The sequence below is a fragment of the Antennarius striatus genome, chromosome 3 (genome assembly GCF_040054535.1).
Source record: "Antennarius striatus isolate MH-2024 chromosome 3, ASM4005453v1, whole genome shotgun sequence".
NCBI lineage: Eukaryota > Metazoa > Chordata > Actinopteri > Lophiiformes > Antennariidae > Antennarius > Antennarius striatus.
In genome coordinates this window covers 12290480-12351427 of record NC_090778.1, presented here as the reverse complement: position 1 = coordinate 12351427, position 60948 = coordinate 12290480, and the positions used below count along the sequence as shown (strand labels likewise).

The 60948-nt window shown below is 40.5% G+C and overlaps 2 protein-coding genes across 6 annotated transcripts; both read right to left on the bottom strand.

Annotated features, from left to right (window-relative positions):
• Window positions 1–750: 750 nt before the first annotated feature.
• ubac1 (UBA domain containing 1) lies at window positions 751–8667 on the bottom strand. Of its 5 annotated transcripts, none has more exons than XR_011035020.1 (11): window positions 8244–8667; window positions 7524–7644; window positions 7378–7451; window positions 7137–7250; window positions 6868–6970; window positions 6286–6394; window positions 5146–5410; window positions 4472–4558; window positions 4212–4350; window positions 2919–3093; window positions 751–2073 (listed from the first exon to the last, which is right to left on the bottom strand). XR_011035020.1 is itself a non-coding variant. In XM_068310607.1 (11 exons), the coding sequence occupies exons 1-10, from the start codon at window positions 8379–8381 to the stop codon at window positions 2978–2980; spliced, it is 1266 nt and encodes a 421-aa protein (XP_068166708.1). In that variant the 5' UTR covers window positions 8382–8667; the 3' UTR covers window positions 751–2073; window positions 2937–2977. The 5 variants fall into 5 exon arrangements, 3 of the variants coding, with proteins under 3 accessions (XP_068166708.1, XP_068166707.1, XP_068166709.1); XR_011035021.1 differs by having other exon boundaries at window positions 751–2043; XM_068310607.1 differs by having other exon boundaries at window positions 2937–3093.
• A 1394-nt stretch (window positions 8668–10061) lies between these two features.
• On the bottom strand, window positions 10062–47605 carry LOC137592204 (neurogenic locus notch homolog protein 1-like). Its single transcript, XM_068310187.1, has 34 exons — window positions 47377–47605; window positions 46658–46739; window positions 34497–34759; window positions 34011–34349; window positions 32774–32896; window positions 32430–32663; window positions 32023–32178; window positions 30852–31037; window positions 30456–30569; window positions 28117–28230; window positions 27735–27968; window positions 27546–27656; window positions 25797–25989; window positions 25087–25232; window positions 24826–24939; window positions 24025–24144; window positions 23295–23447; window positions 22961–23189; window positions 22407–22608; window positions 22130–22283; window positions 21777–21961; window positions 21233–21365; window positions 20298–20555; window positions 19797–19909; window positions 19103–19674; window positions 18428–18862; window positions 18177–18325; window positions 16310–16523; window positions 15875–15965; window positions 15420–15582; window positions 13859–14157; window positions 13302–13449; window positions 13108–13205; window positions 10062–12981 (listed from the first exon to the last, which is right to left on the bottom strand). Exons 1-34 carry the CDS (start codon window positions 47429–47431, stop codon window positions 11605–11607), a joined length of 7557 nt encoding a protein of 2518 aa, XP_068166288.1. The 5' UTR covers window positions 47432–47605; the 3' UTR covers window positions 10062–11604.
• Window positions 47606–60948: the final 13343 nt, after the last annotated feature.

Here is a 60948-nt window from a genome sequence, read left to right as displayed (position 1 = left end):
CTCATCAGGTTTCAGAGATGTATACATAAAAAGGTTTAAATGTGAAAATTTGACCTTGACCTAGATTTTCAAGGTCAAGGTTGTGATCTAATTTTCACCCCCTTGCCTCCCTGAATAAAAAATGCCTTTTGTTACGTCTATCTTATCAGGTTCCTGAGATATGTGCAAAAAAAGTACAAAAGTTGAAATTTGACTTTGACCTAGTTTTGTCAAGGTCTATGTATGTCATATTTTCATCCCCTTTGCCACCCGAGTAATGTGCTTTTTGTTTCATTTTTCTATCTGCAATCGTTGTGAAGATTTTTGGTGGACGGACAGACAAACACACAAATGCTGAGAATTACAATACATCACCGCTTCGCGGAATGTAATAAAGATTCAGACATTGATGGAAATGGTGATAATAAAACCTGATCATGAGGAAATATCTGCTCCAAAAACGGGTGGATGTATCAGCATGTTGTAAGAGAAGAAAAGAGCCGTTTTAATTTTTTAAAATTTCTTAATCACCAACTAGGTTTAGATTGAAAGTGATTCTTTGAAAACACATTGATTAGACATACTTATGCTTATTTGCATATGTACTAGAAATGAATTCATAACATACCACACAAACAAACGGGAGTGACAAACAAGAATACCAAGTCCTTGAAACTGAACTGAGGCAATTAAAAAAAAAAAATCTATTCAGATTTGTCCCTGCCAATAAGTTTCAGAATTTTGTTCAGGAAAAACACAGAATACAATGACTGCAGCCACAAAATAAACTTTAATGCAATAGTGATTTAGAGATCAGTCACAACAAGGCTTTTTAAATGAACAGACTGTGAGAGGATATTGCATAGTTTGTTCATCTGAGACAGTCCTGCATGAAAGCTGAGTGACAGTAACCTGTAACTCCAACAAGTCTTCAGCGTCCTTAAATTTTGTTGCTCATTTGCAAAGAAAAGTCTGCATTTAGTGTGATACTTTATTTCCCCCCATTGGGATAGTATTGTACTCGTGCCAGTGCAGAGCATGTGGAGAGTCAGCAGGTCATTGTGGCATTGATGAGGGTGCACTGCTGTGGTGCACAGACAGGCCTCCAGAGATGTTCTGTGTGCCTCTGAAATGCAGTGAGACCCACCAGTCCAGAAGCACATATTTTACAATGGTTTGTAAAAACAACATTTGAAGAATGTCTTTCACATTTGTACATTATCTTTGAGGTTTGCTAAAAGTGATAGAAATAAGTACACATTACTAGTTTGGCTTTGATATAAATAATGAAATAATACATAGTTCAAACAAGACTTTTTTTTCTAAAAACATGGAAATATTTTCAAATATTGATTTACAAAACCATGTCTTGTGGTGCTCTTATAAGGAAAGTTCTAGACAGATTAGTTAAAGCCTTTTTCAAATGTCAAACTAGAAGGGAGTGAGCAAAGATTTGCCATGACAACAGGCTTAGAAAAACAATCTCAGCCTCCCTGAGCAGAAAGTCACATCAATACCACATTTTTAAATATTGAATGAGAACATTCAAAAGCTTGGCAAAACACACCACTCTTGGTACAACCAGTCTATTTTTATGAATCTATACTCATCTTCTCATAGCTGGAGAATTTAAGTACTCAAAGGCTAATATTGTGTAACATACTACCTACTGCAGTTCACACATCTATAATCTTCAAATCATATATATTCCTTTATATGTCAACGGAAGTCCTCGCTATTGCACAAACGTACAGGGTATTTTTCCATGTGTACAACTAATGACAAGGCAGGGTATAGAGTGACATTTTGGTTTGTTTGACTGAATAAATGTTCATTGCTCTCATGAGTAAAAAAAATCAACCAAAAGCAACACTACTAATGTTCCATGTTCGATTATTTCTTTGTTTGCATCAGGATGCTAACTCCTTTGTAGAGTGAAAACTTGTATTATCCTGTTCAAATTAGAGTAGACAGGAAAACCCCTTTTCATTGAGCTCAGCTTCATTTAATACCTCACTGCAGCCTCGAGATAAAACGCAAACCCTTCTTTAAACTTTCTCAGTGCTGCAGTGATTGATGTGTGTGTGTGTGTGTCTGTGTGTGTGTGTGTGAGTGTGTGTGAGAGAGAGAGAGAGAGAGAGCGAGAGACAGAGAGAGAAAGAGAAAAAGAGAGATATGAACAAATGCTAAATAAGACCAATATGATGATAATAAAAAGCACAGACAACAAACACACAGATCTAACATTCCATTTTCTTGCAAAAATATGATGAAAACACACTTTGTAGCAGATCTTTTGTCATAAAAGGCAATAAAGTCAAATGAATATTCTTGAAGAGGCTTCTGGACAAATATTCTCCTCTTTCATTGAGTGGGTCGAATTACAATGACCTCATGGGTATGAAAGGAGACAGAGGTAAGTGTGTCACAAATCCTGTTTTTAATCAGCTAAAGAAAACCCTCCACATTAACCCACAGCCTGTTAATAACAAGAAATCATTGATATAAAACGGGGACGGAAACCAAAAATGACAAATCTGACACACATTCACCACCCATGATCAACTAAACTGTAATCAATATCAAAATGTGAAAAATATGGAAACAGCTTAACTTAAAGTGTAAACATGTCGTAAAATTTGCAAATGGAGAAATTATATAAAATAAATAATTTCTGTCATACCAATAAATTGCTCTCAATAAATTGTAAAAACAATGTAATAAATCTCATACTTTATTATTACTGTAATAATAATGCTTGTTAACATTTGTTTTGTGTAAGTATTTTTACTTTACTATTATAAATAGTTATATGTAGAACATTTTAATTCCCACACTAAATACTCCGGCTTTGTCTTCTCAGGTAAAAACAATACTTGTGTCTCTGCCATATTCAAACACACACACAAACACGCTCACACACACACACACACACACACCTGTACAGGCAAACATACACATGAGCTGCCACAGTCACAGCGAGGGTCACCAGCAGGCTCTATGTGCGATTGAGGGTCTGGAAGATTCTGGATATTTGGAGCATGACGGGGCCAGTCTCTGGGTCGTTCATCCACTGGGTGCTATTCAGAGGATTCTCCAGCATGTCTTCAAATGCTGCATACAACACAGGGAACACTGTTGAGGCACATGGTCAACAAAAACAATGCTCTGGCAACAAAAAGAGGGAGGAAGGGGTAGGTAAAACTAGAAACTTTGTGTGCAAGGATACAGACGTGTCTCTTCCTGGATATAAAACGATGAATATGAGGGAACTGGCATAAAAATCAGTTGATTTCAATTATATGTAAAAATGAATACGTTTAAGAAATCAATTATGAGATGCACGTCTACACTTACAAAGTATATGTTGAATTCTGGCCAGCAGTGTTCAAATCCACCTTCATTTTTGAGATGTGGATAAAACATACCCCTGTTATGTATGCATGGATGAACTTTTAATTCACCATGACAATATAGGCATGTTTATAATTTAACACTCTGTAGATGAAAAATGGACCTTTAAAATATCCTGTATTTCTCGTTCACTTTTAAGCTACAAATTTTATATTTTCCTTTCATATTTCTATTTTGAATATACAGTAACTGTATATTCTTGATATCCCATTTCTTTGCCTCTTGAGCTGCTTTAGCTGTGAATTTTCCCCACTGAGGATCAATAAAGTTCATCTGTATGTTTATTGACAATAAACAGTTTCTAAAATTCTATCAGAAAATAATTTTCTCGCAAAAAAGCTCTCAATTAGAGCACAATTCATCATTAATGACAAAATGTTAGTCTTTATCAAACGTATTTCAATTTGGAGAAATTGTTGACAGTCAAAAATCTTTGCTCGGTTTTTGATAATTCAACATTCTAGCTAAATCATTATTGGAGGATATTCTGAACCAAAACTGAGGTAAGATTTTTTTTCATTTGTTTATAAAAGCAGTGATTGATTCAAAATTTTGGATCAACTGAGCTAAACATTTGGTGAAAAATCTGTGTTACTTTTTGCCCTTCAGCTCATCCCAGATAATTCTACTTTAGCGAGTGTTTTCTTGCAAAACAAAAACGTAGCTGTACTTCAGATAAAATTACAAACAAACCAAAAAACAATATAGGTAAAGATGTGAAAGGTAGTTTTTGACATCGTTTGGGGAAAAAATCTTCCACTAAACTGTAATGTTACTTGCTTTTACTTTTTGTCAGCTTTCCTTACTATCAACTTTACCTAGAAGAGTCTTGGGGTTGGTTAGACCTAACTGGACCACTGGATTCTCTAAAATGGCTTGGAAGAGTGGGCTGTTGGTGTCAATGCCTTTGTCCATATCTTCTGGAGAAGGCTTCCTGTCTCCCAGCAGCCACTCACACTGCAGGGAGAGGATAAATAGTGACAAACAGTATTCTAGATGTCAGAGTCAAGACAAATTTAAAATAAACAGTGTCCAAATTTTTGCACCTTTCCTTCTCTCTGTGGATGTGTGAACCTACCGCAGCATCCTGCTGGTTGTTATTCACCCTCAGAGCATCAACCACCTCCTTTTCATCAAACCCCATCTCCATCAATGCAATGACAGCCTGCAGAAACAAAGAAAATCCCTGTGATTAATTTAAGAGATTCTGAAACAAATCATAAAAACAAAGCTTTACTCACACTTGTGTTTGGGAAGCAGTGTTTCTCTTTTCAAGTGAAGCACATTAAGATCAGCTAAGGGAAACTACAGAACACACCACAGACAGTTACTGTCCATGAATGCACATTTTGTATTTTCTGTATCTATTAGGGCTCCTCAATTCACCTTTTACAGTTCTATATATGCTAAAGCTGATCTTGGGCAGAGTAAAAAAAAACAATATAAAGGTTTGAAAGAAAGGGTTAAATATTGGCATTGTAATATGAATGTCTTGTATCTACACTGATTGAAGTATTTTGAGGGATTAACAGAATTTTCAACTCAATATGGAATTGAATAACCCATAAACTGCACTAGTCAATCATAATATTAAAAGCTGGCACAAAGTACAATATAGACCAAGCCAGCAGTGGTGTTTGTATGAAGTGTAATTAAACTGTGACTTTAAGCAGGTTGCAAGCTCCAAAATAAGTTTTATAATATCAAGTAATAAGTTCTGTATGTAAGCTCCAACAGGATAAAGCCACCCACCCTTGAATCTGGTCTGAACTCCCGTTTCCTGCGGATCCTCTTAAAGATCTCTATGAGCTCGTCCTGCCTGCTGCTTTCGTCTGTACTGGTCTGACTGGAGAGGCTGCGAAGAAGGTTAGGGCCAGAGTTGGAAGATGAGGGTCCTGGTGTGGCAGCAGCCATGGCTCCTGCTGCCCCAGAAGAGTCCTGGCCAGGTAGAGGTGCATCAACAGAGGGGTCATCTACATGCTCTATAAGCCACTCCATTGCCTGTGTCACTGACATGCTGTGAAAGGATATGAAAAAAGGTTCCAGGATGACTATTCAGTTGAGTCACATAAACGTACAACAGAGGATTTAAAAACACACCACTCTGCATTTTTTCTTTGTATTGGCCAGAATATTTTTGACCCAGGATGAGGATCGACCTAGTTGCCTGATTCCCCCCACAAAACAGTTCTGACAGACCGCTGCTAAACCTAACCCTACGCACCCACATCAGGCATATATAACAAAACAAAAAGGAATCTTCTGAGCTGTGATGGACTTCGATCCTGTGAATTTACAGCAGTGCTGTGCTGATAACGTGAAGGTATTTCTGGACTAGTGAGAGGTGAGGCCCAACCCCACTGGAAAACTATGAGTTCAGTTGAGGGAGTGCCACAGCATGAATATCCTCCACAGACTTAGCAGTAACTCCAGTAGCTCTGACTGAAGAGTGGGCCAACATCCCTGTGATGGCATTTGGAGGTCTTGTCACTCCATGAAGAGGAGGGTTACGGCTTTCCATGAAGAGGAGGGTTACGGCTTTGATCACTATTGATCCAGAATATCAGACAAAATAATAACTTATTGTGCAAAATGATTTGACTCCAGGTGTTTCGAGAAGAAACATGTGTTTTTAGCAAAGGTTCTTTTTTTTTTGTTTTACTTTTTTAAAATATTATTGAAATTAAGATCATCAAGTTAAGAAGGAACAAAATTCTAGATGTTATTTCAATTTACCTGAAATTACCTAAAGAACTTTTGGAAACAAAACCTAGGAGGGCATTATTAAATGCCTTTCATGTACATTAAGGTGATTCATTTGAAAAAGTTATCAACTTCCATCCTGTTTTGCTATATATTTGAACTGTCTTATGTAAACCAAATTAGTCTTACTGGTTCAGTCTAAGAGCTTTGATGGCTCTGCTCTCAGGGAAACCCATCTCAGTTAGCTGCTGAAGGGCTGTTTCATCCACCCGATCCTCTTCATCTTCATCCAACATCGCTACACGACACAAAGACAAAAGAGACCTGAAACCAAGGGTTGGGCAGTATATGGAAAATGTTAACAAGAATTTTTTTTTCAGCAGCAACATATTAAAATCCTCCAGTCAGAGCTGGTTGATGTGACTGGGGAAAGGGAAGTTTGGGGTTCTGTGTTGAAGCCACAGCCGCCGCAACCCGACTTCGGATAATGTGAACAAAGATGAGATGACAGATGAGATCCTCTGAATCAGTTTCACTGCATTACAGTCATATAATCACAACAGAAAATATTTCACAACTCATTTGTGAATGAATTAGCAAAATTCAAAATTTTAAATAATCATCTTTTTTCTTGCTGTAAAAAATGTTTATTATTTTTTCAGTCCATTCTCTTCACTCTAATGACTGTGGGGGTTTATGGATACAAATCATGTGTGTATCTCACACACTCACACTCACACACTTTTTATGAGGTTGTTACAGTAGCTTTACCATTGGCCTTTTTGAAGAGTTCAACTGCGTCAGGGTTCAAAGCCAGAAGCTTCTGGGCGACTTCAATGAGAGAAATTAAAATCTTTCTTAGCTCCGTCTGAAACTAGAACATAAACATGTAATTGCAAATGAAACACCAACAATGTTATATATATATATATATATATATATATATATAAATTTTATTTTTTTTAACAAAACCCACATATTAGAATAACGCCCGGTAATGTTATGCATTTACTGACAAATCCATTAACCAAGAACCTTACATCTCTGATATTATGCTGGGTAACTGAACGGTCAGTGTGGCGCGTGGAAAGGTTGGTGGTCGCTTTCAGAATGGCATCTTTGTCTGGAGCTTTATTGTCCTGTTTTTTCTGGGACTACCAGGACAAACATAAGAGAGAGCTAATTATGTACACACATTTCTGATGCATTTTGGTGCAAAATTTAAAGAACAACAAAACCACTAGTCCTGTCCTACGTGAAATAAATGTTGAGTAAGCATACCTTTTCATCTGAACTAACATCTGCATTCTTTGGAAGAGTTGGTGGTGGTCTTTTCTTTATGAGCAGCAAAACATCTACCACATAAATGAAGCATGGTCAGTTCGGGGAAGACCAAAGGTATCAAGAAAAAAATGGGTAATACATACCTTTATCTTTCAGATTTTCATCACCAATGGTTTTAGTGTCGGTGAGAACTCTCTCTGTAGCAGCATGTATGAGTTTATGGTGGGTGAGTGTTTTCGGGTCTTCTAGACTTCCATGCACATACTATAATTCAAGCACAAAAGAAAATCTCAGAATTAACTCAATGTCAAGGCAAACATGATCAAATAATGACATTTACTTGTTTCCAAGTATTTTATTTGTTCACACAAAAGCAAACCTCAAGCAAATATGTTATCTAGTAACAAATTCGTTTTCTTCCATCAGTAGTTTTGCGCACTAAACCTCTCCACCAAAGGAGAAATATATATATTTTTTATAATATAAGAGTCAAAGATCTGATACTGTTACTATCATCATGTCACTGCCCATGTGTTGTTACAATAACTATGCTACCGAGGAGGAATAAAACTAAGGCTAACATTTAAAGTTTGTGCAAAAGACACAAACAGAAGAGTAAGAATGGGTAAGAATAGCGGAGAAAACACCTGTAATGCTAGCAACACGGAACAAAAAATGGGAAGTCGGACTGTTGGCTAGCTTAGAGGGACAGCCAACCTGCTAAATTATAAATAGCGAAGTCTACCCAGTGCTAAAAATACAAAGCCTGTGACACTGACACTGACAGTTCACGCAGATGACATGGTGGACGGCAAACGTCTACAGCACAACAGGGACAGGAGCCAGAGACATCACAAACATACATGTTTCAAGCACTTCTCTTTCAGTTTCTCGACAGTGGTGTCTTCCGTGATCTCCTCCAACCACTCCGTACCATCCATTGTGCAGATGTGTATTTTCAACACCTTCCCGGCGAAAATCTTCTCCTCCTGGACAAACATAGCTGCAGCCTTCACACCAAATCTCGTCAGTCCACTGACGTTAACCAACAGCAGTTGCTGTGTGATCCCGAAGAGCTAGCGAGCTAGCGTCAGCATCCAGCTAGCCGTCGTTCTGTAAATCCACCGACACCAGGACAGGAGCAGCCCGCGATTATCTCAGAGACATTTTCGGTGTCATCTAACAGTTTTTGTTTGAAAGGCAACCGATCAGTTCTGTGACCACCAAGCTGTTTATTTTTTTCCTTGCGGACAGACAGCCAGCCTGCGAATACTATTTTTACTGTAAGATTTGAACTTTGAACTTCAATTATACAGCCACCGGTGCATCATGGGAGCCGTAGTCGTTTCAGTCATTGGCTTTTCAACGGATGTCGTGAATCATGATTATTGGTTACAGCTACAGTATTATTAACGCTAACAACGATACGGTTGGATGTGAGCAATGCTCAGTGTTTTCTTTGTCAACGGTGTGCAAGGGTTGATGACTACTAGACCAAAAGATCAATCCGTGGTGATACTCAAAAAGAGTCGAGAAATTAATGGAATTAAGATGTATTTTGAGGCTACGTCTTTAAAATGTCGAAACACTATAATAAAATATGTGCAAGTGCAGGGAGGAAAGCATTTATTTACGCGTCACTCGATAAAAGATTTATCATTATTGATAAAAGTTTTATCGTGTGACGGAATGTCGACTTGTTCCAGTCAGACAGTGTCCACTAAAAAAAGAAAAAGAAAATGATTTACTGTCATTTTTGTTTTAGATCTATATTGCGCTATTAATTCATTCATCTGTTCATTACTTTATTTATTTTTCACCTTTTGCAAAACTCTTGAATGAAATCATTGTATCCACGATTTTAACCAACAGTCTCTCACTTAAACAAATGTATATTTTTGATGGTGAATTGCACATTTTCTAATTTTATTTTTTCAAATGTTTTCCTTTTTGTAGATTACATTTTGTGTTTTTTGGTTGCAATTTGATTTTTTATTAGAATTTTTTTCGCACAATTATATTTAGTTTGTACTTGTATTTATTGTATTGAACTGGTACTATACAAACCTTTTATTGATAGGTGAGATTCTCATAGTTCCGTCTTTGGAGGACAGACAGTAGTAGAAATGCAAACTTCAGGCGCTTCCTTCGACGTTCTGATTTTTAGAGACAATTGCCACCACTAGAGGGAGACAATGAGCTATAAGGTGCAACACTTGAACTTCAGCCCCTTCAATCAATGTACTGTATTTGTAAGGAGATCAAATATTATTGATCCTGTAAATAAAATACAGCACACTAGTCCACTTTATCAATTGCTTATCAGTAAGTGTTTGAAAATCCTCAAGATTTCCCCAAAATCTATATGGAAGACTTAAAGATGTATCAGCGATATTCAACTCTATTTGGAGTGCATTTTTGTCTATGAATATTCTTAAAGTATTTCTATAACATTTATTTGACCACGCGCTGATGAAATATCATGTACTGTATAATGAGTCTCAATTAAATCTTTCAATTTCAAATCTAAAGCATATTCAAAAGTGCTATTAATAAATATTGTATAGCAGATGTGCTCCTGTGACATCATTAGTATGCTAGATAATTATTTGGCTATTTCATTTTTTTTCACATTGTTTTCACTGGAATTTTAAGTTAAAAAAAAGACAGTTCTCAAAAGATCAAGACACACAAGTGTCCTTTATTTTAACAAACACAGACTGAAAAAGAAAGAAATACATTTGTTGCAAATAATATCTTTACAGAAAAAAAAGACATTCCAGATATCACAATTTCACTGCAACCTATTTTTATAACAATTATAATTGTAATATTTTTCAAACCATATCAGGGGCATCTCACAAAGAACTGAATGGGGCACAAATATGAATTTAGCTAACATTTTGTCTTACAAAAATATAACAAACTTTATGCACAAATGTGTGCCTGAGTGGAATTTTCAGTGGACTGCAGAAAATGAAATATGAATTTATAAAACCTTCAATATTTATGCATTTTTCCTTTTATGAGAAACAAATGTCTTTGACAATATATAATGTATCTTTTAAGTTTAAATTTATTTATGCAGAAGGGACAATATAATACAAAATATATATTGTATTGTTTGACATTCTGGAGGCTGCTGATTGGTTCAAACGGCATGCTGAAGACTTCAGATTTTTTAAACAAAATCTTGCTTACAAGGGAAATTTATGATATATTTACAAAAGGAAGAACACAGCCATAGGCTCAAACTAATAGGAGGGTGACAAGAAAGTTTTTCTTTCCCTCTAGACAACAACATACATTGTGACCAACAGGCCAGTTGTCCAACACCACAGGGCTAAAAGATGTTCAAGACTGTCTTAACTGCCAATCTCCAAGATGGGTAGATAATATATGACATTTCACACCTCCACCACATTGCTGCTTATGAAGGCAATCAAATTTAGAAGCACAACACAATGTTGTTCCTTTGATTTAGAACATGAACACAACTTCAGAGAATAAAACTAAAATCGCACAATATGCAGAAATGGCAGAAACAGATCCTACACAAACAGAAGATATTTGCAGAAAATACATAACTTCTGTCAACAATCACAAATTGTCTATCTTTAATGAGTTGAACTTTTCTCACGACAAACTAAAAAAGAACAGTGAAACTTGTGCAATATAAAATGCACCTTAATTACATGTTTATTTATTAACAAGATTGTACAAAAATGAAATATAAACAAGAATTGAGTAATGAAAAAATGCAAGCACTAAAGTTCTTATGGAAATAAATACCCAGTGTTTACGCTGAGGCTTCACTGCAAAAAAAAAGAAAGGCAAATCTCCCTAAAATACTTTATATTCTGAGAATGACCCAGCACCATGGATCCATGGAATTTCTGCAAGCAGGCAATGCGTATAAATAAGGCATTAATAAATAAAAAGAATGGATGAAAAAGGTTTTGTTGTTAGTATAAAAGCATATAAAAATCCTACTAAATTATGTTTACAGCATTGTTCTTTCTCTTTTTTCCAGAGTGCTGAAAAAAAATGACATACACAGACTCAAACACACACTTACAGACACACACACACACACACACACACACACACACACACACACACACACACACACACACACACACACACACACACACACACACACACGCACGCATGCACATACACAGACACACAGCAGCTCATCTGGGCATAAAGATAGAAAACATTTTATTTGTACTGCTCAGGTATATGTCCGATCTGAGACTGCATGCTTGTCGGTGGACTTGAAATGCCCTCTGACCAGTCTGACATGTTTGAATGGGGAGATGAACTTGACCATTGATCAGGGGAGCCGGGTGACGGTGTTAGAAAAGGGTGGTCAGGCACCTGGACTTGATGGTTCGGGGTGTTGTCCATGGGACCTGAATAGCTGTGCTGGGATGGTGGGGTGAGGAACTGAGTGCTGGGCATTGACTGGTTAATTGAAGAAGTCATAATTTGGGTCTCCTGTGGCAGGATGGTGTGTATGGGCATACTGCTGCTGCCCGAGCCCTGCTGGAGCTCAGAGGAACTGAGCTCCCCGCTAATGAAGCTCTGGCTGTTGGTTGTGTTTGAGTTCTGGTGCTGAAGCTGGATGTTCTGTTGCTGCTGTTGTTGCTGCTGGAGCTGCTGCAGATTCTGTAACTGCTGCAATTGCTGAGCCTGCTGCTGCATGATGTGGGGCTGTGGGCCCAGTCTGGTAGTCTGGATACCCTGGTAGGTCATCATCTGTGATAGGCTGGTGGTGGGGCGGCCATTGTGAATGGAACCCATCAATCCATGCTGCCCTCCCTGGTGCAGACCACCCTGACCACTAGGAGCTCCTCTCAGGGCATTGAACTGGCCGGACTGGCTCATGTTGCCATGCATCCTGGATAGCCAATCACATTGGCCGTTTATAACACCCTGGCCACTGGAGCCAGACACGGGCAGATGAGTGAGACGAGGAGGCAAAGGGTCGAACTGCATTCTGGCCAGGTCCTGCTTGTTTGGCATCACCATGTGGTTGACAGCTAGGTGTGGGTCAGACATACCCTGCAGATGATTCAGGGACACAGATGGTGACTGCTGGAAAGGTGAGGTCATCATGGGTGGTGAGGCCACATCAGAGACATAGCCGTGTGGAGACTCCAATGAGTCAACTGGTGACAGGACCGCCGAGCTGTCCAAGAGGGCTCCAGACTTCCCATCCTGGGAATTCTTCTTTTTCACCTTTATATCTTTGCCCTCCTTGCAGCCGATGCCCTTAGCACTGGGCTTGCGTGCCTTTTTTCCCTGGCCTTGACCTTGAGGCTGGGGCTGTTTCATCCCACCCAGGTAGCCGTTGGGCGAGCAGAGAGGGGGAGACAGCGTGGTGCCGAGAGAACCTCCATGCATGTGAGGACTCCGTACCAGGTTGTATTCATCCATTAGCCGCACGATGTCATGATGCATTCTATCCTGTGCAATGTCTCTTGGTAGCCGGTCCATGTGGTCAGTTATTTCTCTATTAGCAAAATGATCCAGTAGGACTTTGGCAGTCTCATAACTTCCTTCCCTAGCAGCCAAAAACAAAGGGGTTTCCTCCTGCAGCAGGGAGAAAAGAGACATCATGTTAAGGGATTCTCAGGTAAGTGGAAAATTATTTGTTAGAATGATATTTCACTAGTGTTTATCACAGCTTGCAGGTGAATAACTAGATAGTGTTTTTACCTTGTTATTTTGCATGTCCTTATTGGCACCATTCTTAAGAAGCACTACAGCAGCCTCCACATTATTGACTGCTGCTGCCCAATGAAGAGCTGATTTACCTGAAGACATTAGAGAGTAGAGTACTCATGACTACATTCAGAATTAACAAAGAAAAATGTGATTATTAGGGTCTTAATAACGCAGAGAAACTTTACCAAAATCATCGATCGCATTGACGTCAGCATGACAGTTAATAAGTTCCTCGACCATTCCCTCCACTGCCAGCCTGGCAGCCAAGATCAGGGGTGTAGTGCCATCATGCATGCGGGCGTCCAGGTCTGTGGCGCGGTTCCTTATCAGAATCTATACAGACATTCAATCGGTCACTCCTTTTGATCTAAACACAGATCTGTTCCTGCAGTTAAAATCTCATACTTTAAGGGGTGACATCTATTTTTAAAGACAATTTTTTTAGGCTGCAAATAATCAATGACTGTCAGCTTACCAATGCAAATTTAAGGTGATGACTATCACAATGCATTGTAAATTCCCAGAGCTCTGTGTGACATCTTTACAAAGTTTGGTTTATCTTAATCCCAAAGAAATTTAATCAACATAATTATAGAAACAGAAGCACCAAACACATCACAGCAGTTGATGCTTGACATTCTTGCTTCATTAAAGATTAACATTGTGATTGACAGATGAATGGACCAATCACTAGTCTCAGCACTAAAATTGTAAAGGAAATTACTGGCACATGAAAACCCACCTGGAACACCCCCTGGGCATCAGCGGCCACAGCAGCATGCAGAGGTGTCCTGCCCATGTTGTCCTGGATGTTGGCATCAGCGCTGGCCTCCAACAGTCGTTTGGCAGCATCAGAACGGGCGTAGCGGGCGGCCAGGTGAAGAGCTGTTTCACCTGTGCGGTCAGTCTGGTTGTGAAGGTTTGCACCCTGGTAGATGAAGTCGCTGATCACATTAGCAGAGGCGTCTTCCTCTTCCTCGCTGTTGCCCATTTCTAAACCTCCCCCACTGCATGATGCAATCATCAGCGGTGTGAATCCATCTAGACAGAGATGGGAGAAGGATAGGAAAAAAATATAGAATGAATAAAAAAGTTACAGAAATAAATAAAAGAAGGTAACATATTGCCTGGTCAGCAGAGCACAGATTTAACCACTGCTGCAAAAATAACAGGAGCTAGCACATCAAAGCTTCAGACAGATCAAAACAAAGAAACAAACAAATCGAATACGGATTTGACACTTTTGCCTTGGTTGAATCATTATCGCTCTCGCCTTTCGATAAGGGATTCTGATCAAGGCCCTGGCATAGGAGACTATCCAGAAGCAAAGTGAAGCTTGAGGATAGAGGCCGAGGCTTGCTACTGCTGCAAAAAGAAGCATTAATATCTAACTGTGAGAGGCAGATCAGTAAGTCGACTTGAATAGGTTTTCTCCTCTTCAAAAGGATAGCAAGCCCCAGATCTTGCAGATTTGGTCGATTCAAGTCCATCAATACACGATGGGGGAAGTGTGCTCTCATGTTGTTAACCCTCTTACTTTGATTTTTCATAGTTTTTTCTTCAGGGACTTTGACACTTATTACAATAATGTGCTTTATATACAGTAATGTGGAAAATACAAAAAAACAAAACAAATAAAAACACAAAACTGGAGGTCTGTTAGTGGTCAAATGATTAATCTGACCAGGAATCAGTGTTTCCCCCCAGGCACCCGGCTTCCAGCAGGCTGCTTTGAAGAGGATCCTTTACCCTGAGGACATGGGGCTTTAGCAACTCCTACGTGCGCATTTCAAGACATACACACGCGCGCACACACACATTCCCACAATGAGAAATGTATTTTCAAAAAGTTGTGAGCTGATGAGCTGACAGTCATCTTAAGTTTGTGTCCCATTCAAACAAATCACTAAATTCTGGTGACCCCTTCTCATCTTATAGAGGTTTAGAGACTTTAAAGAGTTAATAAGAAAGGACACTATTTACCAAGTTAATCTTACTAAGTAAAACAACCATTAGAGGGGAATCCGAGATTTTAATTTTGATAATGGAAAGTTCGTTTTATCTTTTATTTTGACCTTTTCAATTATATGTTGACACATATACTGTACTGTATAGGGGTATGCTGACAAATACATTATAATTTAGTATTGTAATTTATTTTTCAAATTTTTTTTAATTTGCATTATTAATCATTAATCATCAAGACAACCAAATAACAGTAAACAAAAAAACCCAAACACTTCTGTGTTCCCTCTGAGTTTCCAACAATGTGTCTGTGATTTAATAAGTAATGAGTCACCAACCCGGTCCCCGAACGTTAACGTCCATACAATCGTTCTCAATCTCGCCCTGAGGGGGAGTGGGAGCAATAGAAGGGATGCGCAGGTCTGCAGCATCCAGGTGCTGCTGCGTCCACTGGCGGTGGTCGGTCTGGTCATCCGCCTCAAGTATAGCCTGCTCATCAAACTGTGAAAACAAGGGGAGAATGGTTAGATGGCTGAATATTAATAAAAACAAAATTTTATAAAAAAAAAAAAACATTCAGAAATATTAAAAAATGCACAATAAATTTATATTCAATATTTGTTTACAATGAGGTATTCCTTTATTAGTCCCACAAGGGGAAATTTAAAAAAAGTTTAAAAACTTGATCAAGTTGCAAATAAAAAAAACATAAATAATATCCTAAATAATATTTTTTTTTAAAATTTAAAAAAAAAAAAAAAATATATATATATATATATTTCTGTTTCCTTACCTTGAAACGTTTTGTATCTAAAGGTTCATCTTCCTCCCAATCATTTTGGGTAACATCCATGAGTGAAATGTCTGAGGTGTTTTTCAGTGGCCTATGAGGATTCAGGAAAACCATTAAAATTCCTTGAACTCTACTGCTTCCATCCCATTTGAGCCTCTCACCACTAATGGTGCCGCATTGCCGAAAACAAAAACATTGATTAAAACTATACCCCACCCCTACTCCCTAACAAGTCAATTAATGCACACCTTAACCTTGTATATCACTCACTTCCTATGTCATCCACCTCCTACATAATTATCATTAATGATCAAAATTAAACCTCCCTTTCCCAAATTTGACTGACCTGCATTTACGCCATTTCTTAGAGCCAGGGAAAATAAATAAAAATATAAAAGAGACAGGTACACCGAAGATAAAAAAGCACAAACTTACTTCAGTCCAACAGAATCCTCTCCAACAGGCTCACGTCTCTTCTTCTTGCTATTCTCTGTGGTCTTGAAGCCTTCAGGGAGCCAGAGGCGCCCATGCTCATGGCGACGCTTTCGGGCAGCCACCATCCCCACTCCAAGGAAGGCCAGTAATCCTAATCCGCCCAGAACCAAGTATACTGGGTAGAGATAGTGAGATTTTTCGGGGTCCACATCGCCTGGTTGGAAAAGGGACAACATGGTCAAGATGGGCTGGTGAGCAGAGTGAGACCAGCAAAAGACAGACCAGGACACCCAGGATCAGCCAGAGTGTTTGAACGGAGCTGGTACAGCTCTTTTTCGCGTCACGGTCCCACACTCCAGTTCACAACCAGCAGCGATCAACAGAAACTGACTGACGATCCTCACCCTTTCTATAGCTAGCTTCTACCATGTATTCAGTAATAATCAGAATTGCTAACCACTTTCCATCAAAAAAAGAAAAAGAAAAAAGATAGGGGCGTGATAAAAAAAAGGAGTGAAAACCAACACCACCACCACCTCTCTCCCTTTTCAACTCAGAGTACCAAGAGACAACTTTACCATTTCTTCTTTAAGAGAAAAAAGGAGGGGGATTAATGAACTTCAAATTACTGCACGCGCTTTAAGCTGTAAAGACGAAGGATTTATTAGGATTTTCAAGATAACAAAGACTCCCAACTTCTAGCACACTCCCGATCAATTTTTCCCTTTCTCTTTTTTTCCACTAACGATTTTGAAATGATAAACTCCCCCAACCTAAACCCTTAGAGATGCATTAAGTCCTGGTATTACATTCAGCAAGGTGAAGGTTGCAGCAGCCCCTCACACTGTGGGATGAAGTGCCTGTGCGTGAGTGTGAGTGTGTTATCTTAGGACGTATATGCGTACATGTCTGTGAGTTGAAGACAGACAGAGAGTTTTATCTTGCGAGTTGGGGGCTGGATGAGTTGATTTGCAGCAATTAACCATTTTGGAGCCTGAAGCCATTGGATTTACACACTGAGGGAAGGATTGATTTGTTTAGGCCATGAGATTCACAACTGCATTTGTTCACCGCTGCATAACAAATACACAATCAAAGAGAATTCAGGTCAGGATCCAACCACAAGGCCTTTGCAGTCAGGATGTGTGCTAAGAGCACGTGTCTAAACCACCTGTGCATGGAGTGTATGTCTGGACAACAGGGAACAATCTTTGCGGATCGCACCAGAGGTTTACACATTTTATAAACTTTACTATAAATCACAATTATTCTACATCAGTACCAATAATTATGCAAATTTTTAAGATGTGGTTTTGATTCTTGCCAGTTTTTGTCCAATATTCTGTAGTCACAGCAGCTTTCAGTTTCCACTCAAGGAGAAATCAATTTCTTCACTCTTCAATCAACTTTTATTTATATACAGTTATTTGAGTTTGCATCATCAAATTGGCCTCAATTTCCAAAGGTCTCATAAACATTAAAACTAGCAATCAGTTGGGCTCGCTTAGTAGTTTTCATTTCTTGCTCGGTTTTCAGAAACTCATACAGAAGTAAAATATAGGAACTTGAACACTGACAATCACAATACATCACCGCTTTGAAGCGGGATGTAACTACACTGCCAAGGCTCATCATAATGGATGAATGGCTCAGCTGGTTAAACAAGGGTCTCACTGATGTGTTCTTAAATGGTGTTTAAGGTTCTGTAAGATTTCAGTTTGATCTGCTGATGAACTTTGATTTTGCCCAAAAATGAAAAGAAAGCAAGAGGAGTAACAGGCTGTAACCAACTTTGATTTCAAGGTCTGTTAAATATGTAGTAATAATAACTTTCTGTCATCATGCATAATTCTAAAAATGAACTCACTGTAAACTGCTTCAATGGTGTAGGGAACATCCAGTTTGCCACTGGAAGCCAGCGCCCCAAGGAAAGCTGCTGCATCATTGGTGCTCTGGAAACACTCAGAGGACTGCTGGAAGCACTGACGGTTGTCTACTTCTAAGTGGACAACTGACCTGTAGAAGTAGGAGGACCATGTACAAAGGTCATGGCATGGTCCTCAGTAAAAATCGCTACTGCAACATAATCAGAGAAGAAATTTAATTATTTTCTCTCACCCTTTGATCTGCAGGTGATCCAGCTCCCTCCTTGTTCTCCTGCTCTCTTCTGCCGCATCATACAAACTCCTCTTCACCACGTTCAGCACCTTAGCAGAGATGCCTGACCAAGTATCCACCGAGCGCTTGATGTTGTATTTCTTCAGCTCGTGTTCATTCCCATAGTATGGGTACACCATCATCTCACCCTTGGGATCCTTCCTGAATATCAGATTGGTACGAAGGACGCGGCTCAGCTCACGCAAGAATCCAAAGGAGTTGTTGAGGAGATGCTCGGGGGTGATGTGGACCACCAGGACCAACTGGCCCAAGGCCAGCTTCTCAGGCATGTGGTTGGCACAGTCCAATCCATCCCATTCACACTCAGCATTGTTGCAGCCCTGATCACAGTGACCATCTGCGTAGTGGTCCTTGCAGTACTGGTCATACAGTGGACTGAAAAGAAGTGTTATGTTAGGGGTGCGGTCTCTTGTAAGTGCATTATACAATAGAAAAGGACATTATGTTACATATGACTGCATGAATGTATCAATTTATGAAATAAAATATTTTTAATTTTTATTTTTTTTATGTGCTCCAACCTGTCTGTAACAATGATGATGCTCCTCCAAGCCAATTATTTTCCAGACTGAATCTTTGTTGAACTTTGATTTGGATCTTGTCTAATTTACTTACTTGCACTGTCCTTCCAGATTCTGGCAGTCAAAGCCATCGTAGAGACATCCAGCATTGTCACACTGAGAATCACATTTCCCATCACTGAAGTACCTCCAGCACTGCAACGAGGCAGAGCAGTTCTTCCATGGGGCATTGAAATTGAGCGAGCAGTCGCCATTGTCCCAACCACAGGCGTGGTTGTTACAGAGCACATCGCAGAACTTGTTGTCTTTTGCTTCCTTACACTGCGGGATGTCACAAGCAACCTCCACCTCAGACGGTGGTGGGATGTCATGGCCGAAGCCTCCCTGAAAACTATAATCCAGGATGTGGCATCGGAGACCGTTGAAGTTTGTGGGGCAGAAACAGTGGTAGAATGGCGCCTCAGACGTGTTTTCGCATGTGCCACCATTATAGCAGGGGTTGGAGTTGCAGAGGCTGTCAGTGGGATACTGGCACTCAGGACCAGTGAAGGATGGAGTGCACAAACACTTAGGACTCTTGTGGCCAGAGATGCAGGTACCTCCATTGCGGCAGTGGAGGCTGCCACAAGCCTGGGCATCATATTCACATGTGGAGCCGGTAAACCCCTGGAAAAACAAGAGAAAATAAGACAATTATAAACCATAGAACTTACGCACTACAGTAAAAATTATTTTACACACAAGTGCTAGGACATAATTTTATTTTGAGACATATTTGTGGTACTCACAGGAGGACATTTGCAGATGAAGCCATGTGGGGTATTACTGGCAACAGCACAGGTCCCTCCATTACGACAAGGTTTTCCCTTACATCCATCAAACACCATGTCACAGTGTTGACCTACAGTAAAAACACAATAAATGTGACTCTTATGTCACAATTATTGCAAAAATATCACGTCTCAAATTTTCACTTTCTGAAATTAACCGAGGGAGGCAAACTATTTTATTAACATGCATAATAAAGTGGGCTTGAGAAAGTTTCCAAAAGTTGTTTTTTTCAAACTTAAACTAAAGTGATTGAAACTAAAAGAAACTCATTATTAGATTACATATACAATCTTTGGGTTAATTATGCTATTTTTCAGAGTCATATCTAAGGAGACCCACAGAAACAGTATTTCATTATTCGTTGACGGAAAGATGTTGAAAAAAAATGAGTAAAACGTCCACAGAGGAATTTCAAAAACAAAATAATGTTATCTCACATAAAGGTTAAAAGTGTTTACCTGTGTATCCAGTACGACACTCGCAACGGTAGTTGTTGGTTAGTTGGATGCAGCTGTGCGTTCCCCGTGGATCACAGGGGTTGGACAGACACTCATTGACATCTCCCTCACAGCGTTCCCCCACGTACCCCGCAGGGCAGATGCAGTGGTAGCCCCCGACCCGATCGACGCACTTCCCTTTGTTGAAACACTTGGGCTCCTTGGTGACCGGATCTGTGAAGGGGTTGCAGTCGTCCATGTTGATCTCACAGTGCACCCCTGATGAAAGTATGGCAGGGAAGAGGGACAAGGAATGCAAATGTTAAATAGCTGCTAAAAGGAAACGTTTAGGCACAATCAATCTGTTATTTCCCGATAATGAGACGATATCTATGTTATTGTTGGTAAAAATATTCTCTCAGTCTGCTTAACTTTATTCTAATATGACCTTCAACAAATATTAATGTCATGTATATTAAAATGTGGTATGTAATAGATTCTAACAAATAAACAGTCCAATAATTTTATGCATGTAAGAATGCAAGTCTGGTCGCTATGGTAAAAAAACTATCTTCCCTGATTTAGTGTTTTTAAAACACTAAATCAGGGAACAAATGAAAATGAACCTGAATCAAACAATCTAGCAAAAGATTTCCTTTAACTTCACGTCAAATCTCCTGAAATATTTTAGCTGATCAGAAGGCCGACAGCATTCTTTTCTGAAATGTACCCAACACTGCCGGCGCTCAGTGCTGACCTACAACACACACTCCCCTTCATGTCTGAGAGAAAAATCGATGCTGTACTTGACAAGTAGAGGAAGGGATGGAGGCAAGACGGGAAGAAGAGTTTTCAGACATGCCCCGGCTGCTGTTAAGCCCTAATTAATGAAGAGACAAGGAGGAGAGGATGGAGAAACTGAGCGATGCGGAGCAGTGTGCGTGGGGTCTGCTGACCTTGGGTTCCCCGGGGACAGGAGCATTTGTAGGTATTGATCAGGTCAATGCAGGTGCCCCCATTCTGGCACGGTTGGGAGAAACACTCATTGATCTCGTCAGAGCAGTTGGTCCCCACGTATCCTGGCATGCACTGAGAGAGTAAAGGAACCACAAGGAGGAAGAAGAAAGGAAAGGAAGAGGAAGAAGGGTGGGGAAAGTTTAATCAATGTCTGACATGAAACAAAGATATTTTTTGTTTACCTGGCTGTTTTCTGGCCTCCATCCTGTCAAGGCCAGTAGATACTTTATTTCAAGGGAGATTAACATAACCAATCTGTTTGTGTTCTATTTATAAACAGACCTCTCCGTTAGGAGTCCATGACTGTTTCAGCTGAAAGATGACTGCGGTACATCCATAAAAAGCAACATAACAACATATATTTTTACGTGAAAGACCTTCAACCCACCGCTTTAATTCATATGCATGTTAAGTGTTTTGTCAAACAAGATGATTTTCCATTAAAATTCAATCTGGATGCATAGAGTGCTTCACGTCTGTTACCTTGCAGGTGTATCCTCCTAAAAAGTCAGTACAAGTTGCTCCATTCTGGCAGGGATTAGGGGTGCATTCATCCACTTGTTCCTCACAGTAACTTCCAGTATATCCAACCTGGCAGTGGCAATAATGCACATTGCCTGCGTCCAGACACTGACCCGAGTTACGACAAAGATGGGCAACGTCGACTCCTGTGCAGACGAGAAAATTGACTTTAGCAGTATTTTTGTTTTTTTTTATTTTTAATTTAACCAAGGAAGAGCAAGAGCACACAATCAATGAATCACTATAAAGCTAAAATATTCAATGAACATCACAGAACTCAGATAATTTTTAATCTCAGGCAGCTCTTATTATACCTCTCTGTTTGGCTGCAACCTCACAGGAGACACTCGGGACGTCACAGTAGAGTCCCGTCCATCCAGTCTCACATTCACAGCTGTAAGTCGTCCCTCTCTGCCAACAGCTGCCCCCATTCTTGCAGGGCGATGAGTCGCACCAACGAACCAAGTTCTACAAGGTACAAACATAACAGTATAAACATTTTTTTTAAAATGTATGAAATGAAAATGGAACATACAGGCAGAATCCAAAGATTCAGAAAATACAACTAGAGAGTAAGTAAAACGCTCCTACCTGGCAGTTTACTCCGGTATATCCATGAGGGCAGGTGCACTTGTAAGTACCGTAGCTATCGTGGCAAGTGCCGCCATTGAGGCAAGGTTTGGAGTCACACTCATTGATGTCATGCTGGCAGTAGCTCCCTGTGAAACCTGGTGGACATAAACATGTGAAGGCATTGATGCCGTCCACACAGGTGCCGCCATTGAAGCAGGAGCTGCATTGAAAAAAAAAAAAAAGAATATTATTATATGAAGTCTAATAAAATTGAACAGATAAAAATGTTAGTAGTTTTTCAGACGGTTTTCACTCTATGAACTACACAGTTTAAACTCATTCAGGGTAATGTCTGTGCTGTTTAGGTATACTTCGAGACTCCACCAGAGGGGGCAGTGGTGGAAGGGGAAATTCCATCTACATTAACAAGGGGATGGAAGTGAACCAATCAGAAGAATATCCTGTGTTCATCTCTTATCACCAACAAAACATGTGTTGGTTGAATTAAACACTTTGAGCTCCTGATATTTTGTGATTCTAATAGGCGACTGTGTAATCTGTGACCTCGGTACCTCTCAGTGCAGTCAGGAGTGTTATTTTCACAGTGGATTCCACTGAAGCCAGCCGGACAGGTACAGGTGTAGCTGTTCACACAGTCGGTACAGTTTGCTCCATTCTTGCACGGGTTGCTCTCGCACTCGTTGATGTCCTCCTCGCACTTTGTACCCCTAAAGCCGGGCAGGCAGGTGCATAGGAAGCCATGCACCTCGTCCTTACAGAGGCCTCCGTTACTACAGGGGTCTGTGGCAGAAGGAATGAAGTGTTATCTAAGTACAGCGTCTGGTTTGTGTATTGATTGAGTAGAAGAAGAAGAAGAAGAAAAGGGAGACAGACTGAAGAACATACTGGGCTTGCAGTCGTCAATATTGGTTTCACAGTTGCGTCCGGTGAAGCCTGGTTTGCAGCCACAGCGGTAACTACCCAAAGTATTTTGGCAGGATCCTCCATTTCGGCAGGGATTCTTCACACACTCTTTGATGTCCACTTCACATGTTTGGCCTTGGAAGAGTCCGAAAAAAAAAAATAATGAAGAAAATGTCCTCTTTTTTTATTTATAAGGTGGTAAAACAATTGCATGTGGGTATCATGATTTAATGTGATAACACCAAATTAATTCTCAGCTGGGAGACTAAGTAAGAATAAATGTATGGAGAGACTGCATCTGTGAACCCTTTGACAGTGATATCATAAAAGGAGTGGTTATTAGATTTTTTTTTCGTTTTACAATAAAGACACCAAAATTGAAATACAGATCATTTTTTTATTTTCTTAGCAAAAAGTGGGGTGCAAAATTTTTGAAAAGTAATGATTGAATTGATTTGTACTTTCTGTTTACAACATGAAAATAAAACACTACAAAACAAAAACTGTAACTTTTTAAAATCTCTGCTCATCTGTCTATAAAACAAGAAAAGGAAAATGGTTGTGTATCAAGTTTGTTGTTTTGTATTTAAAAAACAAAAAAAATCAAATTACCAATAGACAGATGAGCTCAATTGACTCTATGAGTGTGTTTCGTAACAATTTGTCTTCCTCTATTTGAAAAACTGTATGATACACATTTATTAATGTTTACCTTGCCACCCTTCAGGACAGACACAGGAGAAACTCTGGTAGTCCTCTGACTCTTGACACACTCCTCCATTCTTGCAGGGTTTAGAGCTACAGGGGGCCATCAAGGTTTCACAGTTCTCTCCTGGAACACATAAACATTCATGTCAAATTAAGTACAAAATGAATCTAAAACAATCATTTTAAGAGCATGACATCATCAGGAGTCGTGAACTTAAAGATAACCCAACTAAAATGGACACAGTCATCTTTCAGTGCTATCAGAAGCCTTTAGCCAGGTTCTGTCAGTACTCATGGCCTGTCCAGACATTTCCCTATCTGTTTCCACAACACATTGCTCTTGCAGGAAACCGGCTCCAGTTTCCGACCATTGTGAAGCCATTTGCTGTTCTGTGAGACAGGAAGTAGGCAAACAGGAAATGTGTCAAGATCCCCGTTCCCACCCCAGTGCAAGCAAAAGCCTTTCATTATTCAGAGTCCTATGGATTTTTCCTAAAAGACTGCTTGAAAAATACAAGAAATTTTGCCCTTCGCCTTTCCATTACCTGTTTGGACAAAAAATAAGAGATGTCAGGAAAATATTTTCCAGCTAACTTATCATCTTATGTGTCATAGAGGAGCAGTGTATTTCAAGAGGTTCGGTGTGTTTGAGCCCAAAGGAAGTCTTGTTGTTGAACTTTACTTGAGAGGTGTTTCACCCGCAGCACATATTTCCTCTTTATCTAAAGCACACAGACTGTAGACACTCTTGGAACACCAAGCTTACACATGGGCATACAAAATATTTCCAGTAATATTTTCATACCTGTGTAAGGCAGGATACAGATACATTTGTAGCCAGCAACATCATCGATACAACTCCCCTGGTTGAGGCAAGGGTTGGAGGCGCACTCATTGATGTTGGTCAGGCAGTTTGGGCCTGCAGTTGGAGCAGAGAATACATTCCATCCACTTCAATTTAAGTCCAGGGTCAACAGTGGTCAAGAGGCAAGTGTGACTTGAGGACAAACATGCACCACATGAGTCGAATTACCCTCACACTCATGCATGCAAAACAGATACTGACCCGTGAAGCCCATGCGACAGGTGCAAACGTATCCGCCGGTCATGTCCTTACACGTGCCTCCATTCGTGCAGGGGTTGGATTCACACTCATTGTTGTTGATGTCACAGTTTTTACCACTCCAGCCAGAGTCACACAGGCATTTGTATCTGATGGAGAGAAATGTTGGAGATAAATATCTCTACATTCATTTTATGGAGATCCACCAGATGTATGTAGGGCTGTACGTTGAACATCCACATTGATACAATGAAAGCCTTCATTTCTGATCAGACAGTCCCTGATTTACATCAATATTCAGAAACCTTTCACCTCTAAAGGTCCGAACAGGAGGCTTAAATATCACTGAAAAACATGACAGTGGAATTTTTATTCATAAACATACAGACAATAAATAAGAATATAATCATATTAACACAATGTCATAAATTACTTTAAATAAAAAAGGCTTTAAAATATATTTGTGATTCAGATTACTTATCCATTCATTAAAATAAATTTACTGACATCAAAAATATTCACTTGTGCTAGTTTTTCTATTATTATTCAATACATACCCAAGGCTGGTGAATTCTCTTTAAAAGAGATGTTCATTAGGTGTTTTAAAATTCTCTTACCAAACTTCATCATTATGAATATTTGCTGAATTACAAATAAAGATAACACAAAGCCAATGCAATATGGTGGTAGTTTTAATTAGATTGCAGCCCCACCCGTTGATCTTGTCCTCACAGTGACCATGGATGCAGGGATTGCTCAGGCACTCGTTGACCTGGGAAAAGCACGTGGTGTCATGGTAACCATCCGGACACACGCATTTGAAGCTGTTGATTCCATCGATACAGGTACCACCGTTGTGACACGGATTGATGGCACACTCATCAATGTTGATGTTACACATGGTCCCTGGAGGAAAACAAAAAGACATTTTGATGTCTTTACATATAGTCCTACATTCTGGGGAATAAAGATTATTTGTTTTCTTCTTCAGAGGTGGACAACATTGAATATCTTCTTATATCTGTTTACCAAATGTGTAGGTGGATACAGGGGCTTATCAGCTTAGTTTAGCATGAAGAGTGAAAAAAAAGCTACCCTGGCAAAGTCTAAATTTATAATCTACCTAGCATCTCTGCTCAAACTTATGTTCATCATGATCTGTAAATTATGTTGTCAACTCACAAAACATTGTTAATTTATAAAAGTTTTAATGGCGTCGAAATATTAACGAATATCCTTAAACAAGAGGTGTTTCCTGTATTTTAAAAATATATTTTCAACACAGAACACCAACACACAAAGCAACAGACAAAGCTACCATACAATTACCTCCATCTCAATAAATGTATCAATTTTCACACACATGAAGGCTTTTAAGTCCCTCTTTGTCGGCCACTTGAAGCACCGACGCCATTCAGCCTGTTGCCACGCATGGCATAAAGGCTGTTCATTTAGTTTTAAAGCAGCTTCCAACCTTTTAAAAGCTCAACTTTCAGGAATCTTTCAGGGAATCTTTTCTCCCACTTAAATCCCAAGTGACTGTGTGAGTCCCAGTGTGTGTGTGTGTGTGTGTGTGTGTGTGTGTGTGTGTGTGTGTGTGTGTGTGTGTGTGTGTGTGTGTGTATGTGTGTCTTTGTATGGGCGGGCAGTTTGCGTGTCCAAACAGCAGCAGGTTGGGGAAAGGGTGGAGGTGGAAAGTGACACTGGTTGAACCTCAGAGGAGCGTGCTCGCTCGCTCGGCATCTGTCGCCCTCCCCATCAAGACCCACACTTCTCTGCCGATACATACAATCCTCTTATCCTGCAGTCATGGATATCAGCGACATAGTTTACCCACTGGTCACCTGAGCCACAGGAGGTGTTTAATATTTCTTAAATTAAATGTACTTTTTTTTTACAAATGACAAGTTGGACATGATTTAATAAAAGCAGTCAATCCACACAAATGAGGATAAACTTCTCTTTGTCTCTGGAGAACACACACACACACATACACGCACACGCACGTACGCACACACACACACACACACACACGCACATACACACACACACACACGCACACGCACACATACAAACACACACGCACACGCACAAACATTTCTGTGTTTGAATATCTTTATTTTTGAACATCTTTTATATATTTTTTTCTGTTTTGGAGCAAAAACTGTGAAAGCATTTTGTTTGGATTGATTATCAGATTATTGTCAACACTTTTTAGAGATACTTGCTGTTGTTTACCGCTATTTGCAAGCATTTGCTTGTGTAACTAGCAGGTATTTCATGTACCTTTGGTTTCATTTCTTGAATCTGCATATTTGACAGGCTTCAATGTATCATTTTGTGTTTCTTCATGTTGATTTTAGGTTTTGTAATTAGTATCTTGGAGAGTTTCAACTTCTTTCCTTTTCCCTTAAAAGGTAAAATATTACAGTATGACACTTCTCCTTTAGGGACCTGCTTACCTGTGTAGCCGGGATTACAGGCACAGTCGTAGCCATTGATCTTGTCGATGCAAGTGCCATAGTCACAGGCGTTGCTCTTGCAGTCGTCAATGTTGATTTCACAGTTGGTACCTGCCAAAGAGTACATTTATGTTAATCGTAGTTGTCATGAAGAACATTTGTGTTTGCACCTATATTTCTGGGTGTTACCTGTGGTGCCTTTGGGGCAGATGCAGACGTAGGCGTTCTCCGTGTCCTGGCAGGTGCCTCCATTCCTGCAGGGCTGGCTCAGACACTCGTTGATGTTGATCTCACACAGTCGGCCGGTGAATCCAGGGTTGCACTGACAGCTGAAGGATGCCAAGCCGTCGACGCAGGTGCCATAGTGGCACGGGCTGGAGTAACATTCATTGATGTCGGTCTCACAGTGCCTTCCAGAATAACCTGGCAAGAGTTAGTCTAATTAATTAGGTTTAAACTGGTTTATGGCCTATTACTCTTAACTCTCCTTTTTGGGGGGAAATTTAAAAGGTTCTATTCTCTGACTTCCTGTTTTATTAGACACTTGCAGCTGTTGTGAAGACTGCCTTACCTTCAGCACATTCGCATGTGTACTTGTTGGGTCCATCTGTGCACTTGGCGCCATTTTTGCACGGTGTGCTGGCACACTCGTCTATGTCTATTTGGCAGAGGTTCCCAGTGAAGCCTGGAAAAACAACAACAGGGTGTAAGGGTGTGTAAGTGGTCTTGTGTGTGTGTGTGTCCTTTTATTTTCCCAAGTTCGTACTATAAGTGCTCTCAACGAATCAGAAATCTACATGTTAATTACCAACTGTGCAAAACTACACATTATTTTCTCTCTCGCTTCTTTTCAGCATGAATCCAAAGGGAGAGCGGAGGAACAAATTCATGCTGGGAGGGAGTTGGGAGAATGAAAGTGAGGCCTCCTGACCGAGGGGTGAGAGACAAAGGAGGGCCTGTCTGCTCAGCGTAACACCAAACTGAGCCCGTTGCCTCTTTTGTCCCCAAAAACCTTTCCATCACAATGTGTATTCTCTTGTCTTGCTTTCGCCCCTTCTCCTCTACCCCTTCCACTCCTTCCCAGCCTCTAAAAACCAGCTTGACCTTTGACCCACCACTATTTCAATTTCTTGTCATTCAAAATCAACCAGCATGCTCTCTGTCTTTTGCAGGAGTTATTCTCATCTTTGATATCTTTTTTTGTGTCCCACAGTCCAGGGACTAGAGGGATGTTGTCTGATGAAGAGATAAAGCTCCCTCCCCACCACACTGCTGCAGGAACACAGAGGTAGGCTAGGCTACAGCGACTCAGGTGCAGTTAATCCGGTGAGGAAGTATTTGCGCGGCAAGCTGATTTTTCCCAGTGGATTAAAAGCATTCACTGGTTTTCTAGTGTTTCATGAGGACTGCAGCACCGACCGAGAGGAGACGTGCACGTGTGTGAGTCACACACATACATACATTCACAAACTGTGAATATATATCAGCTTTGTGACTTACTAAAATCATTTATAAATGCTTTTCAGACCACATTTATGCTATTAACAGAAGAAAACACAAGTTTCTTCAAAGTTAAATAACAGCGCCTCAATTTGCAGTCGTGACCAAAATCAAAGAAAAAAAATCAACTCTGAAATAATTACTCACCCCGATGCGCACACACACACACACACACACACACACACACACACACACACACAAAAGTTGAAGCAAAAACGCAAGCATGCAGAGACACACTCAAATCATCATTCACCACAGCCGCGGAAGAGGGATTTATTCCCAGACTGCTGGAATCAGACGTTTCAATAGCTCTCAGTGGGGTTTCCATGGCTATTCCATGTACAGAAATAATAAGAGGGGACCCTTGCCTCAGGCCTTGCTCAAAACAGGGACAAATTTACATCTCAAGCAGGGCGGTTAAGACCCCTTCTTCACCCCCCCCCCACTCCCCACCCCTGTTCAGCATAACAGTCTGAGTGTCTCGTCTCCCCAACTCTTCATCTACAACCCCCCATCACCACCACATTGTGCTGCTTCCTCACTGACCCTCTCCGACTGTCACAGACAGGGGCTTCCTTACGCGCTAAGCTCTTGTGCTCACTCTTGTACCCCCTCTATTAATTCTAAAGCTTCCTTGTTGGGGTGTTTTTCCTTCTTCCTTTCTTTTTCTTCTCAACGTGAGGAATCCTGCTTCTCCACCCAGGGCCTCTTTTGATCCACCCGACTCAGAGCTTTGCTATTTTGCTCCACAAAAAGCACAATACAAAAAAAAAAAAAATTACTCACACCTCATCGATTTGGCAGAAAGAATGCAAAACAAAAACAGTTTTAAGGCTTTTCCTTTCCTTTCTTCTTTTCCTCTCAACCTGTGATTCAATAGTAGCATTCCTTCCTCAACAAACATCAATGCTTCTTGAGTAACAAACAATTTCTAAAAACAGAAGACAAAAAAAAAAGTCCAGCAAACAGCTAGAGGCCCACGCAAACAGATCAAACCATTACCTCATTCAACACCACAACACACGATGTGTTCTCATCTTTATATTTCCCTGTTTCACATTCACATTCAAAAGCCTTTTTCAGCTACAAATTTCAGTTCATTCATCAGATTTTTTAAAAGACACAACAAACTTGTTGAAAAAGTTTAAACTTCCTCCAGCTTTTCCCTATAGATTTTTTCCCCCTCTTCTCCTCAACTACTGAATTTGTTCTGGGCTACCCGGGCCTGCGTAAGCCTGCCTCAGGGCTGGGATTAGTGCCCGTCCAGAAAGGTGTTTGTGTGTGTTTGTGTGTGAGCGATGTACAGACAGAGAGGGAGGGAGAGGGAGACAGAGACAGATCGACCTCTGTGCCCCACGGCCCACCCCATCCTGCCTCCCCCCCGCCTCTCCGGCGGTGCAGCAGCCTCACCTGTGGGGCACTGGCAGTCGAAGGTGTTGATCTTGTCGATACACTTGCCGTTGTTCAGGCAGGGGCTGCTGGCGCACTCGTCTGTATCGATCTCGCAAAACTTCCCCTTGTAACCTGGCCAATTAGCAAAGAGTACCAGGAGAGAGAAAGTGAGAAGCAATTTTGCAATGCTGTCCTATACTGCTTCATCAGATTTAAATTAGCCACAGTAACTAGTTAGATAAGAGCAGGAGTGGCATTTGTTCTTATTCTCCTAATTATCGTAAAAACTGGTCGTTCTGGCTTCAGTTATAATTAAGGTGGTTAATGATTGTTGTGTTCAACAATACAGAAGCTTGAGATATTCAGTTCATGCCCATCCCTACACTTGATTATCTCATATGAACAGAAACTTACCTGGCATGCAAATGCATTGGAAGTTCCCTATTTGATCCAGACAGGTGGCCTCATTCTTGCACGGGTTGGACATGCACTCATTGATGTCCAGTTCGCAGCGCGGCCCCACGTAACCCTGCAGGCACTTACACTGGAACGAACCCTTGGTGTTTATGCACTTCCCTGCATGCTCACACGGGTTGGACCCTGTTTAAATAGGTAAATTGCTGTAAGCTAACTTCACCAAGCTGTCATGCATTCACAAGTCTTAACAAAGACCGATCTGACTGTGAAGATGTTGATGAGACACGGTTTAGTGTTGTTTGACGAAGCCAAACCAAAGCCTTGACTCTGTGTGATTGGGATAGTTACACCCCTGTGGATGTCATTTACTGCAATTATGGGTGCAATCATGGATACCACAATATTCATAATAACGGAACGAACTTAAACCGTCGTTTTGAAAGCAAAAAAATATAAATGTCTGAGAGATCTTTGACATGCCTTTGTTCAAAGATGTTAAGTTAAGCAGAAATAAAAGTCATTCAGACTGGAAATTAAAAGAAGAAGAAATCAACTTCATTAATCCCAATAAGGGAAATTATTTGTCCACTCTAGTTTTAGTTCTTGTTAATCACAGGTGTGTGTGTGTGTGTGTGTGTGTGTGTGTGTGTGTGTGTGTGTGTGTGTGTGTGTGTGTGTGTGTGTGTGTGTGTGTGTGTGTGTGTGTGTGGTGTGTGTGGTGTGTGTGTGTGTGTGTGTGTGTGTGTGTGTCACACACACACATACACACACACACACCTGTGATTAACAAGAACTAAAACTAGAGTGGACATACACACACACACACACACACACACACACACACACACACACACACACACACACACACACACACACACACAAGGGACCTGTAAGCATGAAGATGGTGAGATGGTGAGAGGTACAGTGGCGGGCATTTATGTTTTGGTGCAACTTGTAAGGGGATGGTGTCTTGCTCAAGGGCACCTCAGCAGTGCTCAGGAGGTAAATTGACACCAGTTCAAACCCCATACTTTTTGGTCCACACGGGGTTTGAAACAGCCATCCTCAGGTCCCCAAACCAAGACCTAGTGGACTGAACTTCTACCGCTGCTTATTTTGGGCTGGAGACCAAAAACAGAATTAGCAGGTGAGAGAGAGAGTTCCTTACCCAGTGAACACTCATTGACATCCTGATCGCAGGAAGCTCCGAAGTATCCTGATGGGCAGGTACAGAGGTGATTTCCACTGACGGGGTTGGTGTCACAGTTTGAGCCTTTCTGGCACGGGTTGCTGATGCAGGCATCATCCAACTGACACAGCAGCCCTGGATAATTATATAGAAGACAGATGATTTAATAATGGATGTTCTTCCATCAAGGAGTCACAAATCAGTGTTTGATACCATGAAATCCACAACCAAATCAGAAAAACGAGTATCAGCAACATAGTCCCAGTTACTACATGATTCTACTCTGTCTCTGATTGGCTGGATGGCTGTTGGTCACGTTTAGCAAGCAGCATCTCAATGAAGGAATTAAATGGAGGACCCCCCAAAAAAACTGAACGTGTGAATACCTGTGCGACCATGTGGACATTCACAGTAGAAAGAAGCTACACGGTCATGGCAGGTAGATCCCTGATGGCATGCAGCGCTGGCGCAGTCATCGATGTTCTCACTGCAGTCGTCTCCGGTCCAGCCATTCACACACACACACTGATAGCTGCCAAAGGTGTTATGGCACGTGCCACCGTTTTGGCAGGCGTTGGGCATCAGCTGACACTCATCAACGTCTTCAGTGCAGAGTTGACCTGAGGGAGAACCAGGGTGTTAGATGATTTTAATTTACATCAATTTATTAAATGATAATAACTCAATTTAAGTCACTCGAAGAGCATTGGTTAGTATTTACTCCACAAACCTGTAAATTCTGGTTTACACTGGCAGTTATAGGTGTTGACTCCATCCACACATGTTCCTCCATTCTGGCACTCGTGCTCTGGGCAGTCATCAATGTTGTGGTTGCAGTTTTTTCCCGTAAAGCCTGACGAATGAACGTCAGAATGATATATTGTGTGCAATGTGCACAAATTGTGCATAAATAAACATCTCAATTTTCAATGGCTTATCTCTCCTGGCGTGAAAACAACAATCTGTCATTTATAGCAAAGAGAGTGAGACAGTCTCTTCAGTTAAATGTGGTAACCGTCTTTTTCCTCCCACAGAAGGAGGCAGCTGTACCCGTTTGAGGTCTGTGGTAAACTCCAACCCAAACCGCTGTACAGTTACGCAACAGTCAACGGCTGGACTGTACATGTGGCAAGAGGGGCAACAAGAAGTGGAGATGAGAATCAGCAGAGGTCATCGCTGCAACTGCTAAGAGTATTTTTTGTCATCATGAAAAACTCTTCAGCGTTCCTTAAAGCAAACTCAGGACTGACTTCAAATACAGCAAAGGCGATTGGAATCAGATTCTAATCATTCTAAATTAATATCAGCTATTTCATTAGGATACAACACAAATCGATCCCTGCTGCTTCTTCTCTAAAGTCACCACTCAAAGCACCAGTAACTGCATTTTATCAAACTATGTTTAATAGTGACATTTTTTCTTTTTATAGTAATAGCTTGTAATGTCTTTGTTATTCCTGTTTTTAATTGGGGAGCCAACAGGGGAGCCTGCCAGAAGGCGAAGGACAGGATTGAGCTTCGTTTCACTCTGCTATGTGGAACGGATGTTGTCCTTTGACCATTTCCCCTTGATAAAATGCTATGCCTCCCTGTTCTGCTTTGTTCACACCCCGCACACACGTATGCAGACACACATGTACACGAACACAAACTCAACATAAGCAGGAACACCCCGGCTTTAAATGACATCATCATTTAACTGATGTGTAGGAAGCACTGACATTGAAGGTACGGGTCAGATACTTGGGGAGCACAGCACATTTAAAAATAAACAGCTAAATTTAATTCACTTAAATATGCCAGTACTTCTTAGTCACGATGTATAATCTTTTTATATTTATTTACACGTATCTGCTGTGTTGTGCCATAAGATCACATTCATTTATTACTCACGAAAAAACAGTATAAAAAAAGACAAAAGGCTGGAAGAAAATAAGCATAAGAACTAGTGTGTGTGATGTCTCTACCTGGCACACAGGAGCATTCGTAGCTCGTCTCTCCCTTTTGGATGCATGTGCCCCCATTATGGCACGGTGACGGGGCGCAGGGTAAGTAACGGCTCTCGCAGTGTTTGCCTCTGTACTCTGCCGGGCACTTGCAATGGTAGCCTCCGATATCATTGATGCACGACCCACCGTTCTTGCAGGGTGACGGGACGGCATCGCACTCGTTGATGTCTTGCTTGCAGGACTTTCCGGTGAAGAAAGGCGGGCAGTTACAGATGTAATGGGACTCGATGGCAGAACACTGGGCACCGTTGGCACATGGATTTGAGGCACAGGGGTTGGCTTGTTGGCACAGTTTACCTGAGGACGTAAACAAATGATGATATGCTGTAGGCTGTGGTGTTTAGTGTCCTCCCTATTCTCAAACTGACTCATACAATTATTAAAAATCCTAAAATGATGTCAGATTACAGGCTGGTGTTTTGTTTCATGACCAACACCACTTACCTGACCATCCAGGTGGGCAGCGGCACTTGAACGTTTGGAGAGTCTCGAGCTCACAGGTGCCTCCATTCTGACAGGGCGAGCTGATGCAGATATTTTTGAGAGGCGTCATGCAACGGCGGTCGCTGTAGCCTGGCTTGCAGGTGCAGCTGAAGTCGACTGTATTGCCCCTGGGCACAGCTCGACATGTGGCACCATTCATGCATGGCGAGGTGGTGCATGGGTCACGAAACTGGCACCTACTTCCTACGTATCCCTCTTCACACCTGGCAAAAACAAAGAGATGTAGGGAAATATTTTTGTAGTAACAAGATAGTTGAATCTATGACAAACATAGAAAACATAGAAAATGTCTTCTACTGACTGAGATGATTTACAATCACTTAGTTACACATTTTACTTTTATCACATGTATACATTATTCAGCACCTAAATGCCTAAGATTTACTGTTTCTAAACATGAAATATTCTCTGCAAAAAGCAAACTAAACAGCATTAAACTTCTAAAAAATTTTGTAATCATGTGACATTTCTTTTGTCTTGCTGGCTTGTTTTAATGGGTTATTCTGGATTTAATATGACTTGCTGACTTGCTGAGCTTAACTTTGGAGTGACTAGATGAGTACATTTAGATCATTTAGAGGATTGATTGTAATTTGTTTTCTGTGCACAATTATTAATAAATAAAGATAAAATTTTGAAGCTCCACCATGGTTTTCTCAATTCCTTGAATTTGAGTTCTGTGTCAATTAATGATCTAAAAAAATGCCCTTCAAGATGTATAAGTCTGCTAAAAATGATTAATCATTATTTATTTCACTCATTAAATTAACAATAAAAGGGTGGTCAATGTGAATTCTATTTTTTTCACACCGCACTGAGTACAAGGGTTCAAAAGGGTAAGACAATATTTTGCTACCATTAAGGGTCATCTCTTTGTGCAGCGCAGTGACAATAAATCAGCTGCTAGCCTTTACCAACAGGAGTCACAATTCATTTCTCTTAAAGATGGGCCCATCCTGCTGTTTTTACAACGCAGCAACAGAGCCATGTGAAACTATGCTTTAAACAGGACATTCGTCTTTCCACCGCCACCCCCATGAACAATGTGTTTCAGGCAGTAAAACAGAGTGGTCTGCACAGGGGGAAGTGGGGGACAAACGGCTGTGATGTTTCTCACAGGTTGTGTCTGTGTTGTAAACACTGTTCCTCTGATGAAGAAGATCCCAGAGAGAGAGAGAGAGAGAGAGAGAGAGAGAGAGAGAGAGAGAGAGAGCGGAGAGAGAGAGAGAGAGAGAGAGAGAGAGAGAGAGAGAGAGCGCTATGGATCATAGGTTCACATGGGACTTGAAGGCTGTTCCCTGAGGACAAGCGCTGCTCGACAATGAGGCCACACACAGTTTCAGTCTTTTACACACATCACAGGATTTTGCATGACTATGTAAACGACCCCGTACATTTAACCTCAGAACTCACACAGCAGAAGTATCATTGTGTAACAGTTATATGTCAGAATCAAAATCGAAAAAAAAAAAAAAAAAGATTTTATTCTTTAAATACATTCAATAAATCTGTGATTTTTGTGTTGAACATTTTTACCTGCATTTACACTAATTTCTAATTTTTTCCATTTCCATCCACACCAAAAATAACATTTGGGCAACTATTATTTAACAAAACCCTAATCTAGCAACAGTGAAAAACACTTAAATAGAAGTTTGAAGTTTGAACAAACCTATAATCACCTCTAAATCACTTCATTATATACTATAACACAAAGACTGTGTGCAATCATAAATGTGAAAACAATAAATTAAATAAATATGGATGTTGTGTGCGGAGTATTTCAGTGACATTGAGTTAACACTGTGGAAAAATACAAACCACAACTGGTCAAATGCCAAAGTTCTTAAATTTATTTGTCTAACATTCTAAAACCTAAAGAAATAAATCCTTACATGTACATTTAAGAGGGCTAGAAACAGATGAGTTTTAGTTAATTTTTAGACAAATTATGTGCTTTCAATAAACAAAAATAAAAAAATAACAAATCTCAGCAACACAGATAGATTGCCTGCTGCCATATTCCCATTTTTATTACATTCATGGATTCAAACTTGCTGTCAACAGCACTGGATGAATATCAGGGCTTGATCTTTACAAAAACAAAGAACCACTTAGTAGCATGAGAGACAGCAACACAAAAATCCTCAGCATTTGGAATTCTTTTCCCTAATCCATCCTTTCCAAACGTCAAGAAACAAGAAAAGCAGCCGTCATGAAAACCCTTTGGCAGCTCTCAGTGATGATATGCTCCGTCTTTGACCCCTTTGTCAGCACTCATTCATTCCGAGGACAAGGCAGCATCTATGGCATAGTGTTTGAGCTGCAAGCCAACTTTATGGGAACTTCAAAGTACCATGCCACCACCTCAATGCTCGTTATTCTTCCCTCTCTGGAGAGGATTTTCTCAAGCATCAGACAAGAAGTTAGGAAGAGGATGAAACAAAGACAGTGAGGCATGACAGCTGTCAAGAACAAAAAAAAAATCTCTGAAAAGTGAATTCCTGTGAAGAAGAAAATTACACAAGGAATGTCCAGAATTCTAATTTTTTTTTTTTTTTGCACAGACATCAGTTGTATTTGAATACTGTTATGGATTACACTGATGCAGAAACAACGCTTTGCATAAAACATTCTGACACCCTTTGCTGCACTTCCAACAACATCATAACCCCGTGTCACTCCCAAATACCTGACCAGAGCCAGCAAGTCTGTTAGCCCGGAGGGCCATGCAGGACTGTGTACCCAAACATTCCCAGGAGTCCAGTTTGTGTGTAAATGGGGACCCTCTGCAGGGACAGGCATCTGTTTGGACAGGGTCTCCCTCTCAGGGGATTAGCACAGCTTCAGGATTGCGGCAAGTAAAAGAAAACATGGCATGCTAGGCTGCCCTCTACAAAAACAGTAGTAGTGCATGGTGGCATGTCGCCACATAGAGCGCAGAGTGTAGTGTCATTTAGTCTGGGATCAATGCAACAATGAGCAGCTTTGCCAAAAAACTGAAATTATATTTGAAAAAAACCTCACCTTTCATTATCATATCACAAAATAGTAAATCATAAAACTATAAGCTAAGTAAAGACAAAGCTCACAAATGATAATTTACCCCAGAGAGTTCGCATTCTGTAAATATACTGTACCATCTACAATTGGATACTTGACTGTGACAAAAATATGGACGATGGTAAAAGAGGTGCCCAGTGAGTGGAAAAATAAGCCCTTGAGGCTTTGTCTATTGTTGCTGGGATACAGCAGCTCTACTTTGCAGGAGGTTTTTGGTACGAAGCAAAGTATCAAAATGATCAGAATTTTACTTATTCAAACAGATTCATCTACCACGTAATTTTCAAATAGCGCATCCTCTCCACTCTAGTTCCCTTCTCTGATTTAATTTGACATATCTTATGGATAAAATTAACCGCATTGCTGGAAATCCTTCCACATAATTCCTGAGCTTTTCCAGTCCCCATAGCACAATAGAGGGAAGTGTGTGTGTGAGTGTGTGTGTGTGTGTGTGTGTGTGTGTGTGTGTGTGTGTGTGTGTGTGTGTGTGTGTGTGTGTGTGTGTGTGTGTGTGTGTGTGTGTGTGTGTGTGTGTGTGTGTGTGTGTGTGTGTGAGAGAGAGAGAGAGAGAGAGAGAGAGATTCAGAGTGGGGGGTGTCAGTGGAGAGAAGAAGCAGATCTGGCTGCTAGAGGGTCAGTCCAGTGTAAGTCCCAGTGGTGGAGGCTGACGAGGTCGTGAGGCGCCACACGAGCTCGCTGGAAAAAGGCCGCAGGGAGCAGGTGCGCATGTTAATGAGACGGCAGCTGCTGCCCCGGCCATTCACCCCCCACCCCCCTCTTCCCATATCTCTCATCCCACCACTCTGCCTCCTTCCTCTTCATGACACCCCATCTCATCACTACTGTTCTCAAGCCTATACAGAGACAGACTATGCCCTGCCAAGACACTAAAGAAGAGCATTGTGTAGAAGTTTTTAGGGTTTTTCTTTTAATCAACGTAACTGAGTCTCTGGTGGAGAAAGGTTTTCAAACAGGAATGAAATCTACTTTCTGTTACAAAACAGTTTATGATAATCTAGAATCTGTTTAAAGACCGAGAGATTAAGTGAAAGTGAGTTTTAACTCAGATTCAATGGCACATTGAAGGATGAGCATTTCTTACAATGTTGGGATGTGACAGGCCAATCAATAGCTGGCAGAAGTGAAGAGCAAGGGAGGAAAAAAGAGAGGGACAGAACATGAGGGATGAGTGGGCTCATTGTTTTTCTTCCCCATTCAGAGTTTACCACAGGCTGGGGAATATTCAGCTGTTTGCACCTCAACTTCTCTCTCCTCTTTCTTGCTCCTGTCTCCAAAAATTCTCTCCTTGAATCCATTTTTTAAAAATTCCTCCTGTCTCCAAAAGTTCTCCCCTCGAATCCTCTTTTTTTAAAAGTATGTGGTTTGAAATGTTTCTCTCTTTCTCTGTATCAGTTCCACTTCCTTGGTCATAGACATGATGGCTGGCATCCCCGCGCTCCCTTCTGTGGAACTTCTTTCCCTCTGAGCCCCCTCGCCTCCACTTCTTCTCCACCTCCTGTTCTTTTCACATTAGGATTTATAAGTCTGAACTGATGGCTGCTGTGCCTCTGATGTTTGAGGCCAAGGAAATCCAAAACACACACAAGCAGTGGGACAAACAATGGAGAGCAAAAGAAAGGAATGGAACCAGTTTGGTTGGGTTTTTGAGAGGAGTAAGTTAGAAATGGGTTGCCAGTTTAGAAGGAATTTGTGCGTTTGCTCTAAAGGGTCTCCTGTCCTGATTCTTAACCTGATGCTTGCTGGCAGCCTCACTTTATGGTGCCTTGAAAGAATTTGCAGCAGCTTTGAAACTTGGCATCTGCCCTTGCAAAACACCCTAATGTCTCACACCAAGGCCTAAAAGACAAACAGCAGCGCCCCTGCGCTCTTACCTCAGTGCACGTGGATGTACTATGCAAACACACGCTTGCCGAGGTGCTAGCGATAAGTCAACTGTAGCACACACTAGGCAAAGACGGGTAACAGTTTGCTCTTTAACTTGGCAGGGGTCTGTCAAATACATACTCAGCACAAAACATCTTTTACAGGCATCAGGCTTAACCGCCTCAATGAGAGCACAACTATATAATACGACGGGGGGGGGGGGTGTAAGACAAAAGATATTCAATGACTTTTATGGAGTCATGAATGTATTCAAAACAAACACAGTAATGCAGCTGCTTCAACAAGAGAACTCTGCTGGCCATGTGACCGGGGTAATCACAACAGCAGCAGGTAAACTGGGCGGCAAGAAAGGTAAATAAAGAAGACATGAAAAGAAGGGCACAAATCAGAAGCTGAGCAAATATCAGGTGTTTAGGAGGTATTGAATAACTGAAGGACAGCAGTGAAATTATATCAGTGGTAAGGCCGATACTGTTATTATCTTTTCTGTCATCCCTGTCCCGATAGCACTCATTGTTCTCTCCGCTTCCATCTGGGCAGTCTCTTCTTCTATTACTGTCGCAGTAGCCCATGGCAACAGGTCTGTGACACTGATGGGATGCATAAGAGGGCCGGGCGGCGGTTCGAGCCCGCAGCAGATGTTGTGGTGACATCTGACCCTTCGCCAGCCTTCACTTTAAAGGGGCTTTCCTCAATGTTGGGTCGAGCTTCCATCTGCCATCTATTTGAGGTCATAAACAGATGGGGATAGAGGCTTTGAGTGTAATATGTAGGCTACAAATGTGTACAAATAAAAACCTCGAATGCGTGTACAGATTTTGGCAGATGTATGCGTCTCGATCTGTATCCATTTTGAGAGGCTTAGTGAATTAGGTTATGTATTCATTCAATTATTGTAGGACGTAAAGCTCTGTGAGACACAGAATTACAGCCTGGTTCCATAACTGTAATATATAATGCCTAATAATTATTATTAGGCATTACGGATTGTTTATCCATTTTTTATTCTAAATTTTAGCATAAAATACCAAAGGATGGTCTCATGAAGGGTGTTGGTTACACCAAATTGTGGAGTTATCATTGGAAAACATTTTTTTGCGGTGATTGATGGCACTGTAAAAGAAAGTCTGAATGAATTTGGCATCAGATTTGAGCCAAAAGTGGGTAGAGTGGTGCACACTTTATTAGAAAGTAAAACTGAAGCTGAACACACCCAAAATGTAGTCATGCGTCATTGTGCAGGAAAACTGTGTGACTATACAACTCTTCTAAGAGCAGCAGGAATATAGTCAAAACTTATTTGAAATTTTTATCATAGTAAATAGGATACAGGATATATTTTGAGTGGGTAGGACACAAAAAGGTGATTGAAGATGATGCACACTTTATAGTCCAAATAATTAACCAGCAGAGAAATCAATCAGCACATTCATTGATTCATTCATTTTTGAGCCATTAGTTGCAGAAGACCAACTAAACAGTCAACTAAACAGCGATCTTTTTTCTACTGTTACCGTGGGATACCTAAACATGGTAAGACATGAGTGTAAACCAGGGCTGTATTTCCGGAAGATTGGAACCTGTTTCCTCTCTCAGGTGTCTCCTACATTAAGTCAGAAGTCAAACTGTATTGGTTGAGAATATTTTTACCTCTCACTCCCCTCCCAGCATCCCCCTCACCGCCCCCCAACCACTGTTCATTTCCTGAATGTTTGGTACTGGTGCCGGTCTCAGTCCCCTTTAGTCTTGTCTGATCTGTTTTAAAAGCACTAGCCAATGAGGCCTCAGTCCTTTACTTCTCATTTCCCTTTTTGTTCTGTTTTCTGGGCCATCTCGTGTTTTCACAGCATGGTGGCAAACAAGAGCCCTATCACCGGTACAGAAAATCAACAATCCAAAATACAGGATGACTCTCAACTTCAATCACACAAATCAAGTACATGGAAGTAAAAATAACTATTCTGCTAAAACCAAAACTGGCACAAAAAATAGGGTTGTTGTTTGTTATGGAGCTGAAACCAAAGTAACCACTAAATCCCCACTGGTTACAGAAATTACAGGGAAAGCGCTGCCCCTCGTTCCCTCTCCTTACATCCATCCCTCTTTTCCTTCCTCTCTAATCGTACGGGAGAGCTGATCTGGCCGGCCCACATCTGGCGAAATTCATTAGAGACCCTGTTTATTTGAGAGTATTATTATCATGGACACAACCCATGGGAAACAAGCAGCTCCCGGAGGGATCAGCCACTCAGTGGGTGTGCATGTCTCAAGAGTCATTGAAGCTCTAATGGCTTCTGCCTTTTAAAGTCTGGGAACCACGTCACAGCTTTATGGGTGTCTGAAGGTGTAGCTGACAGCACAGAGCACTGCGAGAAGGTGTTCTCGTCACTGATGGAGGGTTCAGCCCTCGCTCTAGATGAGCTAACATTAGCTGTGGTCTTTCATCTTATTAAACTCAACAAAGAGCTTTGACATATACTAGGAGTCGGACTGTTGCCCTGGCCGCCTCACATTTTACATCACATACAGTACATTGCAGTGGGTGTTGTTTTTGTTGAGTCTGAAATGTTTAGGTGTGCCTTAGTCGCTCTCACTCCTCTGCACCAGTTGATTTAATGTGAATTGCTCCTTGGTAGTGAGGACGTAATTCGGTCTGTATTCATAAGATTACAGAGTAGTGCACCCAACCCTTCAACCCAGTTATTTTGAGCAAATGTCAAATACTCACCAGTAAAAGTAGGCAGAGTCAGCTCTTATCAAATCTATGTACAGAAAACTGGATTACTGGAAAAAAAACTTAAAAATATTCAACCATTACAACTACAACTTCTGTCATTGTTTATTATGCTATTCTAAATGGATTTAATAGATGTACACATATCTGCATTAGACAGCTGAAATAATTACAAAGTGCCAGTCACTCTATCTGACCTAAAAATGAGACTATTGTGACTGTATGCTAGTATATGACTTATGAATTCCAACAATATGTCGAAAATAGAACAATAAATGTATATATCATTTAAATACATAGATTGAATAGTCATACATTTGACCCCTTGCAGGCAGTCCTGGCTTAAACATGCGAGTGAGTTATCCTGTAAATTCTTGTGCCATGATTGTTATCAGTCGCAAAATCTTTTTTTTTTTTTTTTTTTAAATCTTGCTTCTAAGCTGAAGTTGTTGTAACTCCTTACAAAGGCATCACACTCTATTCTCCTGGAAAGGCTGTAAGTAATTCTGGCAGTGAGAGTGACTGAATGCTAAAAGCACACCTGGCAGACAACGTCGACCTGTTCACGTGTGCAGCTGAATTGGCAAAACCACAAGTAATCAGGGGTATTATGAAGCATGCTGCTCCGTGTGTGAGTCATATGCCTTGTAGTTGTGTTCTAACATACTGACAGGTGGTCTGGCTGACAGAAAAAAAGAGAAAAGAGGAAGTGTGGCTTGAGTATGCCCAGTGTCTTTGTCTCAAAACACATGGTGACTGACACTCCTCTCTGTCCCTGTTCAAAGTTTATGAGATATGTCTTGGCATATGCCAGCCAAAGAGGCTCAATTATCGCTAACCCTCAATGTTGAGGTTCCACACCACCAAGTCCGTCCATTTAGCCAGAAGGCGCTGAGAAACAGCCCTCTCACCAGGCGGACTTGAACCAAAAGGGACTCGACACTGCCGGCAGCGGCAATATCAGAGTTGTGCAGTGCATTTCTCCTAGTGAGATGCTGATATGATCAGATATGGCACCTTTTCTTCCCTTGGATCAGTGCAAGAGTTTCCTGACTCTGAATGGAGGTTTGAGGGTTGGTTGGCGGGGGTGGTGGGGAGGGTTGAACAGAGGTGCCATTAAGGAATCTGCTAACCCAGAGAGACAAGGGGTCACTTTCATTGAACTGGATGCGTACTGTAGCAGTCGCTGCACATACCAGCAGGAAATTAAAAACATCAAACTCAAGCAGAGGATCCTTAACATCCTCAAGTTATCAAAGTAAGGGTTTGTCATCCACAAATTCAAAGATTTAAACACAAGTCATATTCTGAAGTACTGTTTGTGTCAAAAACAAAGAAAAACGTCAACAGCATCTTTTGTCATTTGCAGAAATATGATTTGCAGCCAGGGAAGGTAAGCACAGGCATTTGTAATCAATCCAATCAATCCATTCCTCCCCCCTCGCTTTGTCCGATATGCGGGTCACGGAGCGCTGGAGTCTATCCCAGCTGACTGGGGGCATGAGGCAGGGGACACTCCCGACACGATGCCAGTGCACCGAAGATGTAATCAATCCATATTTCTCAAAACAATGAATAAAGCTTAGGTAAGTTTGTCAAATTCAAAATGGATTTTGGAAAAAAAAAATAAAACCACTTATCTTATTATTACTACTGTGGGATTGAAAAACTGATTATTTCAGGCGATTACAGGGTATTTTTTGTCAAAAATAATTTGACTATCCAGCCTTCTTCTTCTTCTTTTCCTTTCGACTTTTCCCTTCAGGGGTCGACACAGCAAATCAGTTGCCCCCATCTAACCCTGTCTTCTGCATCCTCTTCTCTCGCACCAACTACCTTCATGTCCTCTTTCACTTCATCCATAAACCTCCTCTTTGGTCTTCCTCTAGGCCTCCTGCCTGGCAGTTCAAAACTCAGCATCCTTCTACCAATATATTCACTATCTCTCCTCTGGACATGTCCAAACCAAAGTTCTGATACTTCCAATCACTTTGCTCTGTTTCAACTTCATCCGTTTATTCAGGACTGTTCAGGTTTTGCTGGTGAAAAGAAAAAAACAAGTCAATCAAGAATTCCTAATGTAACTAATGATAATAGGTTCTCCCTTGTTTCCTCAAGCCAGCCCGACATCTCTCTTCTATCTGGGCAGAGATGAACCCTGCTTTGATTCTGGCATTCTCCCACCGGAATGTGGGAGTTATTTTTCCGAACTGACTCAGCTCTGTCACTGCTTTCTCCTGCTGTCAAACCTGTGCAGGAAATATGGACCTCTCAAAAGTTCTTCACAGATAAACTTCAGTTGCAGATAAACTTCAGTCAGGATCTCACCACATCAGTCAGGCCAGATATGGAGGCAGGATGGTATTCTTGGTATGGTACGTCAAGGAGGCATCTCTTCCAAACTATACAAAAGCATCCAGTGACATTGACTTCCTCCAGAGAAACAAACAGTATTGTAAAGCAAGTTTTAAACCAAATCATAACTCTATAAAGAATAATTGAGGTTTCAGCAGGAAATATTCACTTACACTTAAACTTCCCAAGCAAAGCAGGGCGACAATTAACTACCTACAAATATATAGATTTATAAAATAAGCTAACTGCAGTAGTCACATATCATACTTGTCACTGTGGGACCTTCTACATCTTTCTTTCCTCGTGTAAAGTTTCTAACAGGATCCACCTGGTTGTGGTTTTTCCTTTCCGTCCATTTCTGCTCAGCTTTCAATTCACAATCCTACCCTCTGTGCTCTGCAAAGGAGTCGCAGCATTACCTCAACAAAACTTGCGTAAAAGGAGTCATTTTTATAAACCTGACATTCATCCTGTCATACAGCATCACCATGTCTTTTACATTTCTATTAAAGCAATTCTGGACAAGATTGGGCTTATTCTAGGCTTGAAATGAAACTGCTCTATGACATCACAGTGGCATTGAGTTTAAACCACATTGTCCTTTTGTTGGGAGGACTAGGAAGAGTTTCAGAAAATATATTATTCTTTGCATCCTACTGGACTCCACTGACGGTAATGTGACTAGCAGCAATGACTGATAGGTAATGACAAAAAAATTGTTTGAAAGTTAAGAGTATCCCAACTTCCCAGAAAAAAATAGATGTCTATTGTCTATTTAAGCTCAAAATCAGTTAAATTTCGAAAAAAAACTGGAAAAAAAATCAACTTACAATAATATGACTAATGATCACATTTGTAACACCGGAACCAACTACTATGACTACTTGGGTATTTCATTACTACTTCTGCTTTAAAGTATGTTAGTTCTGTGAGTATTTTGATGATTCTTGTTGAAGCTAAACTTTTTCTCAAGAGTTCCCGTTCATCTGGTGGCAGGGTGACACAAACAGAACGGTGTGTTAAATGCACACATAAAGACACTCTATTTCACACAGTGACTGCTGCATGCCCGCTCAAAACCATTTTCAAAACCGTGAGGATGTCCACCTCCATGTTTAATTGGAGAAGTCTGAGGAGAAGAGCAGAGCAGGAACACAATGATAGCTTTGTGGCCCAATGAGGAGGCTGGGGAGGCGGAGGGGGGTTGAGTGTGTGATTGAGAGGTGAATAACACAACCAGACCAAATTAAGATGTGGCGGGGGGCCAAGATGGCTGCCTGGCTCTAGTAGTTCTGTAGCTGTGACCCGACTGGCCCAACCACTAGAACTCTGCGACAGTAAGATGACACTGGCAAGTCATGCCTGGTCGGATAGAGCCAAACACAAAGTAGCTCTATTGTTGTGAAATACCTTCTGACCAGAGCTGAAGCTCACTGCTTTACATGATGACCCAAAACTTCCAAATGCAAAACTTTTAGAACTCAGTGCAGGTTACAAATATTTAGCTAGTGCCATCTGTCCAGAGGAATGACAGACAGAAAGAGAGCCACTGAGGAGGGGACACAATCCCATGAGAGGGGAGGGGAGACAGGTTCTGAGGGTCTCTCTGGGAAGCCTCACCCAGATTAGTCACACTGAATTAATCGCAATAGAGAACAATGGTCGCTGAGCTTCTGGAAACCCCAGCTGTCGCTTGTGAAAGAAAGGAAAAGCAAGATATAGGGCTGCTAGAATTGGACTGTAACGTGTAGTGGCAGTAACACACACACACGCACGCACGCACGCACACACACACACACACACACACACACACACACACACAGAGTGAGCCCTGTCCTCATCAATGTCCACTCACTTCTGTCCACTTCTGTCTGAGCTCTGTGACCAGTTGCCTCCCAGAAATCGCTGAACCAGTGTAAAAGCTCACATGTCATCTGAACATCTGAGACAATTCAAACTCCACATCCTCAGACATTTTCTCCACAGGTTCTCTCTCCTAACAATTCACTGGTTTAAGAGAAAGAGCCAGAACTTTAAAACTTACCTGCACTCTCCATTTCCATCTGGACTTGCTTCACACGTCCCCTGGTTCAAACATGACTCCGTGGGCATGGAGCATCTTAGACCTAGGAAGGGAAAGTTTTAATACACCTGCAGTTGGCAAAAAGTTTAGGCCCTTACAGACCAGTTTCAAAGCAAACGTTACCACAAAAAAACAAAACAAAAAAGTTAGTCATTAAAAAGTGCCATTTTCTTCTGATGAATTCTAAAGTGCACAGGTAATGCTCCATATATGTAAGGTCTAGGTGTGACTCTTGCCACCTCAATGTTCAGTTTTTGTGCTAAACGAGGACTTGACACTGGGTTGCCAGTGGCATGCATCCCTCTACAGTGATCCCAAAAAGAATGTGCCATTCAGGGAGAAACAGGGATTTGCAATGATTTAAAAAAAAATTTTTTTAAATAAAAACTACCTTGGGTACAAACTGCACAGATATGCGTTCAAATACAAGTGAGAAAACAATTGAAAGTTTGTTGAACAAGTGCTCAGCGCCTGACTGGGCATAACTAACGAAATGAACTGATCAGAGTAGGTAGCAGCCAATAGTTAACTTTGGAAACTTTTAGAAACAAGTTGGAAAACGTGCTTCTGTAGTTTGAGATCTTTATCTAACGAGACAAGTAAACGCAACACTTTTAAAACGAGAGGAATCAAATGAAAGTAGACGTTCGGGTCAGAGAGAATCCCTGCCCGCCACTCACCGAGCGTTAGAGTTATCAGCGACGACAAAGTTAGGTTGATAAACAAAATATGCATTCCTTCTGGTTTGTACAAATCCACGTGGGTTTTTGCATAGATCCGTTATTATGTCGTCCTTCTCGTCAGATAAAAAAAAAAAACAATAACTTTCAGATGGTCCTTGTTTAGGTCCACAGAGAGGAAGAGAGAAAGAGCAAAGCGCGTCTGTAGACTCTGAGTGCGGGATGTTGTCCCTGCTGATCCCAGGTTGGAAATGACTTGAGGGACACACATCCGCAGCTCCGCGTGGAGGGGCGTTATTCTGGTAATCAAACACACACACACACACACACACACACACACACACACACACAGACACACACACACGCACACACACGCACGCGCGCGCATGAGTACCCTGAAAAAGTAAGGATGGATGGATGGATGGATGGATGGATGGATGGATGGATGGATGGATGGATGGATGGATGGATGGATGGATGGATGGATGGATGGATGGATGGATGGATGGATGGATGGACGGACAGACAGACAGATCAACTGCTACTTTAATACTATTCTAACTTTCCTAATAATCCATTTGACTTTCAGTCATACCCCAGTCAGTGTTCATTTCCATCCTCATTCAACGATACATGGATGTGTTTTCCATGCACTGCTTCCATGTTTCTGATCACTTAAGATGAACACAAAATATTGTGACAGAAACAAAACGTTGAAATGGTGACTTTGACAGTCCTGTCCAGCAGCAGACTGTTTCCTATGGGCAATACATTTGAATTTTTGAGAACCTGTTTTTAAGTTTCGGTCTTCTAAAACTAAACACGGGTCACGCTTCACAGCATCCTGGGAACTGCCTGTTAGCAGGTAGGATCTTCTACAATGATACAGAAATGCTGACAGAGATGTTTGTTCAGTTGTCTTGCAGAGTCATCAAAAGGAAAAGCAGATTCACATCAGGTGAGTTGTGAACGCAGTCCAAACGGCTTCACACAGGTAAACGCTGTCATGCACAGGTAGACAAGACTGGTGGCACCTGTGATCATGTGGTGTCATTATCTAATCAGGTTAGATTCAAGATTAAAAAACAATTAAAGTAATCCCTTTCTTTGTTAAATAACAAACACAATTAATATGCTGATAAGGGATGTCAACCCCACAAACGTAATAACCCACAAACATAATAAAAAGTTGCACCTTTAAATGTAATAATCCCACAAACGTAGTTGCAGTCCCCTTACACAAATGTAATACCGAATTTCCCACAAAACATAATAGTTATTTATTATGTTTGTGGGTAATTAACCTTAAACCTAACCTCTAACACTAACTCCCCTAACCCTAACTCTACTGATCCTATTACCCTACCTGCCCCTAGCCCTAACCTCCCCCCAACCCTAACCCTAGGTATTATGTTTGTAATACCTAGGGTTATGTTTGTGGTAGGTGACTGCAATTATATTTGTGGGAAAGTTATTACATTTGTGGGATTATTACATTTAAAGCTGCTATTTTTTATTATGTTTAGGAGTTAATACCTTTGTGGGTTATTACATTTGAGAGTTATTACATTTGTGTGAGTTATTATATTTGTGTGTGTTATTACATTTGTGTGAGTTATTACATTTGTGGGGTTATTACGTTTGTGGGTTATTACATTTGTTGGTCATTACGTTTGTGGGGTTAACAAGGGAAATATTAGGTTTAAAGCTTAAGAAAGCTTGTCAGCTAATCCGATCTGAAAGAAGGTTTGCAGCACTTAATTATTTGTGTTCTTGTTTTACTGAAAAGATAAAAGTTTAGATTTTATCTGTCCCTTTAATGTTTTAATTTCTGAATACACCAACTTTGGGACTTTACAGATACAGTTCCGGTGTATTTATGATACCATCATTTGGAACCTTTTGACTGTATGATGTCTTCAGTCTGTTCTATCAAAGGGTTTTATAAGAGGTCAGAATTAAGCAAGTGCTTCTTTCCTCCATACATATAACATACTCAAACAATGAACTTAAAAAAATCTAACATGCAGTATAGAATATATACAAAATTTATGTTCCCTATCATATGTAAGGGCGGCACGGTGGCGCAGTGGTTAGCGCTGCCGCCTCACAACACGGCGGAGTTCGCATCCTCTCTCCGTGTCTGCGAGGGGTTCTCTCCGGGTTCTCCGACTTCTTCCCACTTCCAAAAGCATGCGCTTCAGGTTGATTGGCCGTTCCAAATTGCCCGTAGGAATGAGTGTATGCATGCATGGTTGTATGTCTGTGTGTGGCTCCGCGGTGCACTGGCGTCGTGCCCGGAGTGTCCCCCACCTCACGCCCTATGCCACCGAGATAGGCTCCGGCTCCCCGTGACCCGCTGCGGCGGATGTAGCGGTGGTAATCTGAAGATGACTGACTGACTGACTATCATATGTAAAATTTGTTCTGCTTACAAGACACTGCAGATTTAACTTCTTCTTTTCCTTTTGGCTTTTCCTGTCAGGGGTCGCCACAACGAATCAGTTGCCTCCATCTAACCCTGTCTTCTGCATCCTCTTCTCTCACACCAACTACCTTCATGTCCTCTTTCACAGCATCCATAAACCTCCTCTTTGGTCTTCCTCTAGGCCTCCTGTCTGGCAGTTCAAAACTCAGCATCCTTCTACCAATATATTCACTATCTCTCCTCTGGACATGTCCAAACCATCTCAGTCTGGCCTCTCTGACTTTATCTCCAAAACCTCTAACATGTGCTGTCCCTCTGATGTACTCATTCCTGATCCTATCCTTCCTGGTCACTCACAGAGAGAACCTCAGCATCTTCATCTCTGCTATCTCCAGCTCTGTCTCCTGTCTTTTCCTCAGTGACACTGTCTCTAGACCAAACAACATCGCTGGTCTCACCACAGTTTTGTACACCTTTTCTTTCATTTTAGCTGAAACTCTTCTATCACACATCACACCTGACACTTTTCTCCACCCGTTCCATCCTGCCTGGACACGCTTCTTCACCTCTTTTCCACACTCTCCATTGCTCTGGACTGTTGAGCCTAAGTACTTAAAATCCTCCACCTTCTTGATCTCTTCTCCCTGTAATCTCACTCTTCCACTTGGGTCCCTCTCATTCACACACATGTACTCATCAGGACCGATTGACTTTTCATACTTCATCCTCTTCAATGCCCTCCTCACTTCATCCTGACTAATCTTTGCTACTTCCTGGTTCACAACAGTCACCTCTTCTAGTCTTTTTTTTTTCTCATTTTCCTTATTTATCAACTCTTCGAAGTACTCTTTCCATCTTCCTATCACACTACTGGCACCTTTCTCTCTATACACTCCTGTACCTCCTCATTCCACCACCAAGTCTCCTTATCTACTTTCCTTCCAGATGACACACCAAGTATTCTCCTACCTGTCTCCCTGATCACATTGCAGATTCAACTAAACACAACTTATTTATCAAATATTGTAAGTTCCCTCAGTCAGGAAATTTACTTAAAAAATCCACATGGAACTATTTTCATTTTTATCAGACATGGTTATATATTTACTCACTATGAAGGCCGTGTCAATCTCATGCTGTACTTCACTTAGCTTCCCACAGAAATTGGGAATTTCATTCAATTTCATACTTCTTCCACTTTTTATGTGAGACATGAAGACTTTCATAAGAAAAAATCCACCAGAACACAATCAGGATTGTTCTTTTGTGTGTAGGTGTCTATTAATGTCTTTTTTCAGATGACTGATCTTCCCCAAGACTGGGGGGCAAAGTTTTTGACTGACTGGTGGGCCACACAGAGTTCTATAATTTAACGGGGGCCAGCTAAGGAACAAATGGATGGAGTGTTTTTTCGTACAAATGCAAATGACATGTAAAAACCATTATATAAAATTAAATTAATGAGATTTTGTACGAATTACATTTAATTACATAATTTAAACAAAGTTTGGAATGTCGGATTCCAAAGCCAAACGGCTCGCACATGGCCTGCAGTCCATACTTTTCCCATGACTTCTATGGATGCTGGTTGTGTCACTTTTATTTGGTCAGCTGACCTGATGGCATGAAACTCCAGACTGTCACACTTTTGGGGTTAAACCTTGACCCAAGGTTCAGCTGTGATATTTATCAATGTCATTTGGTGGTATCTATTTACTCTTATTGGCAATTTTACACTTAGCCCCTGCCAGGTCAGTATAGCTAGCAGAGAGATCAGAGCATTAACACAATCAAAAAAACTCATTCTTCTCTTCTTTTCAAGGATGTGCATCAAAGCTGTGTTTCATTTAAATGCCCCATTGTGCTCTTATTCATTGTTTGGAGAGGAGTGAGAGGGCTTGTTTATTGTATCACATTGTGAGGTGCAGAGTAAACAGGATTTGTGTTGATTTCCTCCTCATTGTGTTGACCTGGGATTTAGGGTCTGACTGATGGACTGGCGTGCCACAGATGGAGAGACCTGTTCTACTCCATCAGCCACAATATATCAGCTAGCTGTGTCTGGACAACTACAGTGCTGTCTGCTGGGAATCCTCAGCCTTGAACTGATGGGATCATGTAGATAATAGCCTCTCATGGACAGCATATCTACAAGGGAAAGTGTAAAGGTCAGGTGTGAAAGAACACCACATATATTCTGTAGAATGATAAAGATTGGTCTTAAAAGTTTTCATGTGACGAGCATGCATTTTACTCCATCTTTTCATCTCTTGTCTGATGGTCACTGCTACAGAGTCAGAGGAGGTTGTGTGACCACCCATGTTTGTTTGTAAGATGTCTTAAAATTCCATGAACAGAATGTGATCAAATTTTGTATACATGTGGATGCTGGGCTGAGTAAGAGTTGATTAAATTTCTTATCTGTAACCAGGGTTAAATTTTCCACTTAGTTCAATATTGTGAGATAGGGACTTTGTAAATATTTTTCAATTGCCAACAAAATAATAGCAGGCCAATCAAAACAAAAAAAGAAAGGATCAAAATCTAGATCATAATCTGAGAATGTGTTGGCTCTCATGACTGTTTAACTTTGTATGTTGATTAAACAGAACTTCATATGAACTTGTTCATCTACTACACTCACTGAATGACCTGTCTGCCTCTAATACACAATATTACATTGTTTTGCATAAAAGATCTTCAGTTGGGTGTTGTGGGTGGGCGCTGGACATGTTTATTTAGCTTACTGGTAAAGTGCCTTGCCTTGCATCTCTGCATGGACTACAGTACTGAAGGGATGATAGTGGACAGCTGTCAACTCAAGGAATTTTTTTAAAATTATAATGTAATCTTTTTAAAGATTTACCCAGCTTGTGAGGTAAAATGGAAGGTCACAGCGAAGCATTGAGTGTTGTTTCAACCAGCTTTTGTTTGTGAGTTTTGATCACCTGTTGACTCTTAATCAGATAAACTTTACTGGCATCGGTAGAAGCCAGTTTATGTTATTCTTTTAAAACCTGAGACTGTAATCTCTGTAAAACGCGTCACATACAGTATATATTCAATATTTACGCAAAACAACTGGGACCTGCAGTTGAACAGCCAAGAATTGTGCATGCAGTATTTAGGGGAGGATCCTTATCTGCAGGAGATCATTATATGTGAAAGGACAACTATGATGTTAATCAAAACCCAGTGTGTAGCAGTTTTGGTTTGAAAAGTAATTTTTTGTTGTTCTTGCAGCAAGTAAAATAGAAAATATTACAAGCCTTATCTTATCCGTCAGTGTCTGGATCTTCCCAAAGAATCCTTTGAGTCAAGGAATGAGAAAGTAACATGTCTTTATTTCTGTTGGATGTACTGAAACAATCTCTTGATGTTCACTACTTGTGCACATTTTCCCTGTATCCTGCAACAAAGGTTGCTGGTAAACCTTGTTGCAGAAGCCCTAAATGTTGAAAAAAACTCATTATAAGTTCAACAAGTATTTATGTGGGTAACTGAAAATATTTTGTTGTTTCTTTGTTTCTTCTTTTCCTTTTAGCCCATAGAGATCTTTCTCTCCTTCTGAAGAAGTATCCAACCTCTCATACATGTCATTATATGCCTCTTGTATGGCCATAGCCACCTCCACTTTGGCTCTCCATCACACCTCAATGTATTCTCTCTTTGGTCTTCTCAGTGTCCAACATCTTCTCTAGGCTCTTTCCAGTATGGTTTCCTGTACTTTAGAGTTCCACCGCCAAGTCTCCTTCTCCCCTTCCCTACCAGAAAACACCCCAAGTACTCTTCTGCCTCATTCTCTGATCACCTTGGCTGGTCCAATCATCTGGGAGTCTCTCCTGTCCACCAATACCCTGTCTGCAGATCTTGTTTAAAAATCACTCAATAGTTTTGTAATATCCAATCTTATAATGATCAATCCAGTCTGTAATATCCAATCTTATAATGATCAATCCAGTCTGTAATAGTCCAATATTCTTTGCTCAACTTCCACCACATGGTTCTCTGCTCTGCCTTTGTCTTCTTAATCTTCTTTCCCACCACCAGTTTCAACTTACACTGCTGTTAGCTACACTATCCTCCACCACTACCTTACAGTCAAATGACGTCTTCACAAAATATAATCCACCTACATGCTTCTATCTCCACTCTTGTAAGTCATCAAATGCTCCTGCCTTTTCTGAAAGAAGGTTTTCACTATAGCCATGTCCATCATTTCGAGGAAGTCTTCCAGCATCTGCCTCTCCAAGTTCCTTTCGTGCATGCCAAACTTACCCATCACTTCTTCATCACCTCCACTTCCCTCCACAGCATGCACATTAAAATCTGCACCAACCACAAGTCTCTCTGTCTCAGGAATGCTCCAACTAACTTATTCTACCTCCATCCAGAATTTCTCTTTCTCCTCCAATTCACGTCTTACCTGTGGGACATAAACACTACTGTAATCATATTATACATAACACCCCCTACTTGAAGTTTCACCCTTCTCACTCTGACACTCTTTTCACCTTCAAGACACTCTAAATTCACATTTTTGGAAGGAAAGTAAATGTGTAAAATATTTAATGTCATCGTTGTAAATAGGTCTGACTTCAGGGGATTATAAATCCTCAGACAGATAATGTGTTTTAATATACAAGAGTGAGGCACACTCAGTAAATAAGAATTAATAAATAAGCATAAATAAATAAATAAGAATCATTAGACCAGCCTCTTCTGTCGAACCTGGATATTCTCTCACTACAATTGTTGTGTCAATGTCTTTAATTTATTTTGACATAACAACATGTAAATTCTTTTCTTTAATGTCTTTTTGACAAACTGTCACTCAGATTTTGAACGCTTGTCATTAGTTACAGGAAATATTTTTTCAAGAATTTCAAGCAGGTGTTTGAAGAAGGATGACCCAATGTGTAAGTGTAATCAATTGTATGTTAATACACATGAAACATTCTGTAAGATGGAAGTAATAAATTCTCTCTGATGCTCTCGTTTTACTCATCTTATCCACCTGGCTTTTTCCAGGAAACTTCAAAGTAAAGCTGCCATTTAGAGTGATTTTCATTATCAATTAACACTCCTGTTATTCATGAAATTCATGTTGTTGTTGTTGTTTTTTCAGAATAATGAAATTAAATGAAATATTAATAAAGCCACAGGATTGATCCTTCTATCATTATTCTCAAGAGTCCTTCATCAACCCTTTTGTCTGTGTTTCCTTTTCCCAGCATGGAGAGCTCAGGGTCATACCTTTAACACCAGTCCTGTGATTTATTGTTAAAATACATTTTGCATTCACAATTCAGATAATTCATACAAGCTCCCACCACAACAATAAAAAGTGTACCTGAGGGAAGGAAAATGGGCAATTGTATTGCATTGGTATTATTTCCTGAGACACAGATTGATGTATCCTGGTGTTGCAGTATTGTTCTTACTGACGAGGAGTGCTCTGCAGACTTCATTGTTAAATTGTAGATGCTACACAATGTGACAAAATACAGGCAAGGATGATTAATTCATACACTCCATCAAGGTTAAAGGAAGGAGACTGTTGAGATTTCTTTCTCTTTCTTTTGTGGGGGGCCTTTTTCTTAACACACAGTTTTGATAACTGAGAGATAACTGTCTCTTGATAAAGATTTCATAACACATAGACTTAAGTAAATGTTTTTTCTCATCAGATTTCTTCCATATGCTTGTGTAATGATCTACAGAATTGAATTTATTGTATGAGCTTGTGCTGCTGCATAATGATTACTTTTGCTTATGACAGGATTTAGGAAAAATATGTTTTCCAGGACACTGATTTTTTAGTGAAGTTTTTTATTGCATTGTGTTTTATTGTATTGTGACTTTAAATGTATTATCACCACTAGAACCATGCACAATAGGGTATGTATTCAAAAATAAAGTAAAAGTAAAGTGGCAGAAACTAAATGTAAATGATACCTTCTGGTTTTAATCCATTAACAGCATACATTCATCTCATTTTTGTATACTGCAGCTGCTTCCCAGTATTGTGGTGCCCCGTCTACATAAGCATGAGGTGCAGACAGCCAGGCACAGCAGGTCAGTGGTTCTCCTACCCCAAGTGATAGGAAGCCATGGGAGGTCCAGAGACCCTGGTCCTGTTTTTGGATATATAATCACAAACAGGAAGTCCCTTTAAGCCAGTCACACAGAGTCACTTCCTTCTTTTGTTTACATGGGGTTTCATTAGACTCCCAAAGACTTAGTTGTGAACTGCCATCAATGTAACAGCAGAGAAAATCTCACATTGATTTTTTTCCCCCACATACTTAAATTTGAAGACTTTTCCCAGGGTGATCACAGCGTTGTAAAAGTCTATCCATCGTCTAAACCACTTTATCCGCCGTAATGGGGAGCTGGAGCCTATCCCAGCTGGCTTAGGGCGTGAGGCGGGGGAAACTCCAGGTGCGACGCCACTGCACCACGTAACCACACAGAGACAAACACGCCTACACACACTCATACCTAAGGTCAATTTGGAACGGCCAATTAACATGAAGGGTGTGTTTTTGGAGGTGGGAGGAAGCCGGAGAACCTGGAGAGAACCCACACAGACATGGGGAGAACATGCAAACTCCGCACAGAGCGGGACTCGAACCTGAAACCGCCTTGCTGTGCGGTGACAGCGCTACCAACTGCGCCACCGTGCCGCCTGTTGTAAATGTGTAAAAGTGAAATCAATCAATCAACATTTTTATAGTCCAAATTCACAAATGACAATTAGCCTCTTAGCCTCTTAGCCTCTAGCTGTTACAAAGTAACACCCTTAAACCCTCAAACCAGGTGAGCAGACACTGTCACTATGGCCACAACACCAAACACGCTGAGAAGCTGCATTCTGAGTTGTATTAAATACTGTTTGTACAGTTTTGCATCTTTATTACATCATATTAATGGTTTCTTGACCATACATATGAAGTGTCTTTTGCAATAGTTACACATTCTAAAACTATGAAAACATACCAAGACATTTAACAGTGATTTATAAGGAGACTTTTAGGAGACGTTTCTTCCGATGAGAGGAAGAACATGAGGAACAGAGAGAATGCAACCTGAGGAAAAGATCATGAAGTATCACAGGTATCTTATAAGCAAATAAGTGATATGGATCAATTCAAAAAGCAGAAAGTCACAATTTTTTTGTTGTTGACATAATAATACACATTGCACTAGGTGAATAACAACCACAGTGCAGATTTACCCCTCATGTTGTGATTTAAGATGTAGTGTAACACACCTTCAAGCCGCTGTTCCGAGGAAAGAAGGGAACAAAAATCCTTTGTTGCTTAAATATTTGATAATTACTGAAGAGAGAGTTCTTACTCCCCCTGCATACCTCCCTTTATAAGCTCTGTCTACAGACCAGTATTCCACTCCTTTACATCTTGTGAAGCCATAGTCATTATGTAAAAAGCTATTTTTGTCATAACATGTAGTTTAATATAATGGGGAAAAAAGTAATATTAGAGGCTGTGTTTTGAGGATGCAGAAGCTTCTCCAGGGGATTATGTGTTACTTTAAAATGTTAGCTTCCCAACATTGCAGTGAGGCTACTTGCCTGAGGCACAGCCCGGAAAAAAGGCTGTGTCTGAGTGGGTTTGGGAACTGCGTGGCCTTTCCCTTATTAAGATTTCCCACGGGGCCCTTAAATTCTATTTATCCTCATACATCTCCCACTTTTCAGCTTTCATTTTTTGGTTTCTAGCTCTCACTTATAAATGTAATTACCTTTCTATTGGCCTATCTCATCCTGATGTCATTTACTCTGAGCCAACTTACATTATGTTTTCTCTGTCAGTGTTTTACCCTCTCTTTTGACTTTAACATTTCAGCTGCCGTTCAAGAGTATTTCTTTCCCACACACCAATGGCTGTGACACTTGTCAGAGGTCCAGACTTGTTTAATTCCCATGGGGGATTTTAGCAACTTAACTTTTTCCTGCAGCGTTAAACTGACTTACAGTGAAATATTAAAGTTGACATGATTTGCATACTATCTTGCTTCAAAGACTGAAGTCTCTAATTATCTTGTCTGACATCAGTTAATTTATAATGATCTATCAAAACAAATAGTCTAGATGGTGGCTTCATGCAACGAATGTAACTGAAGGGCAACTTATTCTCCAACATTGAATCACTTCCTTGAATAAGGGCCAACACCTAACATTACAGTCAAGGCTGTCACCTTTTCCTACTCACTGCCTGTTTCACTCAAATCTGACATTCTTGCTCTTTTTTTTGTAGCTAAGAACTTGCCCCTGTTTTTTACATTTTCTCAACATTACAATGTGGAGAGACAGAAAATAGAGGAAAGACAGCTAGAAGTAAAACTTCAGAGTTGCGTCTGAAATCTGTAAACTATGTGCATCTATGTGCAGTTTTAACAGATTTGATAGATCCCTAAACAGTTTATGCATATCTTGGTATTTTCAGATGGTTTTGTGAACATATAGTAAACATAAGTAATATTTATGTTCAGGTATTGATATCACCTGGCCAGTTATCTATAACACCAATACTGGCAGCACGTGGTGGTTAAAAAAAATCTAAACAGTCAGTAATGGCAGGCAATATTGCATGTGTTATGTGTATGAATTAATGATATAAACACTCCAATCACTGAAATGGTTATAAAATGTTATAACTATCCCTCGTTTTTTCAGCAACCAATCATTCAATGTATTAGGTGGGTGTTAACAAACAGTGAAACTTTTCAATCTGTCCAATCTATCCTTAGATGTACAATTACAGTAAAAAAAAAAAAAAACATTTCTGTGAGCACATAAACTGGACATTGAATGGTGTATCATGATATTGTGTATTTATCACTCAATTTAAAACCAAAGTCTTGCCACACATAGGCTTCATCTACCATAAATCTTATTTGGACTTTGTGGATCTTTCTAATGTATCACTCTATCTTCCTTGCATGGTGACTGGATGAATTCACTTTCCAAATTACTGAATGGAAAAGGTTGGTGTTACAAGTGTACACAAAACTGGACTTGCAATTGCTGTGAACAACAATTTTGACAAAATATGATCTTCACAGTACTGATAAGAAGATTGAAGTGACTGGACTGATTGCATCTATTCATCCCAAAGACTTCTGTGCTATGCTGCTACAAAACATAAACCAAAAGAAAATTATCCAGTTGGAAGTGGATGCTTGAATAATTTGATCAGCCACAGATAAAAACTTTGCAAAATGTGAAGTTTTTATCTTTGCATTTTGCATTTAGCACAAATAAATCACACACAAATCATACAAATGTGAAGCTGTTTAAAGTACATTTTAGGATAACACGGTCTTGTAGCCTGCATACGTAAGATTTCTCAGTGTTCTCCGCTGATGCAGGGAACAGTATGTGAAATCCACAAGAATTGCTCTGCAGCTGGGATAGACCTTATGTGATTGTGGGTGAGTTCAAGCCCTAGTAATGTGTGTGTGTCTGTGCATGCATGCGTGCGTGCGTGTGTGTGTGTGTGTGTGTGTGAGTGTGTGTGAGTGTGTGTGTTCCCTGTTTGTGAGAGTAATCTCATAATTGTAGTCTGAGTGAGGGAAGGAAGGGTGAGGATTAGTGCTCCTGTTTGCTAATGTGTGTAATGTCTGAATACAACAGCGTGGGAGCTCGTGACATGGTGCCACACAGAAAGCGAGAAAACAAGGAGTTTTGGGCACAGCAGAACACCTGAGAGGATTAAGTTGACACTGATGGGAGATGTGACCTTCGGAAAAAACTGCATCCCTTAGTGGAGATTTTATAAAAGTGTGCTAGACAAACGTTTGAGAGAACTTATGTGTAGCAAGAAATGTAGTGAAAGTAGTATGATTTCTTCTTTGTTCGTCATCATGGTTCATTCAGTCAGGAGAAAAACATAAACATAATAAATTCTGATTAATAACATAAACATCATTATATAAAACAATCTTTAAATGATATGATGCCTTGATTTAAGATAAACTTTAATGTTTTCATTTTTGTCGTCTCCAACCACATAAAAATTGCAAGATATCAGAGTCTTCTCTGTGAATGGTTGAAGACAATATTTTTAGTTTTGAATGTCCTTAATAACATCCATCTCGGTTGGACTCTTTCTTGTAAGGTTGTCAGACATTTAGAATATCACAATCTTTGTTGGTTGAGAGACACTGTGTTATGTTGCAATGATTGCAGCAGCAGTTTGGCTGCCAGCTGAGATAATCTAGTCTAGTGGAAACATTTAAAAACTTTTGCACATAAATTATGTAAACATAGGGCCAGGCTTTAAAAAATACTACAGTTAAGTAGTACTGATGCTCCATGGTGCTGACAAGCAGACATTGATTTGTGGTAACAGGAAATGCATCAGTTTATTTACCCTGATAAAAGCCATGCTCTGTGTGTCCCAGTCATGACAGTGTTTTTTAACTGAAGAAGCTAAATTTAACCATAACTGATCTGATGCATACTTTCGGAAAGAATTTATAAAAAAAATGTCTTATAAAAAAGATGCCTGTGAATTAAACACAAATATCAATTTTCTATATTATTTTACAGACTTGAAATGTCCTGAGTGCAGCAGACAGATGGAAACCCAGACACAGTATGAGAACCTTAATTCATGACAATGACTCTCAGGACAAAGAAGCTGATAAGCAGCAAAGTGCACAAACAGAATGCATACTTCCCCCTCAGCAGTACCCTGCCCACAGAATCACATACTGTGCTGCTTTTCCCAGCAGAACGTACATGATTCAAAGGAAGTAAATGTTTTGTTTTCAGCAATTAAGGTCCTTGGCGTCTTGTTTTTTTCTTTTAAAAAAAAAAAGGTTCCTTTTCTTCAGGTCTCTCCTATAGGTCTGGGGGATCAGGGAAATCTCTGATTTTAGTTCAGAATCCCCCCTTTCACTTCCAAACATTAGGATAAAATCACATGAATTATAGACGCTGTCACTATTTGCTGATATACTTAATCCTATTCTTGAAAGAAAACAGCTATTTGAGGATCTGGCTTTCATGCTGTTCTCAGGGTACTTGAATATCCCCTCTGTATAAACAGAGACAAGCACAGTTGTGTACATATATAGACATGTTTGTCCCCATTTGACTCTCATGACAAGAC

Coding starts and splice junctions, on each gene's coding strand:
- ubac1 (XM_068310606.1), bottom strand. CDS start 8,381: ATGTTTGTCCAGGAGGAGAAGATTTTCGCCGGGAAGGTGTTGAAAATA. Junction 7,645..8,243: donor AAGAGAAGTGCTTGAAACAT/GTATGTTTGTGA, acceptor CTTGAATTATAG/TATGTGCATGGAAGTCTAGA. Junction 4,351..4,471: donor ACAACCAGCAGGATGCTGCG/GTAGGTTCACAC, acceptor CTCTCCCTGCAG/TGTGAGTGGCTGCTGGGAGA.
- LOC137592204 (XM_068310187.1), bottom strand. CDS start 47,431: ATGCATATTTTGTTTATCAACCTAACTTTGTCGTCGCTGATAACTCTA. Junction 30,570..30,851: donor CCAATGCATTTGCATGCCAG/GTAAGTTTCTGT, acceptor CTAATTGGCCAG/GTTACAAGGGGAAGTTTTGC. Junction 19,910..20,297: donor GTGTCGTACTGGATACACAG/GTAAACACTTTT, acceptor TTTTTACTGTAG/GTCAACACTGTGACATGGTG.